This window comes from Triticum urartu, chromosome 4 (genome assembly GCF_003073215.2).
Source record: "Triticum urartu cultivar G1812 chromosome 4, Tu2.1, whole genome shotgun sequence".
Lineage (NCBI taxonomy): Eukaryota > Viridiplantae > Streptophyta > Magnoliopsida > Poales > Poaceae > Triticum > Triticum urartu.
In genome coordinates, this window is record NC_053025.1 from 467,036,362 (window position 1) to 467,108,450 (window position 72,089).

Genomic DNA, 72,089 nt, shown 5'->3' on the forward strand with positions numbered 1-72,089 from the left:
GAGCACCGGGATGATGAAGATCGCCACCGGAGAGGGATTCCCCCTCCGGCAGGGTGCCAGAACGGGTCTAGATTGGTTTTCGATGGCTACGGAGGCTTCTGGCGGCGGAACTCCCGATCTATTCTGTTCTTCGATGTTTGGGGGGGTATATGGATATATATAGAAGGAAGAAGTACGTCGGTGTATCAATGCGGGGCCCACGAGGGTGGAGGGCGCGCCCCCTGCCTCGTGGCTGGCTCGTTGCTTGCCTAACGTATACTCCAATCTCCTGGATTGCTTTCATTGAGAAAATCACGTTCCCGAAGGTTTCATTCCATTTGGGCTCCGTTTGATATTCGTTTTCATCGAAACCCTAAAATAGGCAAGAAAACAACAATTTGGGTTGGGCCTCCGGTTAATAGGCTAGTCCCAAAAATAATATAAAAGTGTAAAAATAAGCCCAATAACATCCAAAATAGATAATATAATAGCATGGAACAATCAAAAGTTATAGATACGTTGGAGACGTATCAGGATCCCCAAGCTTACTTCCTGCTCGTCCTCGAGTAGGTAAATGATAAAAAAAGAATTTTTGATGTGGAATGCTACCTAACATATTTCTCTAAGTAATTCTCTTTATTGTGGCATGTTCAGATCCATAAGATTCAAGACGAAAGTTAAACATTGACATAAAAATAATAATACTTAAGCATACTAATAAAGCAATCATGTCTCCTCAAAATAACATGGCCAAAGCAAGCTATCCCTACAAAATCATATAGTCTGGCTATGCTCTATCTTCACCACACAAAGTATTTAAATCATGCACAACCCCGATGACAAGCCAAGCAATTGTTTCATACTTCTGATGTTCTCAAAGTTTTTCAATCTTCACGCAATACATGAGCATGAGCCATGGATATAGCACTATGGTGGAATAGAATGGTGGTTGTGGAGAAGACAAAAAGGAGAAGATAGTCTCACATCAACTAGGCGTATCAACGGGCTATGGAGATGCCCATCAATAGATATCAATGTGAGTGAGTAGGGATTGCCATGCAACGGATGCACTAGAGCTATAAGTGTATGAAAGCTCAAAAAGAAACTAAGTGGGTGTGCATCCAACTTGCTTGCTCACGAAGACCTAGGGCATTTTTAGGAATCCCATCATTGGAATATAGAAGCCAAGTTCTATAATGAAAGGTTCCCACTAGTATATGAAAGTGACAACATAGGAGACTCTCTATCATGAAGATCATGGTGATACTTTGAAGAACAAGTGTGGTAAAAGGATAGTAGCATTGCCCCTTCTCTATTTTTTTGGGCCATCCTTTTTTATGGCCTTTCTCTTTTTTTTCGTCCGGAGTCTCGTCCTGATTTGTGGGGGAATCATAGTCTCCATCATCCTTTCCTCACTGGGAAAATGCTCTAATAATGATGATCATCACACTTTATTTACTTACAACTCAAAAATTACAACTCGATACTCAGAACAAAATATGACTCTATGTGAATGCCTCCGGCGGTGTACCGGGATGTGCAATGATGCATGAGTGACATGTATGAAAAGTATGAATGGTGGCTTTGCCAGAAATACGATGTCAACTACATGATCATGCAAGCAATATGACAATGATGAAGCATGTCATAATAACGGAATGGTGGAAAGTTGCATGGCAATATATCTCGGAATGGCTATGGAAATGCCATAATAGGTAGGTATGGTGGCTGTTTTGAGGAAGATATATGGTGGGTTTATGGTACCAGCGAAAGTTGAGCGGTACTAGAGAGTCTAGAAATGGTGGAAGGGTGAGAGTGCGTATAATCCATGGACTCAACATTATCCATAAAGAACTCACATACTTATTGCAAAAATCTATTAGTTATCAAAACAAAGTACTACGCGCATGCTCCTAGGGGGATAGATTGGTAGGAAAAGACCATCGCTCGTCCCCGACCGCCACTCATAAGGAAGACAATCAATAAATAAATCATGCCCCGACTTCGTCAAATAACGGTTCACCATACGTGCATGCTACGGGAATCACAAACTTCAACACAAGTATTTCTCAAATTCACAACTACTCAACTAGCAAGACTCTAATATCACCATCTCCATATCTCAAAACAATTATCAAGTATCAAACCTCTCATAGTATTCAATGCACTTTGTATGGAAGTTTTTATTATTGCCATGTTGTTCTTAAAGGACTCTCAAAATAATATAAGTGAAGCATGAGAGAACAATTATTTCTATAAAATAAAGCCACCGTCGTGCTCTAAAGGATATAAGTGAAGCACTAGAGCAAATGACAAACTACTCCAGAAGATATAAGTGAAGATCAATGAGTAGTCGAATAATTATGCAACTATGTGAAGACTCTCTAACATTTAATAATTTCAGATCTTGGTATTTTATTCAAACAGCAAGCAAAATAAAAGAAAATAAAATGACGCTCCAAGCAAAACACATATCATGTGGTGAATAAAAATATAGCTCCAAATAAAGTTACCGATGAACAAAGACGAAAGAGGGAATGCCTTCCGGGGCATCCAGAGCATAGGATCTTGGTTGTCCTTGAATATTACCTTGGGGTTCCTTGGTCATCCCCAAGCTTAGGATCTTGACACTCCTTATTCCATAGTCCATCGCATCTTTACCAAAAACTTGAAAACTTCACAACACAAAACTTAACAGAAAACTCGTAAGCTCCGTTAGCGATAGAAAACAAAACACCACTTCAAGGTACTATAATGAACTCATTATTTATTTATATTGGTGTTAAACCTACTGTATTCCAACTTCTCTATGGTTTATAAACTCTTTTACTAGCCATAGATTCATCAAAATAAGCAAACAACACATGAAAAACAGAATATGTCAAAACAGAACAGTCTGAAGTAATCTGTAACTAACGCAAACTTCTGGAACCCCAAAAATCCTGAGAAATTAGGAAGTACTAGTCAATTTTTTTATTAATCTACTTCAAGTGGAATTGACTTTTTATCGCTCTCTGGTAAAAAATGAAAATTATTCTCGTGAGCGCATACTTTCTGTTTTTTACAGCAAGATCAAATAACAATCACCCAAGAAAGTCCTAAAGGCTTTACTTGGCACAAACACTAATTAAAAAAATAAAAAACACAATCATAACAGAGGATAGATGATTAGTTTATTACTAAACAGGAGCAAAAATCAAGGAGCTAAAATAAAATTGGGTTGCCTCCCAACAAGCGCTATCGTTTAATGCCCCTACGTAGGCTTGATGATTTCAACGATGCTCACATAAAAGATAAGAATTGAAACATAAAGAGAGCATCATGAAGAATATGACTAGCACATTTAAGTCTAACCCACTTTCTATGCATAGGGATTTTGTGAGCAAACAACTTGTGGGAACAAGAATCAACTTGCATAGGAAGGTAAAATAAGCATAACTTCAAAACTTTAAGCACATAGAGAGGAAACTTGATATTATTGCAATTCCTACAAGCATATGTTCCTACCTCATAATAATTTTCAGTAGCATCATGAATTAATTCAACAATATAACCATCACATAAAGCATTCTTTTCATGATCTACAAGCATAGAAAATTTACTACTCTCCACATAAGCAAATTTCTTCTCATCAATAGTAGTGGGAGCAAACTTAACGAAATAACTATCATGTGAGGCATAATCCAATGAAAATTAAAATCATGATGACAAGTTTCATGGATATCATTATTATTTATAGCATACAAGTCATCACAATAATCATCATAGATAGCAACTTTGTTCTCATAATCAATTGGAACCTCTTCCGAAATAGTGGGTTCATCACTAAATAAAGTCATGACCTCTCCAAATCCACTTTCATCAATATAATCATCATAAATAGGAGGCATGCATTCATCATAATAAATTTTCTCATCAAAACTTGGGGGACAAAAAATATCATCTTCATCAAACATAGCTTCCCCAAGCTTGTGCCTTTACAAATCATTAGCATCATGGATATTCAAGGAATTCATACTAACAACATTGCAATCATGCTCATCATTCAAATATTTAGTGCCAAACATTCTAATGCATTCTTCTTCTAGCACTTGAGCACAATTATCGAAATCCTTATTCTCATGAAATATATTAAAAAGATGAAGCATATGAGGTACCCTCAATTCCATTTTTTTGTAGTTTTCTTTTATAGACTAAACTAGTGATAAAACAAGAAACAAAAAGACTTGATTGCAAGATCTAAAGATATACCTTCAAGCGCTAACCTCCCCGGCAACGGCGCCAGAAAAGAGCTAGATGTCTACTACACAACCTTCTCCTTGTAGACGTTGTTGGGCCTCCAAGTGCAGAGGTTTGTATGATAGTAGCAAATTTCCCTCAAGTGGATGACCTAAGGTTTATCAATCCGTGGGAGGCGTAGGATGAAGATGGTCTCTCTCAAGCAACCCTGCAACCAAATAGCAAAGAGTCTCTTGTGTCCCCAACACAATCAATACAATGGTAAATTGTATAGGTGCACTAGTTCGGCGAAGAGATGGTGATACAAGTGCAATATGGATAGTAGATAAAGGTTTTTGTAATCTGAAAATATATAAACAGCAAGGTAGCAAGTGGTAAAAGTGAGCACAAATGGTATTGCAATGCTAGGAAACAAGGCCTAGGGTTCATACTTTCACTAGTGCAAGTTCTCTCAACAATAATAACATAATTGGATCATATAACTATCCCTCAACATGCAACAAAGAGCCACTCCAAAGTCACTAATAGCGGAGAACAAACGAAGGGATTATGGTAGGGTACGAAACCACCTCAAAGTTATCCTTTCTGATCGATCTATTCAAGAGTCCGTAGTAAAATAACACAAAGCTATTCTTTCCGTTCAATCTATCACATAGTTCATACTAGAATAACACCTTAAGACACAAATCAACCGAAACCCTAATGTCACCTAGATACTCCAATGTCACTTCAAGTATCCATGGGTATGATTATACGATATGCATCACACAATCTTAGATTCATCTATTCAACCAACACAAAGAACTTCAAAGAGTTCCCCAAAGATTCTACCAGAGAGTCAAGACGAAAACGTGTGCCAACCCCTATGCATAATTTCACGGGGTCACGGAACTCGCAAGTTGATCACCAAAACATACATCAAGTGGATCACGTGATATCCCATTGTCACCACAGATAAGCACGTGCAAGACATACATCAAGTGTTCTCAAATCCTTAAAGACTCAATCCGATAAGATAACTTCAAAGGGAAAACTCAATCCATTACAAGGGAGTAGAGGGGGAGAAACATCATAAGATCCAACTATAATAGCAAAGCTCGTGATACATCAAGATCGTACCACCTCAAGAACACGAGAGAGAGAGATCAAACACATAGCTACTGGTACATACCCTCAGCCCCGAGGGAGAACTACTCCCTCCTCGTCATGGAGAGCATCGGGATGATGAAGATGGCCACCGGAGAGGGATTCCCCCCTCCGGCAGGGTGCCAGAACGGGTCTAGATTGGTTTTCGGTGGCTACGGAGGCTTCTGGCGGCGGAACTCCCGATCTATTCTGTTGTTCGATGTTTGGGGGGTATATGGATATATATATATATATATATATATATATATATATTTATATAGAAGGAAGAAGTACGTCGGTGGAGCAATGAGGGGCCCACGAGGGTGGAGGGCGCGCCCAGGGGGGTGGGCGTGCCACCTGCCTCGTGGCTGCCTCGTTGCTTGCCTGACGTATACTCCAAGTCTCCTGGATAGCTTTCATTGAGAAAATCATGTTCCTGAAGGTTTCATTCACTACAAAAAAAGACACATCCGTGACATTTTGGGCCGAATGAAATTTTTTTTGTCATACATATGACACTTCTATGACGATAATTGTGACAAAACCCGGTATCATCATAGATGTGGTGAGCTCCTACTTCTATGACAAAAAATCATGACAGAAAATGGGATTTTCGTCCTGGGCGGGCTGGAGACGCAGCCGCATGACATTCTTTGGGCCGTCCATGATGGAAAAAACCGTGGTAGAAGCGAGGGCGAGGAAAATTTTGGGGAGTTCCCGGTTACTGTGGGAGGTCGGGGGCCGAGCGATGCAATGTTCTCTCGTACACGTACGCGCGTGCGTGCGAGGCGTTGGCTCTAACTGAACCCGAGCGAGGCGTTGGGCTCTAACTGAACCCGAGCGATTGCACTGCAGGCTACACGTTACTGAACCTGAGCGATCGATCGATGGCTGTTAACTGAACCCGATCGAGCAATTCCTTCGCTATTGCTGCTAACTGAAGCCGATCGAAGCTGCCTCTGGATGAACAGTGAGCGTTGCGGGAGGGTTTGGATGAACAGTTCCCGATGGGGGTGGATGAACAGGATCCCGTGGTGTTGCCTCTGGATGAACAGGACCTCGATCGATCTAGCCGGTTGGGGCTGGATGAACGAGACCCCGTGGAGGGCTGGATGAACAGGACCGCCCGGTGGAGGGCAGGATGAACAGTAGAAGGTGGAGGGCAGGATGAATAGTAGCCCGTGGAGGGGTGGTTGAACAGGAGCCCGTGGAGAGGGCTGGTTGAACAGTAGCCGGTGGAGTAGCGCGCGGTGGAGGCTGGATGAACAGGAGCCCGTGGATGAACAGTCGCAGGTGGAGGCTGGAGGAGGTCGACGGTGGATGAACAGTAGCTCGTGGAGCCTGGAGGGGGTCGACGGTGGAGATGAACAGTATCCCGTGGAGTCCCGTTTTGCGGTACGCCACACCCCTCCCGATGAACAGGACCCCCATTTCGACCGTAGCGCTCCAACACAAGTCCGTTTCCTCCGTTTTGCGGTACGCCACACCCCTCCCAATGAACAGGACCCCCGTTTCAACCGTAGGAGGTATGTTTCGTCCGTTTTGCGGTACGCCACACCCCTCCCGATGAACAGGACCCCCGTTTCGACCGTAGGAGGTCCGTTTCCTCCATTTTGCAGTACACCAGACCCCTCCCGATGAACAGGATCCCGTTTCGAATGTGGCCGGTCGAACACAAGGCCGTTTCCTCCGTTGTGCAGTACGCCAGGCCTCATTTCCATCACCTGTTCCGTCCAAGCCCTCCCGATGAACACGATGCATTCTGTTGCCTCCCCATGAACACGACGCATTCCGTTGCCTCCCCATGAACACGACGCATTCTGTTGCCTCCCCATGAACACGACAACGACGCTGTTTCTCCATTCCGACCCAGCCATGTACACGAGCCCTGGCCATACGTATGCGCGAGTAGGCGTTCGAGACCCCGCCCGTATGTACACATACGTGGCCATATTTTCTTTCTTGCACCCTGGCTGTTGTACATACGTGTACATGCTACGTGTGCGCCTCTACATCGACCAGTATATATGTACGTACACGTTCGCGACCAGAATGACAATGCTACGTATGCTTCGACTAGGTGGGTCCCGACTGTCAGGCACTTCCTTGCGTGTGAAGATGTAGCTGGTGGGCGTGGGTCCCAGCAGTCAGGGGGCGAAATATGGTGGCCCATCCGGTGGGTCCCCGCTATCAGGCGGAGGAATAATTATTTTGCACGTAATAAGGAGGCACTTCCTTGCTGCGGCCGTGGACCCAGCTGTCAGCGTCTCCACGTACAGTCCATGTCCTATGGAAGCCGTTCCTTGACCACGTTGACCACGCCGCGCCGAGAGCACCAGGGCAGTGGACGACGGCGAGGCCTAGGAAGGGGACGACGCAGAGCCGGGGAAGACGCGGCAGTGGATGCCCACGTGTAGAGGAGTACGAGGGCACTGGTTCGCTTCAGTGTTAGGTTGCCATTGCCGCAGAGTAACAGGGGGTGTGGGTGAGTAGAGGGATGGCCTGGCCAGTGGTGGGAGTAGTAGGGGGCGGTTAGGCCTCTGCCGCATCGCAGCCGGCCACGGGAGGCAGGAGCACGAGGCACGACCGACGCTGGTTTGGGTGGTTGGAGCAAGAAGACCAGAGGTTGAGGAAGCACTACGGCCGCTGGATGGACATCGTACGGTCACTGGAGCTAGAATCGTGCATATGGAGTAAGTTGACAAAGCCCTCCGTCCCCGTCAACTTAGTAGTCCCATAAGTCAGCCTGCCACTATATTGGGTCCCAGCTAACAGGGGGAGTATTCATTTTTTTTGTGTGTAATAAGGAGGCACTTCCTTGCGTGCGAAGATATAGCTGTTGGGTCCGAGCTGTCAGCGGCGGTAATGTTTTTTTCACGAAATACAGAGGCCCTATCGGTGGGTCCCTGATGTCAGGTGGAGGAATCATTATTTTGCGCATAATAAGGAGGCATTTCCTTGCGTGTGGCCGTGGACCAGCTGTCGGCCTCCCCATGTACAGTCCACTTCAGATGCATGTCGGTCGTTGACCACGTTGACCAGGCCGCGTCGAGAGCAGCAGGGCAGTGGACGATGGTGAGGCCTAGGAAGGGAACGACACGGAGGCATGGAAGACTCGGCAGTTGTTTCCCACGCGGAGGGGAGTACGACTGTACGAGGGTTTACTGGTTCGTCTGGGGGGGGGGGGGGGGGGGGGGGGGGCGGGGGGGGGGGGGGGGGGGGGGGGGGGGGGGGGGGGGGGGGTGAGGCCTGCGCGGCAGCACAGCCGGCCACGGGGAGGAGGGAGCAGGCAGTCCCGCCGGCGCTTGTTTGAGCGGCTGGAGCAGGAAGAGCAGAGATTGAAGAAGCACGACGGCCGTTGGATGGACATCCAATAGTCACTGCTTGTGCGTCAACCTTTTTTAGGAAAGCCTCAAATCTGTGGAAAACAGCATACAGCCCATCTGCCATTATTTCTAATAATTTTCAGCCCATTTGCTAATTCTTAAGGGTTTTTTGGAGCCCATGTTCTTTTTGTTAGCATTACAGCCCAAATTGTGGCCACGGTTAAAAAATTATATGAAATTTTGAATATTTCGGTGCGGTCCGAACTGTTTTTAATCCCAAAATTTCGACTCACATTCAAACTGATTTTAAAAATAAATGTATATCAATATAAAATCCAAAAAATTCTCCATGCATAAAAATTAATGTAATTTAAAATCTTGAAATGAAAAAAAATATTTGAAACTAATTGTCGATCTGATGTGTTTTAAAAATGTACATCCCATTTCTCATTACCGATGGGCCATTTTCTCGGCAGCCGAATGAAAGCTCTCCTCGTCTTGAAAGATTTGCCCCAACAGGCCTGACCAAAGCGACTTACTTGGCAAATCACAAAAAAAAACTAGGGTGTGGTCGTGGACCCAACTGTCAGCCTCTCCACGTGCAGTACTCTTCTAATGGAATTCGTTCCTTGACCACGTTGACCACGCCGCGCGGAGAGCACCACGGCGGTGGACGATGGCGAGGCCTAGGAAGGGGACGACGCGGAGCCGGGGAAGACGCGCTAGTGGAATCCTGCGCGGAGTGGAGTACGAGGGTTCACTGGTTCGGCTGCGGTGTGAGGCTGCCATCGCCGCAGGGCCTGGCCAGCGATGGGAAGAGTAGGGGGCAGTGAGGCCTCTGCGACAGCACAGCCGGCCACGGGAGGCAGGAGCACGCGGCACGACCGGCGCTGCTTTGGGCGACCGGAGCAAGAAGACCAGAGGTTGAAGAAGCACTACAGTCGTTGGATGGACATCGTACGATCACTGAAGCTAGAATCGTTCATATTGACTAAGTTGACAAAGCCCTCCGTCACCGTCAACTTTGTTGGCCCACAAGTCATCCTCCCACTATGGTGGGTCCCAGCTAGCAGGGGGTATTCATTTTTTTGTGCATAATAAGGAGGCACTTCCTTGCGTGCAAAGATATAGCTGGTGGGTCCGACATGTCAGCGAGGGGAACGTTTTTTTCGTGAAATACAGAGGCCCTTCCGGTGGGTCCTAGCTGTCAGGTGGAGGAATCATTATTTTGCGCATACAGTCCATGGCCGATGGATGTCGTTCGTTGACCAAGTTGACCAGGCCACGCCGAGAGCACCATGGCGGTGGACGACGGCGAGGCCTAGGTAGGGAACGACACGGAGCCGGGGAAGACTCGGCAATGGTTGCCCACGCGATGGGGAGTACGAGGGTTTACTGGTCCGGCTGCCATCGCCGGAAAATAACAGGAGGTGTGGGTGAGTAGAGGAATGGCCTAGCCAGCAATGAAGTAGGGTGGGGCAAAATCAATGTGCTCTGTAGGATGATCGTCTCTTTTCTGCACGACATGAGCACTTTGCTGAAACTAGTAATGAATGAAACCTGTGTAGCAAGCTCGGCGTAGTGTTGTGAACATCTAATGATTTCTATTAACGGAAATTAGGGGGTATCCCCTTTTGCTCATATAAATAAATAAATAGTAGAGGCCCTGTCGGGTCAGCTTTGTTCTCATTCGAAGACGTCGAGCAAATTGCAGTCCAACAACAAACTATGTCATCAAGTTCAAGTTTCACAGCCAAATATGAGTACAACTAAACAACAATGTCATCATGTTTTAGTTGTCATACAATCACCAAACACAAATCAGCATACATAACAAGTGATGTACTCACAACAAAATACTAAACAACATGTTCATCAGGTTTCAGTTGTCATAGCAAACACAATTTCACATAGTAGATAAAAAACGTCTTCTAACAGGAAAATACGAAAAAAGCAATGTAATCATCATCCGTAGCAGCAGCGTCAACATCTTCGCCATGTGTATTAGTCTGAATCGTAATTCCCCACGGTGTCTTCTTCTTCTTTGTCCTCAACGTCCTCGAACGTTGGCTTCTTCTTGATCAACTCTTGTATGTCCACAGCACGACAGGCAATCTTTTCGCCGGCGTCATTGACGTGATGGTTCTCAAAGATATTAGGAACATCTGTGTTATCTTGTACATCAGGAGTAGTGTAAGCATCATCTTGTTGTGCAACTTCATTAAACGAATTCCTCTGCTCAAACCTTTGCAATACTCTCCAGTCATCGCTACGTGCAAATGTGTCTTCCAAGAAAAATATCTGTGTTGCTTGGTTTGCCAAAATAAAAGGCTCGTTGGTCTGGTACGCCGCCTTGACATTGATGGATTTGAAATAATCATCAGCTCTGGGTTTTGCGATCCTGGAAAACAGGTTATACCAACGACAGCACAACAGAACCACACACCGATGATCCTCGAAACTGGAGATATACTGCAACTGAATAATGTCTGTTATGTTAGCATACATTTCAGTTGTCTCTTTGTCATACGTATCCGTGCTCATGATGGCACTGTTTTGTGTCTTCCTGCCTTCGTCTCGTGCAAGGGTGTTGTAGCGCACATCTCCAACAACGCAAGATTCATAATGTCTTACCCGAGTATCAGGACCCATTGCTAGTGACTAAAGGGCATCATCAACTGCTTGCCCATCCTCCCGCATCTTCTTAACCTATGGTTAGAAAATAGACAAGCTAATCATCTTATGTACTCAATATATTAAAAAAAACTGACAGTGCACTTCAAAAGCTTACATGGTTCTTGAATCATTTCGCAAATCCTGCCATAACCAGTTTGTCAATGTTTCTTGGATTTTGCGGCAGTAACTCCTCTTTGTAGATGCTACACAACATAGTGATCGCGTCAAACATCTAAATATATAAGAATGTGCTGCAAGTTTAGTAGATTACGATGTATAAGCTGCAGTACTGCACTTACTTGATATAAGGTAGTATCTCAGGACAGTTATTCAACACATACCAAACCATTTTTTCCAAATCTTTAGGTTTGTCCTCTTGTCGACTCTTCCCTGTAACCCGAACAGAATAATCGAAAACATTGAGCCCGGGATTGTATTCACCCACCTCTTTGCTAAGCTGATCAGCTGTTTCAATGTATTTTGAGCAGAATGTCAACGCTTCTGTAGCAATGTAGGCCTCTGCAATGGAACCCTCGGTTCTAGCTCTGTTCCTAACATAGCCCTTGAAAGTGCCTAGCCGCCTTTCAATAGGGTACATCCAGCCATACTGTACTGGACCTCTAAGTAGTGCCTCATCAGGTAGATGAACAGCCAAATGCACCATCACATCAAAGAAGGCTAGAGGATATATCTTCTCAAGGTCGCATAGGATAGTTGGTATATTGTCTCTAAGATTCTCCAAAGCATCTATCCTGATATTCCTACTGCAGAGTTCCCTGAAGAATTGTCCCAACTTTGCAACTGATCTGTATAAGTCAGGGCGGCCCAATCCACTAAGGATAACAGGTAAAACCCTTTGAAGTAGGACGTGGCAGTCATGAGTTTTCAACCCTTGCACCTTGTGTCCATCTGCACTGACTCTCCTTTCAGGGTTGGAAGCAAATCCATGTGGGAATCTCACACGTGACAGGACCTCACAGAATTCTTTTCTTTTTACCTTGTCCAAGACGTACACAGTTGGTGCCATATCCCGTGGTTTACCTTCATCTTTCACCTGCAAATCCTTTCTGATACCCAGGTGTGTCAAATCAATCCTAGATTTTAAGGTATCTTTCGTCTTGCCTTCAATATTAAGAAGTGTGTCGATAATGCTGTCACATATATTTTTCTCGATGTGCATCACATCAAGATTATGCCGTAGATCCAAATCTTTCCAATACTCCAAGTCCCACAAAGTGGACCTGCGGTTAAACAATAATCTCTCTTCTACCCTGCCACACTTCCTTTTCCCGCTACCATTACCAGGATGGTTTCCTGGTGTAATATGCCCGACCTTCTCTAATTCCACCTGCAACTCATCGGCGGTGAGCCTCTTTGGCGCATCACAGTTTTCATGCTTTACATTGAACACATGTCTTCGGTATTTTCTAGGATGCGGCTTGTCCTTGGCAAGGAAACGACAGTGTCCAATGTAACAGATCTTGCTAATTATTGCGTATGACAGCGGATTCCTGTCACAGCGAACACAGCATTGTAACCATGTGTCGTTCACCCTGACATAGTGCCCAAAGCCGCATCATCATGGATGCACCAAATTATAACAACACGTAGAAAGAAATCAGCTGGTGGGCTGCTATATAGGTCTCGAGTGAGAACACCCTCCCATAGCTGTTGAAGTTCCTCCACAAGAGGCTCCATGAACAAATCAAAATCCTTTCCAGGACTTTTTGGACCTGGGATGAGCAAGGCCATCATGTAGTTTGATTCTTTGGTGCAGACATTTGGAGGCATGTTGTAAGGGATAACTAGCACTGGACACATGCTATATGTGGCGCTCTGGTGGCCAAATGGGTTAAATCCATCTGAAGCTAAGCCAAGTCTAATGTTTCTCGGGTCAGCAGCAAACTCTTTGTGTTTATCATTGAAGCTTTTCCACTCACTACCATGAGATGGATGGCTCATTACATTCCGATCTCTGTACTCCTGGTTCCTAGAATGCCACAGTACATCCTCTCTTGTTTCAGCATCATGAAACAACCTCTGCAATCTTGCTGTAATTGGAAAATGTCTCAGAACATTATGAGGAATCCTCTTCACAGCATTGCCATCTTTCCATCTTGATGATTTGCATTTCGGGCATTCACTTAAGTTGGCATAATCCTTCCGGAACAGAACACAATTATTCTTACAAACATGGATCATATCATATCCAATTCCAACTGCACGAAGGAAATTCTTCATTTTACTGTAGGTGTGTGGCAGTTCAGACGCGTCTGGGAAAGATTCGCGGAAAGCAGCCAACATCGCATCGAATGATTTGTTGGTCATCTGCTCAGATGTCTTCACCTGAAGAAAGGTGACCATAGCTGAGAATACTGACAGCTTATTTCCTGGGGTGACAGCAATGTTGCATTGTTCCAACATGCAGGCCCACCGTTTTTCTTCTGCAGGTGAAAGTTCACGGAATGCACGAGCATTTCGTAGCATTGTTTCAATGTTGGTCAAACTCACTGGCTCCGCCACCACCACCTCATCCTCCTCTTCCACCTGAGCATCAGGAAGATCAAGATGGTGATCTGCTGCTTCCACGTAGTCAATAACATTGACGTTCACAGGTTCTCCATGATGAACCCACCTAGTATATGTGACCGACATCCCATACAAGTGTAGATGATTTTGCATAGTTGACTGGGGTCTTGTAACTGAATTCATACAACTGCTACACGGGCAGAGCACATCTGATTTTGGACCACCGTACTCAGCTCTGATAAAGTTCATGAAGTTTTCAACCCCCTCGACATATGCAGTGGAGAATCTTTTAGCAGAAGTTATCCAAGTCCTGTCCATCTGTTAGACATACAAATTAGTTCTTCTACTAGATATTATAGGAAAAACATATATGCTTTTTTATGAAGTCCAGAAAAAAAATACCTAGGTCGATGTCTAAAGCTATGGCAAGATATTTGGACGAGTAGATCTAAGTAACGAAATATATGTAAAGCTAATTCAGCAAGCAGATTTGAGTTCCAAATCGTGGCAGGCTGTTTCAGCAGTCAATGAGGCTGAGCATACAGCCATCGAACTATCGAAGGCCATCGCAGCAACAAAGATCGAGTATAAAACGGTGTAGAGCTATTTCAGCTAACAGATTGGCTACTAGACCATGGAAATCTACGTCACAATAAATATATGGCAGGATATTTTAGCAACTAATCAGCCTTGGCATGCCATCTCAGCTAAGCAGATTGAGTGTAGAACAAGGCAAGGAAGCTTCTTAAGCAGAGCATATTGACAGTAAACTACTTCGTCAAACAGTGAGATTAACAGCGTCTATCAGCTAACATTCAGTGCTACACCGACATGAACAGGGCCTCAGTCTAGAATGCACGTACCGTGGGAGAAGCTGACCGCCATGCGTCTCCACACGAACGTCGCCAGCGGTGGCGGCGCTGACCGCCGTGCGCCTCCACAAGAACGTAGCCAGAGGTGGCGGCGCGGCTAGAGGACGGCAGTCTACGAGAGCGTACCGTGGGAGTGAGAGGATTGCCGAACCGCGGCGCTGACGTATCAGCGCGGCGGGGAGGGCGGCTTTGGCGGAGCAAATGGAGTGGAGGGGACAGGGGAGGAGGCGGGTTTGGGGAATATTATTGGCTAGTTGGCCGAAGGGCGGTTGAATCGGATTTGGGGGGGGGGGGAATTTTGGGGGGGGGGGGGGGGGGGTTTTCGCGGGGGGGGCGGGGGGAGTTTGGCGCATGGTCGGTTTCTCCAAGTGCAGTCCCACGTGTCAGTGAAGAGGCAAGCCGAAGCGCGTTCCGTTTGCGTGAGCCATGTGTAGGACCGAACGTGTGTGGGGTGCAATGCGACCACGACAGGAGTGCTGTGAGTGTACCGCATTTTTTCCTTTTAAACTAGGTGCTTCGCCCCCTCAAAAATAAATCTGTTGCTTCATGTGATCCATTGATACTACTACTAGTAATCCGGTAATCCCGACTAAAACGGCGTGGCCGGGTCTTTTCCCACACGATATGCTGGGAGGTTGGCTTAGTTGGGTTTTTAGGACGAGTAATGCTACACCTACGTAATCCTAGTTACGTAATTAACGTAATGTGAAACGTGTGAGCTGTTGATTGTAGATTGGGGGAGGCAGGGGCCCACCACCATGAAAATCCGGGGAGGAGAGAGAGAGGCAATTTACGTTAACCCTTTCATAGGTTCCCGTAGATGTAGAAAGATGTGTCCGATCCTACAATATAGGCCGTCCAATCTATATCTAACGGATAGGAAGGAAACTATGACAATTTACCCGCACTCCTCTCCACATTTGCAGATAAGGCTTTCCCTCGTTCATCCTTTTCTCCCACAAGATCTTGATCTTCCATGCAACGCATGGGCATCTTGCTTGTATTCCTACAATATGTATATTATTGTGAAAGTTCATATACACATGCCAAGATTAATGCAAACACGGCAGATTTTCATTACATTTCGAACTTTTATAGGACAAAAAAATAAAAGAAACCCGACCCTAAACCTATTCTACGGCGGCGACCGACGTCCTCCATCTGTGATCTCCATGTACGGGGGCGGGGTTCAAGACCCGTGAAGTGATGGTGCGGTCTCTGGCGAGGAAAAGTAGAACACGGGAGACAGACCGGCTAGTTGGCACACCATGCCCTGCCGCCTCCCATGCCCTACTCATCCTCGGAGGAGACCCCGACCTCAGCGATGCCGGACGTTGGATGGCGGCAAGTAGGACGCGTGGCTGACGGTGCTCCCGTCGTCGGCCGCTCGCGTGGCCACCACTTGTGCGGCGACTTGAGCGAGGGCGGCGACCTCGAGCTCCATCCCCGAAGACAAGCTCTCCCGCAGAGCGTTCGCGCTTGCGGTCATGGCGGATGTGGTTCTATGTTGGAGGACGACGCGCTATGGTGTGGAGGTTAGCTGGGCGTTGCCGCTTTAAGTAGCGCATTCCGGTGAGGCCAAGCGTCCGGGTGCGTCATTAAGTCACCGAAGTTGGTTCCGCGGGCACCAAGCCTCTTAATGACGACATACGAACGGACGGCATGAATGCGGGCAGCTGGCGCCGGCTGGGAACGCACCATGATATGGCGCGAGGGACGAGGTTTTTGGTGTGCCAGGGTAGTCAGCTGCGGTCGTGGCAACGTTGGAGATGCCCTTTGCTCACATGCGATCCCCGCATGTCATTGAAAAAGCAAGACGACCCAGCATGGTCTCAGGTCCAGAGGATGAAGTTGGCCGTGCTATACCACTCCGCGGACGCGTCGCGGCGCCCCGTGCATCCTCGACGATCCGGGTGTTGGGGTGTGTTTGGATTGTGGCCAAAGTGCACCTTGCCAAAATTTTGGTCATGACCAAAAGATTGGTCTTTGTTTGGATGGTTGCCATTTTTTGGCATGCCAATGAACTCTAGCCAACTCTAGTTCATTTTTCTTGCCAATGTCGGCCAAATCATGGGCAACCTATACCTCAACCAAAATTTTGGTCATGACCCAAAGATTGGTCTTTGTTTGGATGGTTGCCATTTCTTTGGCATGCCAATGAACTCTAGCCAACTCAAGTTCATGTTTCTTGCCAATGTCGGCCAAATCATGGGCAACCAATACCTCAACCAAAATTGTGGCTACCCAATGCTTTGATGGGGCAACCTTGGGCACAAACCGAGCATACTGTTGGTCGTGGCACAACACTAACGCCACCCTCGACAAACTGAAACCGACCGTGTCTAGCGATGATATGAGCGTGTCGCTCACCGCGGTCGCCGTGTCCAGAGGCGGTGCTGGACCTGCGCCCCGTTGTTGGCCCCAACGACCCACATGAATGGTTGACGATGGCGAGGAGGTCGTGGGCCAGCTCCTCCATTGGACTAGTCTGCGCTACATCGTCCCGACGGGTGTGCCCCACATGTCTGTTTCCCTATTTTCCCGGCCATATTCGAGCGCCAGTGCTCCGCGTTGCACATTAGGCCTTTCACTATGTAGGCCAAGCGAGACAACTTATTGTTTATTTGAGCCGTTCAATTATAATCATGTGGCGTTTGCTTATTCCTCATTCCTCTCCAACCCTCTTATCCATCGATCATGTCGCCCTCCAGTCGAGTCCATCCTCCCGCATGCCTCATTTGAACATTTCGCCGAGTATCATTCGCATGTACCCACCCTAGTCCTCTTTCAATAGATCTCCAGACCCCGAGATGAAATCGAGAGGGAATGAGTGGGGGCACGTGATACCTAAGGCGGATTCAAAATTTTGAACCGGTGATCATAGCATCCGCAAATCATATATAAAGGGTATTCAATGTTCGTTTCGTTTTTGAACATACAATATACTCCCTCCTATCCTTTCTAGTTTACATATAAGTTTTATGTGTAGTCAAAGTATATCTACTTTGATCAAAAAGGTATCAACATTCAACAACGCCCAATCAATATTGTTAGATTCGTACGTACTCCTAGATTTGTACTCGAGATGGTTTCCAATTTGACTATTGACAAGATTAATAGTACATGAGATGTATAATGTGAAAATTATATCATTGGAAACTCCTTTCACATACGAATTTGACCGTATGCTTTGTGTAAGTTGCATGTCATATATTATTACTCTAACATTTGGTCAAAGTTAGCCTCAAAAACGCATTAGACCCTGTATGCTTTGTGTAAGTTGCATGTCATATATTATTAGTCTAACATTTGTGTAAGTTGCATGTCATATATTATTACTCTAACATTTGGTCAAAGTAGTATAGTGGAAGTGGATCCTATGACATAGGTATCCCTGCCTTACCCTCCCTTTCGGTCACTTACTGGCGGACCCGATTCTTGCTAGGCCCCGCATGTCAGTTACTCAATGGGTTCGGCCACGTCAGGGGATCCTCATCCATAGTATACTCCCTCTGTTTTTATTTACTCCGCATAAAACGGTGGGAGTGGTGGTATAATAAATGACGCGGGCGGGGGAGGGGGAGGAACGTCGGTTTTCTCTCAACTGCGGTCCCACAAGCGAGTGAAAACACAAGACGAAGCGTGTTCCATTCGGTGAGCGATGTGGAGGGTCCAGCGTGCCGGGCTGCAACACGAACGCGACAAGAGCGACGTACAGTCAAAACCGATTGACCGGTCGTCACCGGAACCACTATTCACACCAGAACCTTCGCTGCTCGGCCTACGCCAGCCACTGCCCTAAAACCACACCAAATCTCCAGTCCATTCCCCCACCTTTCAATCCCCTAGCCCGCATCAAGCGTCCCCTAGTTCGCCGGAAAGCCATGGTGCGCCGCAAGATCACTTACTACAAGATGCTGACACCGGAGCGCCACGCAGAAATCGCGGTGGCGGTCGGCGCCACAGACCTTCGTTCCCAAGCTCTCTTTGCGGCGGGCCAATCCCCGAGTTCTCTAGAGCCAAGCTATGAGGAGGAGGAAGCCGATCCAATGTTCATGGCGGAGGTCACGGCGCAAAAGGTCCCCGATGGGTATGAGACGATGGACGTCGACTTCGTGCCGGCGTCCGAGTCCCCTATGGTGCAGGCAGACCAGCGGTTCAACATGGCGATACTAAAGGAGGACCGGGTGGCAGAGGCTCAACTCGACGTGGAGCGCGCGCATGCCGCTACCATTGAGGCTCTCCTGAAGGCGGAACCGGATGTCGTGGATGTGAACTGGGCAGAGGAGGCTCAACTTGAGGTGGAGCGCGCGGATGCCGCTGCCATCGAGGCCCTCCTACAAGCGGAACCGGACGTCCTGGACTTGAACCGGGCAGCAGAGGCTCGACTCGACGCAGAGCGCGCGGATGCCGCTCTCATCGACGCCCTCCTGCAGGCGGAACCGGACGACCTGGACTTGAACCGAGTGGCGGAGGCTCGACTCGATGCGGAGCGCGCGGATGCCACTGCCATCAAGGCCCTCCTGCAGGCGGAACCAGACGCCCTCGACTTGAACCGGGCTGTGCTCTCGTCCGTGCAGAGCGTCCGCATGCTCCGCTTGAACGAGTAGCTGGAGGCCGAGGACAACCACGGTGCGTAGACATACGTCGGCAACGACGGCTAGTTCGCGCCGGTAGCCAAAGACGACGAGGTCGTCTCTTTCCGCGAGCAATGATAGTTTTTCTTTATGTTGTTGTTTTTATGGATATTTTGCTATGTAAAAACATATATTTGTTATGCAAGTCGCCTGACCTGGGTCAGTCTACCATTTCAGGCGGTTGGATGAATATCCTACGTCTCCTAACACTTCTTTCCTTCTTCCTCACCTCTTCTTCTTCCCCCAACAGACCACCGCACGGGCCATACGGATACTCCCCAACATGCAGTTGGATAAACATACTCTATGAACGAAAATTATGTGTCAGCGATAGGATGGTTGAGTTTGGTGTGTTCACATGCGACAGCACGTGTCAGTGAGGGTGCGTTCCCTTGGTTGGGTTTGCGGCGTGCAGGAGCGACTGTGTGAGGGTGCGGTGCGACCGTGGCGTGCAGGAGCGACCGTGTGAGGGTGCGGTGCGACCGCGTTACCCGTGCGCAAGTGTACCTCCTTCTCATTTTGAAAACATTAGGCAATCTTGGTAAAAATGTGTGGTGAAGTTTGGCAATGCAAGGCCTAGACCCAAACAGGATAAGTTTGTACGTACTAGGAGTACTAGTGTTAAAAAGAAAGGCTGGGTTTTCCTTCGCGGGATTTAATCGATACAAATCCTCGTTTCACGTGTCAATTAATTCGTATTTTTTTTCTCCAAAGACCAAAGAGCTAACCATCTCACTCCTCATCGCCTGATTAATGCAGCGCCATGCAAACCAACCTTCTCACTTCCGCATGCATGCAGGGGATATTAATGTCCTTGGTTGCTAACCCCATCAATTTTGCCTCGATTAGTGTTAGTGGAAACAGAATGTGTATGCCCCGTCCACGTGCGGGCCCGTCGAGCTATAAGTGAGGGGTCTTATTTAATGGAGGGACGACGAAAAGTCACGTCTCAGAACAGAAGGGGTAGACAAATGTGGGGAAGCGAGAACCACCTGCTCTCTAAGAAACCCATGGAAAGTCAAGAAGTGAATGGATTCAAAACCACTTTACTAAAGAAAGTGGGTTCACTAAGAGGGGAGAGACAAAGGCGGGCGACAAGAAGGCCGTCGCAGGCAGTAAGTAGATGGACGGCTCTTCGACAGGAGGTAGTAAAATTGCCAAACCTAAGAAGACCATTTCTTTGCTGTCGCTCTAGCCCTACCGGGAGGGGGCTTAGGTGGGTCCAACAAACCTTATGAGTGAGTCCCACACACTCATGCAAAGAGCAGCCGATGAAACGTAAGATGGCTCCATACCGGGTGGTAAAACACAAATGGTATGGGAAACTGTTCAGTTGCCACTGGAACCAAAAACCAGTGGTTAAGTGGATCAATCCAAAAGGATTGAATCAACTTATTTATTCGAAATAGCTCAGCTCGAGGGGAAGACCCTCGAAGTACCTTTGCAAATTGTAATTTTGATATACTGGCCTTGTGTACAAAAAAATGGAGGTAGTAACTATATTTGACTTCCTTCCCCATTGCGGTGACGTCGACGATATGTTTTTTGGGTGGTTTGGCGAAGTGCGTTCGACGGAGAACACCATTGAGGGAGACCACGGTAAGTCGTTCGCAAGTGCCGCCTGCAAGCCGAGACAACCTCCTTATTTGCATCCAGGAAGTCCTTTACTAGTACTACTAGGAGTAACTAATGCGGTGAGATGGCTTCTCGAAGAAGACGATGGAGAAGCGGAGTCAGCGAAGAGTGAAATGATGGTTGCTTCGTCCGCGCTTTTGTGATTTGACGCCTCACTGCTTTGTGATTTGTGATAGAAGGGACAGGGGAGTAGACTATGTGCTCTATACTGTACTACATGCGTCCAAGCATGGGAGAAAGAGGAGAGACGTTGCATTTTTCTATTCCTTCAATCAATCAATCAGGGAGCTTCGGTTCCATCTTTTTGGCTTTGGCAACACCGTCCACAATGGTTCCCACGATGCCTGAAGCTATTTTCACATTTGGCTACACATTGTGGATGCCCTTAACCGTACCACTTGGTTTTGCTCCTGTGTGCTATCTATACAAATCTCAATTATATTGATCTAAAAAATTATAGAATCGAGATCAGTAAAAAGGAGGCAATTTTGCCTCGCGGATGGCGGGGGAGGTTTCTTATTTGAGCAATGCTACATCCACGTAATGGTTTACGTAAAGTTACGAACTGATGTAATGTGGGACTATTTGATTGGATTAAAGCAGAGGATTAGGCCCACCCCACCTGAAAATCAGGGGGGCATATATAGATTAGATGGAAAGTATACGTAGCAGCTACGTAGCCCTTTGTAAGTCTAGGATTAGGCTTCTTATTTTTGGAGGACATTGTCCTGGCGGTTTGCTAACATGCAGTCCCACGTGTCAGTGCTTTACCAAGCCGATCCGCGTCCCACATGAGGCAGAACAACGACAGAAGCAACACGTGGTTAAGTTGAAGAAGATGAGGGAGAAGTGGATTCAGCAACGAGTGAAATGATGGTTGCTTCGTGCCTCCAACTTAACTGCGGGAAAGGTGCAGCTTTGTGATTTGACGCCTCATTGCTCATTACTACGCCGGCGCCATGACTGGGGTGCTTCACCCCGGCTACTCTGCACTGTATTCCGGTCTGGCACGTGGACCTGGTAGCTTGATGTCCCACATGTCGGCGAAAGGGACTAGAAGATTTATGAAAGTGAGCGTTCCACTCTTACGACGGAGGAGTAGACGACACGACCGCCCAGTGAGCTGTCACTTGTACTGTATAGTACTATAGTTTTGCTGTTTCGCACGATCCATCGATACAAACCCGATTAAACAGGAAAGGGCGGGATTTTCCCGGACGGTAGATGATACTGGCCATACATTTCAAAGGAAATTTTAATGTATGCAAACTGAATAATTATAAGTAACAATATGATATCTAGTAAAACTAAAAACACATATGATTTATTGTGTTAGAGTGTAGTAGTAGTGCTGTATTTCATAGTTGTTAGATGTAACATGCGAGGACGTGTAGAGATGTAGTTTTGGAGGGCCTACAGAGAGAAAAGTGTAATACGGTCACCGAACTTCAGAATAAGCTAATTACAGTCACTATATATGTTTTGCGGTGATTATATGGTCACTTGCTCATAGCTCAGCATCGGATTGCACTCTGTTGACCAGCCAAATAGTCTGCCTAGCGCCATGTTGAATAGTTAAATTGACAACATTCGTTGTGGGTCCCACCTGTCAGTTCGCATAGGCAAAAGGTCATATAAACAGAAATTTACGCAGGTGCGACAAGGCTCCAACCCGTGCGCGGGAATCACCTGGTTGTGTATGTGTCTATCAGGGCCTGATGTGTGCACATGCACGTGTAGGTTGAGCACTTGAGCGTGAGAGTGTGTGTTGGTTGTGTGGTGTACTGGTGTGTCCATGCATGCATGCGTGTGTGTGCGTGTGAGTGTTGCGTGCGTGCGTGTGAGTGTTGCGTGCGTGCGTGGCTGCGTGTGTACGTGTGAGTGTTGCGTGCGTGCGTGGGTGCATGTGTTTGTGTGAGTGTTGCGTGGATGCATTTTGTGTGCATACGTGAAAGGGGCGTACAGGTGGGGTATGCGATGGAGAGAGAGATGCTCTTCGTTTCTCTTTATTATGACTAACTTTGTATATAGTACTCCCTCCGGTCCTTTTTAGTTCGCATATAAGATTTGACTAAAGTCAAGCCTCGTAAAGTTTGAACAACTTTGTAGAAAAAAGTGCTAACATTCACAATCTGAAATCAATACCAGTAGATGTGTCATGACTTAAAGTTTCATATTATATAACTTTAGCATGGCAGATGTAGATATTTTTTCATATAAATACGGTCAAACTTTGTGAAGTTTGACTTCAGAGAATTCTAATATGCAGAGTAAAAAGGACCGAAGGGAGTATAAAAATATACAAATTCACAGTGCGGAATAAATATCATTGTGGGCACCATGCAATGCAAACTAGCATTCGTACTTCTCCATATAACTTTGTAATGTTGTATATATGTAGAAACTCTAAAATAATTTTTTGGCTACACTTTATTCAAAAGGAATGTTGTATGCGAAATAAACGTGAAGAGAGGGCTTTTTAGATCAATGGGGTACGTGATGTAACATGTGTGAACGTGTAGTTGATGCATTTGGCGGGGCCTAGAGAGGTATGTGTGTGTATTACGTATTCGAGAGAGGTATGGATAGAGGGGCCGACGGGGGGGCGTGGGAGAGATAGCACGAGAAATGAGAGTCGGCTAGAGAGATAGAGACGAATATGACGTCACGACAAGAGATTCCATTCCCTTGAGTGTGTATATGCAAGGGGGGAGGGAATAGAGGCACTAGGAGAAATTTTCTGTGTGTGTGGTGTTTGTGTTGGTATGTGTGGGTGTGAGAAGATAATGAGACGTGGGGGCAGAGGGTGTGTCACCGTGTGAGGTTCGGTGGGTCGAGGTGAGGCCCTTCGTTCTGTTATGTCCTGTGCCACATTGGTCGGCCCGTGACGCATTAAGGAAGACCCATGGATGACTAGTCGTACAAGACAAAGATAGGAGAATTATGAAGGACTCTGTGTCCACTGACAAAGTCGGCTAGGATTTGTAACCCTAGGTTCTCGGACTAAGGTAACCCCTTTATCTCTGATATTACTATTCATCCAACCTAACTTTAAGGGGCATCCTACAGAATGCTCTGCTAGAATCATACTCGTCGATTAGGAAGAGAGGTGTGAGACAATGCATGAGAGACAGGCGTAAAGATAATGTGCGTACATGAGACACGTAGGCAGGTCCATGTATATAGAAAGGGTCGATGAGGATTGTGCGTGTGTATGTTTGCGAGAGGAAGAGTGCTTGTGATAAAGGTTAGTGAAAACAGTTGTAAATGGTTACGAGAGGGAGGGACGGTTATATCTAGAGCATGTGTGCGAGAAAAACACCTCGGGAGAGAGTGTGTGAACATGTGTGAGAGACCACCGATGGAGAGTGAAACTACACATAAAAGACTGCTCTACACATTGATTAAAGATATAAATTGTATCCAAATATTAGGATGGGATCATGATATTTGCAATTCGCGTAAGGAGCGGTCATTGATCCATCGGACATCTAGATTGTATCGAATTTGAGCATGTCTATGTTATTATTCGACACAATTGATCCACATAGTTAGTATTTGAACTCCAGACAATGCATCCCTTTAGCAATCGAATATAAACGTGAGTATAGTTCATGTTGTGTGTGTAAAGCACATTATACATACGAAAGTTACACAATGGACATTATAAATAGCTACTACCTATGAACTAGCATACATTTGAATTCAACTTAAGGTGGTTTAAAAAAATAATTCAACATGAATTGCATTCAATTATTTGAATTTGATATCATGGCATTTGTAAACCATACCTAAATTATGGGGGCACCAATCTTTGCTCTGATTTTGTACATAATAGCATATGTAGTCGTGTACAAAATAGATTCATATTTAGCTCCTCCATTCCAAAATAATCGTAGTTATAGGATTTTCAAGTGTCAAAATTTCAAAAAGAAGCGGATAATTTAATGAGGTTTTCAAACATACAAGGTCAAATATAACGTTGTATATTTAGGTCAATCCTCATAGTTCAAGAGTACTTTAAACGTGAATGCTTGTGTTTCAAAATTTCGAACAAAGCGCCAAAAGAGCCTCTACTCGCCCGAAACCGCGTGAGACCAATGTTTGGTAGTACAAGCAAATTACTTTTCTAATAACTCCGACCCGTGAAACCTATCGGCCCGACGTCCAAAGGTCTAAACCTGGGTAGGTTTGTAGCTTCATCTAGATGCCACGCAACCGCATCCGAAAAACATTCATACACAATGGCCGCCTAAGCACACATGCGTGCGGCCGAAATCGCTCCCGCCCACTATATGGGACACCTGGGATTACCATCCTACCCCCGACCCGCAGTAGGTCCGAAATTTAAGAGGGGGGCAAAGTTTGTACTTTCCCCAAATTTCAAGCAAGCGCGTCCCATCTTCTGTTCAAAAAAGCCAAAAAGAAGCGTGTCCTAGACCGAAACATGGTTCCCCCCACCCGTCCGATTCCCCATTCGTACTCCGTGGGCGCCAAAACTACCTCTCCACCAGCCGCGAAACCTCAGCGTCCTCCGTTCGCCACCCCATCCCACCCATCAACCGCCGCCCTCCTCCATCACGCCGGAGCCGATACCGCAATGTCGTCGTCCACCGCAACCTCAACCACAACGCCCTCCATGGCCAGTAGTTGAAGCCGAGGCCGAGCCGTCCGTACCCGAGCCAGTTCAACCACGCCGTCCTGCGCCTCACCGCTGCCGCTCCAACTTCGCCACCCTCCACCGCACCGGAGTTGTGCCTGCTATGCCGTCCTTCGTCGCCTCGGATCTGCTTCCCCTCCGCCGACATACGGCCATGGCAACACAGTCAACAATTTGGCCATGGGTTCGTCCAAGCCTGCACCCTCCAGAACATTGGTTTCCCCGGTAAAAAGAAGAAAATCGGCGCGACTTGTGGAGGTGACCACACTGGCAACCGAAAAAGGTACTCCTCTTCCCTTATTCGTGCACATCTTACGTCTCTGCTTGCATGGTATTCATCCCACAGAAGACACTAGTTGGCCGCTTCTTCTTGATACTAGATGTTCCTAGTAACTCGCGATGCACAAGGTTTCTCCTCATATACTATTTCACCTTAGCTAGAGGTCCGTCGCCCCACTGAATTTCAATTTCTGGCCACTTGATTCCCAAGTAACGGAAGCATTCCCCGCCGTAACAGGCGCTAGTATGCCTATTACGCCGGGGAAGTAGCGCCTTGGTGTTTATCTTAGGGGCGTGTGCGGCCTAGAGCTACTGGCGCCCGATCTGGAGGTTGGCCGGGATTAAAGGGATGGCCCGGGGGTGCTGCCAAGCACGGCGGTGGTGTGAGGTCAATGGGAGGGCGGGGCGGCGGAGGCAGGGGTCTGGGCCGGTGGTCACTGGCGGTTCGAGAAAGATCGTCAACAGTGACTGGCGGGAGGTAGACGAAGGCCATCTGCCCGTTCCTTATAGATCGGACGGTTCATTAAAAAATCGACTGACCTATTTATTTTCAGTCGACTGTTATCTTAGATATGACCACATGTGGTGGTGTGCTGGAGGAGTACCTGCATTTCCTGTGCTCATATATTACAAAATCATACAGAGTAAAATCTAATTTTGTTTGCCATGCAATGTTGTAGGGTCTCCCGTCATTTACAAAATCATAAAAAATCATATGTCTCCTGTCATTTATTTTTCAGCCACCTGCTATCTTCTACTTTTACAGTGCACTAGTTCTGCACACACTTCACCCTTACTCTCACTGTTGTGATTTTATGCAAGGGCATTTCAGACTCTGCTGCCATGAGAGAAGCCAAAAAGAAAAGAGAGAAGTCGCTCCAGTTTGGTGTGCGGCTAGGCAAGACACGTTTCAACGCTTTAAAGGGTGTGCATCACCTGGAAGCCAACTAAAAAGCTGCAATGGTGGCAAAGCAGCCTGCCTCCCACCAGGCTATCAGGTCCAAGATGATCATGCTCACCACTCCAGCCAGATGTCTAGCTTGTATTGCTTCCAATTTGGTTAAATTGCATCTGCTTAGCTTACACATTATACCATTAAATATGACATGCCTTTCTGTTTTTGGTACATACTAGTACATCTGTATATTAACGATGTTCTTACATCAAACTAATGTTCTTGTGTATCCCTCATCAATCACTTATGACGAGGCAGGCAGGCAAGGGGACTACTCCTCATTTAAAGAATGCAGCGTCAGCCTCCCGACATGATTCTCAAGAAACAGAAATGATAGATGAAGATAGTGAACGTAGCTCTGTAGTTGATTACACCATTTCCCCTACACTAGCATCGTAGGTGCTTGCTCTAACTCGGCAACGTGATATCTGGTTGCATGTTGCATATGGTGTCTAGATTGTAATTCTTCCAATCTAGTTAAACTACATGTGCTAGTCTGCTTAGCTTATACATTATACCTGTTAATGTGACATGCCTTCCTGTATTTAGTACATAGTACATCTGTCAATTAAGCATGTCCTTACATAAAACTATTGTTTTTTTGTATCCCGCATCAATCAACATGACGAGACACCTTTAGTATATGCAGTGCGATATTAGTTGCATCTTTCATATGATTTATAGCATGCGCTGCTTCTAATTTGTTGAAATTCCATTTCTGATGGGACGCTTTTAACTTGGTAGAGTCATATTGGTTGCATATTTCATGTGGTGTCTAGCTTGCATTGCTTCTTATTTGCTGGAATGGTTTCTGCTTAGTTTACACAAACAGTTGTGAACATGCCATGCCGTCCTGTTTTTCGTACATATTCCATCCTGGTATCATGTGTTTGCCTTACATCAAAGTAGTGATTGTCAGTATCATGCATGAATGAGTTCTGAAGAGAGAATTTTATTGCTTTTTCTTGTCAGTTTTACTTGACAATTCAAAATCAATAAAGTGGTAGGAAGTTAGCAAGGCAGCGGATAAAGGTGCTCCTTCCGAACGGAGGGCCTCTACAGTTTCTACTCCTCCACACCCCCAAGATGATTTCCAATACAACACATGTATAGACACTCAACAAAGCTGTGTTTATGATGAGCACGTCTCCCCTAGTGCAGCATCACCGGTGCTCCCTCTAACTTGGCACTGTTATATGTGGTTGCATGTTATGTGTGATGTCTAGCTTGTATTGCTTCTAATTTTATTGAATTCCATCTGCTTACTTTACACATTACACTTGAATAAGACATGTGTTCTTGTTTCTAGAACATACAATATCTGTCTGTCACACCATGTTCTTACATCAAATTACTACTGTTGTGTAACCTGCAACAATCACTTATCATAAGACACGTTTGACTTCGGAGTGTGATATAGGTTACATCTCACATTCTTTTCTAGCTTGTATTACTAATTTGTTGAAATGGCACTTATGACGAGACAGTTTTAACTTGGTAGAGTGATATTCATTGCATCTTTCATATGGTGTCTAGCTTTCATTGCTTCTAAATTGTTGAAATGCCTTCTCCTTAGTTTACACATCATAAGCTGTGAATATGCAATGCTGTGAATATGCAATGGCACTAATGACGAGAGACCTCTAACATGGTAGTGTGATGTTGTTTGCATCTTGCATATGATTTATTTCTTGTACCGCTTCACATTTGTTTAAACGCCATTTATGATGAGACACTGTTAACTTGGCAGAGCGATATTTGTAGCATCTTTCATATGGTGTCTACCTTCTATTGCATTGCTTCTAATTTGGTGAAATGTATTCTTCTTAGTTTACACATCATAGTTCTGGTTATCTCTTCCGTCCTGTTTTTCATACATATTACATCCTCCTATCATGTGGTTGTCTAACATCAAAGTTCAGTTTGTCTGCATCACGCATCAATTTTTTCTGAAGAACTAAATTATTATTCGTTTTTCTTGTCGGTTTGACTTAACATGGCACAGAGAAAGAGGAAGAAACACAGAATGGCAGGGAATGAGAAGCGGATGAATCCTGCAAATTCTGCTGGTACTGATGGTGCAATAGAAGGTCAAAGTCCAGCAGAAAATTCTACAAACACGACATCCCATGCTACACGAGTTGCAAAAAAAAGACAAACAGAAACAAATAGCTGCCACCAAACAAGCAGAGACAGCCCTAGTTCTTGCAACACCTACCATAATACTACCAGCTTCATGACGTACTTGTGCGTCAACTGAGCTAGCAGCACGTTCTCAAGCTCCCTTGCCACGTGAAACTACTTCCCAAGCACTCTTGACACAAGACGAGTTGGCAATATCAGATGAACCTTGTGAGCTTCAACAGCAAGAAGGTAGTTGCTAGAGTCAAGTTACAGTTGCATGCTTCTTTATATGTAGTCTCACAGTTTGATGTACACTAACACTTCCTATGTTTGTTGTTGGACTAGCACCTAGGCGCAAGAGGAAACAAACATCAGGGATAATGCTCGATAGGTTAACTAAATCTAGAGGAGGAAGAATGGAGATCCATTTTGATGCAGGTTTAAAAAGGCCACGTCATGCTACAGAGTTAGCCAAGTTAGTATTAGAGGCAACGGTTGCTGTTAGGTGTCATGTACGTATCCTCCCAACATGGATTCAGTACAGGAATGACAAAGACGAAACCTAGTTCAACATCTTCCTCGACCATTTATCTGTAAGTATGGTTATGTATGGAAACTAGTAATATCGTCTTGCTCTGTCCAATACTTTCTAGGTTGCTGATAATGAGACTCCCATAATTTTCAACAGATGAGGTTCAAGTTGGATAGCCAAGATGATGCAACCAGACAAGCTTGCACCCATGTTTTCAAGTCTGCTCTGCGACAGTATTGGTATAACTTGAGGAAAACTCACTTTGAAGGCAAGGCTAACAGTGAACTTGCCCAAACATCTCCAGTGGAAAATATATCTGATGAAGACTAGAGAGGCCTCGTTAAACACTGGTCCGATCCGAAGTATCAGGTACATTATATATATGTCATTAGATCACATGTTGAAGTCCTATTTACGCATGTGCCACACAAATCTATCTTCTTGTAGGTGAACTGTTCAAAGAACAAGGCCAACCGTACGAAAGTGAAATTCCAACAGACGACAGGATCTCGTAGCTATATTGCACACTGCGAGGCTCTTGTAATTAGTTGTTGTTTCACTCTTTTCGATGTAACATATTACCAGATCTATATTGACTTGTTCCAAATGAAGAGGAAAGCCCTCAAGGACCAAAAAGTACATGAACCAAATGCTATGGAAATCTTCAAGGACTGTCACACCAGCAAGAAGAAGGGCATGACTACACCAGTCAAAGCCGTTGTTGTAAGTCCTTAATCCTCATGCCTTTTAACTACTACTTACTCTGACTTGTGCCTTGAACTGCATGGTTTGCAGCCAATGTCTATTACTCTTTTCAATTTTATACACAGTTGTCTTAGCGTAACATTGCACCTTACAAGGTTTAAAAGAGAGGAGTGATGTTCCTTTGATCTTGACCCGTAATCTAGTTCCGTGTTGGACTTTCCCACACAACGTTACAATTGCCTGTTTGTCTGTTCTCAGTTGTTTTGTGATATGAATGGCGTCATACTATGCTTATCGTATTATAAACTTCGTCTCTTTATCCTTAGCCCTCAATACAATGTGAAGAAATAGACAATACATTAGCGATGGTACATGGTCATATGTTTGGAACCTGCTTTTATAATGTACTTTGCAATAAAATACAACTAGTATTTTACATGGGTTCACCAGAATAAGTTCTGTATATAGACCAAAGCTATTTTGTTTGGTTTTGCTGCCTCCTTAATATTTTCTATTTTGGTACTACTAACGTAAAACCTCAACTTTTCAGCGAGCTATGGAAAAAATGGTGGAACCGCCACCTTCTGAAGGTGGCGAGGCAACTATAACCGCAATGTCAGCTCTTACTGCAGTGGGTCAGTACCTATCCACTAACAGTGCCAAAAGCATGTTCCTGCGTAATACTGGGTTGGTTGTTAAGGCAATATCGTCCAAACTGCCTCATGATCAAGATATGCAAGCTCAAAGCAATGTTGTATCTGCCCTCCAGACACAAGTCCATTCCCTAACAGAGACCCTTTGTGAAACAAGGAGAAACATTGCTCAATGTCGTCAAGATATGCATGGTTTTGAAACCAGACTATCAGACATTTGCTATGTTGTTCAGGAGCCTAGGGGAAATGAAGGCGAGGGTTATGGTGCTCCATCGAACAATACAACATGAAAACGTAACAGTCAGGTCAAATGAACTGAGCTTCTAAACTTCTGGTGGTGCATTTATCTGCTAGATTGTTGAGTTTTATGCCAACCTTCCTTTTGTTATATAGTTGTAATTTGTTTTGCTGCGATACAAAATTTATTCTTAACGTGCAGCCACCGCCTGAAGAAAATAGCAAGCCATTTTTGTATAGTGTAGGGTGTTCCCTATATTTGCACTGGTGGCGATCTTTGATGCTGAGTGGATGTAATATGTGCAATCGCCTTAATAGCCTAGCGTTAGTTTCGGCCTTATTTATTTCCTAGTCTTCTTGTTCCCTGGTTTGCTAGTGGCCGCAACTACCATGGGCCATATATGGACCGTAGGATCCATGGGTCTCCTACGGGCCGTCGATAAATGGGCCTGTAATCGGTGGGCCTCGGGCCGTCGGATAAATGGGTCTACATGGGCCATAATTAGGCATAATTAGTATCGGCCCAGCACGGTAACAGGCCGTTAACAGGCCGCAGGACAGCAAAGGCTTAATTCTTTCACAGGCATAACGGGTCGTTAATGGGCCAGAATATAGGATGGGCTGGAAGCGGCGCAACGGGTTAACAGGCCAGAAATGGGCCGACTCTTGCCATGGGCCAAATTTGGCCCATTAGGGTAATAGGCCAGTAATGGGCTGACTCTTGCCATGGGCCGAATTTGGCCCATTAATGGAACAGGCCAGTAACGGGCCGACTCTTGCCATGGGCCGAATTTGGCCCATTAGGGGAACAGGCCAGTAACGGGCCGGAAGTAATCGAGGGCCGAAAAGGAGACCAAGAACGTATGGGCCGTCAATAGGCCGAAAGCTAACATGGGCTGGAAACGGCCCATGTAAATCACGGGTCGTTAACGGGTATAAAGAAAATTACTGTTCATTATGGGCTAGAGTCACCGTGGGCCTGTAATGGGCCGAAAGATACGAAGGCCTCATATGGGCCAAAAGACGTCGTGGGCCATACATGGGCCGAAAGTGAAATGGGCTGGTATTATATTCGACGGCCCACATGACGTTGTTGGGCCGATTTCCTTTAGGGCATAATGCGCCGTCAGTTAACGAGCCGTAAAATGGGCTATTTGCGAAGAGACCGTTAACAGGCTTTTCATGGGCTAGCCCGTTAACTTTTGACCAAGTCAAACGGGCCGACTTCGGAAGCTAAATGGGCCACTGTTGGGCCGTGCCACGTGTCGACATATCATAGGCGCCTATCCGACCCACTGACGAGCTGACACGTGTTTCGTTCGGCCAATAAGAATTTTACACGTGGAAATTTCCCATTGGTCGGGGCTGTTAACGGGTTATCGGATCCAAAACCCGACCCGATAGCTTAACGGCATTCCGTTACGGTGGATGCCACGTGTCGGTCACCCTTGACGAAAGCACTTCTGTGAAGCGCGATTTATCATCATGGAAGTGGACACTTCCCTAATGATAATTTTGGTAATGTCATGGAACACTTCTACGACAGCACAGGTATGACTATCTTGATTCTGTCATAAATTTGCATGGATGTACATGCATGACAAAAAAGTGACCTATTGTGACAAACACGTATCATCACGGAAGTGTATTTTTTTGTAGTGTTTCCATTTGGACTCCGTTTGATCTTCCTTTTCATCGAAACCCTAAAATAGGCAAGAAAACAACAATTTGGGTTGGGCCTCCGGTTAATAGGTTAGTCCCAAAAATAATATAAAAGTGTAAAAATAAGCCCAATAACATCCAAAATAGATAATATATTAGCATGGAACAATAAAAAATTATAGATACGTTGGAGATGTATCAGGATCCCCAAGCTTAATTCTTGCTCGTCCTCGAGTAGGTAAATGATAAAAACAGAATTTTTGATGTGGAATGCTACCTAACATATTTCTCTAAGTAATTCTCTTTATTGTGGCATGAATGTTAAGATCCATAAGATTCAAGAGGAAAGTTTAATATTGACATAAAAATAATAATACTTCAAGCATACTAATAAAGCAATCATGTCTCCTCAAAATAACATGGCGAAAGCAGGCTATCCCTACAAAATCATATAGTCTGGCTATGCTCTATCTTCACCACACAAAGTATTTAAATCATGCACAACCCCGATGACAAGCTAAGCAATTGTTTCATACTTCTGATGTTCTCAAAGTTTTTCAATCTTCACACAATACATGAGCGTGAGCCATGGATATAGCACTATGGTGGAATAGAATGGTGGTTGTGAAGAAGACAAAAAGGAGAAGATAGTCTCACATCAACTAGGGGTATCAACGGGCTATGGAGATGCCCATCAATAGATATCAATTTGAGTGAGTAGGGATTGCCATGCAACGGATGCACTAGAGCTATAAGTGTATGAAATCTCCAAAAGAAACTAAGTGGGTGTGCATCCAACTTGCTTGCTCACGAAGACCTAGGGCATTTTGAGGAAGCTTATCATTGGAATATAGAAGCCAAGTTCTATAATTAAAGGTTCCCACTAGTATATGAAAGTGACAACACAGGAGACTCTCTATCATGAAGATCATGGTGCTACTTTGAAGCACAAGTGTGGTAAAAGGATAGTAGCATTACCCCTTCTCTCTTTTTTTGGGCCTTCCTTTTTTATGGCCTTTATCTTTTTTTTCGTCCGGAGTCTCATCCCGACTTGTGGGGGAATCATAGTCTCCATCATCCTTTCCTCACTGGGACAATGCACTAATAAGGATGATCATCACACTTTATTTACTTACAACTCAAAAATTACAACTCGATACTTAGAACAAAATATGACTCTATGTGAATGCCTCTGGCGGTGTACCGGGATGTGCAATGATGCATGAGTGACATGTATGAAAATTATAAATGGTGGCTTTGCCACAAATACGGTGTAAACTACATGATCATGCAAGCAATATGACAATGATGAAGCATGTCATAATAACGGAACGGTGGAAAGTTGCATGTCAATATATCTCAGAATGGTTATGGAAATGCCATAGCAGGTAGGTATGGTGGCTGTTTTTAGGAAGATATATGGTGGGTTTATGGTACCGGCGTAAGTTAAGCGGTACTAGAGAGGCTAGCAATGGTGGAATGGTGAGAGTGCGTATAATCCATGGACTCAACATTAGTCATAAAGAACTCACATACTTATTGCAAAAATCTATTAGTTATCAAAACAAAGTACTACGCGCATGCTCCTAGGGGGATAGATTGGTAGGAAAAGACCATCGCTCGTCCCCGACCGCCACTTATAAGGAAGACAATCAATAAATAAATCATGCCCCGACTTCGTCACATAACGGTTCACCATACGTTCATGCTACGGGAATCACAAACTTCAACACAAGTATTTCTCAAATTCACAACTACTCAACTAGCATGACTCTAATATCACCATCTCCATATCTCAAAACAATTATCAAGTATCAAACTTCTCATAGTATTCAATGCACTTCCTATGAAAGTTTTTATTATTGCCATGTTGTTCTTAAAGGACTCTCAAAATAAAGCATGAGAGAACAATTATTTCTATAAAATAAAGCCACCGCCGTGCTCTAAAAGATATGAGTGAAGCACTAGAGCAAATGACAAACTACTCCAGAAGATATAAGTGAAGATCAATGAGTAGTCGAATAATTATGCAACTATGTGAAGACTCTCTAACATTTAATAATTTCATGTCTTGGTATTTTATTCAAACAGCAAGCAAAACAAAAGAAAATAAAATGACGCTCCAAGCAAAACACATATCATGTGGTGAATAAAAATATAGCTCCAAGTAAAGTTATCGATGAACGAAGACGAAAGAGGGGGTTTTCTCTGAACCAGCAGACGAGGGAGAAGGGGATTCAGGACCGGTGAAATATTGTTGCTTCGTCCGTCCAGCTTACTGCTAAAGCTGGAAAGGGGGGTTTGTGATTTGATGGCTCATTGGGCATTACTGCGGTGCTACGACCGGGGTGTGTCTACCGTGCAGTTGTGCACTCTAATTTGTTCATATAGCATGTGGACCCCGTTGCCGGATGCCCCACATATCAGCAAAAGGAAGTAGAAAGACAGGAGTAACTAGGTACACAAAAATATATTTTTGACAGAGAGGTACTCGCTCTATAAAGAAATATACAAATCTTTTATATCAGAACTTTATACATAAGAAAAATCAAGGGGAATATATATAACATATATAATTATAAAAAACGGAGTTGTTTTTAACATAGTATAGACGAGTTGGTGATGATGGTGTGCCTGCCATCCTGCAATATAGGCCGTCCGATTTATATCTGGCGGATAGGAAGGAAACTATGACAATTTTGCAAAAAGGTACCCACACACCTCTCCACATTTGCAAATAAGGCCTTCCCTCATTCATCCTTTTCTCTCACAAGATAAAATACTCATACAAATGCATCTTGATGTTACGTGCAACGCACGGGCATTATGGGGCTTCAACTGAGAATATAATACTCAAACAGGCTCACGGTTCTGGACTTTGGGCCGCAGGCCCACCCTGCATGTTTGGGGTCCAATGTATTCTACCTCAACGCTTTTCATATTTCAAGCGATCGGTACGGTGCTGGTTTTAGATGCTGTCGCAAGGTGAATACACAAAATTGAATAAAGCACGATAGCTGTTGGAATGAAATCGAACGACAGTTCCTAACCAGCAATGAGAGTTGCAATTCTATCAACGATATACCATGTGATAAATAATATTGTTGTATTACTTATACACACATGACACTTGTTTCACCATGCTAGATTATTACATCAAAATATCTCGTAGGATAGATCAGTTCGGGAGTTGCGTGCTGCTACTGAAGAATTTCAAAGTTGATTTGGACCAGCTCTCCTTGCCGAGAAAGTTCAATTTTGAGATCATCCCCTACCGCAAAATATGATTTAGATTTGAACCTTGACCGTCCTTTAGCATCAATCATCATGCGACCATCCTTTGTACTTACGGTATATTGAGCAGGTTCATTCACACCAAGGTTGCGCATGGTAAGAGAAACTTGGCCGCTGTCGCCCGGATTGTTGAACGACTCCCTTGTTGCTCTAGGAATTCTCTGTTTGCAAACAAGAAGACATACCCAAACAGTTAGATCAACACAGTGAATCATGCGAAACAACATGGATAGAAAAAAGAACGAAACACTTGGGCGGCCAATGCTTACCAAGAACGTGGACATGTCGGTTTTTGTAAGGACTTTGGTATATGAAGTGCGAACTACAGCCCAGTTTGTTGCCGGTGCAACTGCTCATTCGGTTGCCGCTGCACGGGCCAGAGCAGATGCAAGTGCAAGTGTTGGTGCAGGTGCCGAAGCCGCTGCTGCTGCCAGAGATGGTGCTCCTTGTAGAGCTGGTGCCGGTGTCGATGCCCGATCATCCAGTAGATCAGCCTGATCCGCTGACGCGGTCGGTGCCCAATCCTCGGCTGGATCGGACAGAGCTGCTGCCGCTGTCAGTGCTAGAGCAACTGCCGGTGCTCGATCCATTGCTGAAGGTGGTACCGATGTGCGAGACAGCGGCGATCATGTCTGGTCTGCTATGATCAGCTTTCTAACTTGACTAGGCTTCGTGATCGTGATCTAGTTTTTTTCTTCATTTCTTTTAAATGCGAGAAGGACTAATTGTGGCGTTTTTGTTAAACCAACCTGCAATTCATCATAGGGATTTAGCTTGTACTCAGACAACAGACTGATCCAATTTTTTCCAGTAATATAGGTGATGGACAGTGCCTTCATTACTGACACGACATAAGAAGCGAAACCTGCAAAAATAGCCATCGTAGAGCAAACCAAACGGTTTATTTTGTGATGAATGTCACATGGCAAAACCTGCATTGTAAAATTGTAGGAAAATAAAGAAAACATGACATTAAATCAATAATATTTAGATAGTAAATCAATAAGATTTACTTGATGTGACATGAGTGAATCCTTACCAGGAAATCACTATGTTGAAGTACTAAACAGAAGATTGATCGTCCAACTACGGGTGGCATGCAGGGGCCCTGCCTACTCCCACAAGCAGGACAGTCCAAAGGCCATGACAAATCGTATGGACCGAACATCCATGGGACTGGAAATCCTGGTGGGTGTGATAAACCCTGCAATGCATACAGATATTGAAGTGTAACCATAATTGATAAACCATCCTCACAAAAAAGATGATCTGGATACTTCAAAATATACAGACTGAATTGAGTGGATAGACATTAACATAGACCGTTCTCAGGACTGACCACACAACAAAAGCGGCAGTACTAATAAACAATACAGGGTTCACAAACACAAATCAAGTACTGAACAATAGTACTTACTACAGACAAGCAAAGTTGCACTAATTAAACTCTGCAGACTATTTCTTGCCACTGACCTACGGGATGAACCCCACATAACTGAATAGCCCATGGACTTCGTGAGAGATGTCTACATGCACCATCACCATCTCGTCAACCTTGGAGAACCTAACAGAGTGGTCTTTCCACTCATAAACATGATCATGAAGACAGGCCGCATCAGATTTGTTGGGAAGCTTTACAAGAACCACACCCTTCATAATCGAAGGCACATCCAGGAAATTGTTGTGGTCAAGTACAGCCTCGAGAACACGCCTAACAACAATGCTACAGGAAAACACTAGTTCAGGACACGTGGCGACAAGGACACAATAGCTAGATAGTTTAGCAGTAGAACTCATCCTCAGGTCTTCCAGTTCACACGGCATGACTTTGAGAACTTCATCTCCACCACGGGCCTGGTTCTAATTCAAATAGAAACCATATTTTATTACTACCTCCATTCAGAAATATAAGATGATTTTCAATATTATACTCCATATATGACTACATATACGCATGAAAATGAGTGAACAAAGAGACTAGAACATGTCATCAAAGGCATGAGAGCAGAGGGATTAATTTCAATATCCATAACACAAGTTACTGAGGCAAATATACCCTCTTCAAAGGTAGCATTGATGTTCATAAAGTACTCCCTCCGTCCCAAAATTCTTGTCTTAGAATTGTCTAGATACAGATGTATCAAGTCACATTTTAGTATTAGATACATCCGTATCTTGACAAATATAAGACAAGAAATTTGGGACAGAGGGAGTAGTTGAAAGTAATCTATAAGAAATCAGTGTCAACCTCTCGCATGTTTTGGTCAAAAGAGGAATTTAGAACTATCATTTGGCACACAAAAATCACATGCAAGATCACCCAGAAAGTTGTACTACTAGTACTAGTACTGCGTGTTAGATGAAAAAACACGATCAAGATCGAGAAAAAGATTGTCAAGAAGGGATATTACCTGGAATTGCTTAATGAGGGATCCCGGAGAGGAGGTCTTGGACAGGGCGATGGCTTTGAGCTTGTCTGCGGTAGTCTCGACGGGGTGCTCGCGATTCTTCATACCATGAGCCTCTACGGTTTTGGCCAGAGCCATAGACATCACTTCGGCCGGTGCACCAGCGTCCATCAAGAAACTGCCAAATAGAAATAAAAGAAAAGAAACCATAATCACAAACCCAAAAGAAGAAAAGAGAGGGAGTTATAGGATCAATCTCGAGGTTGCAAGCCCGGGCCTTGGCCAGAATCAACACCATTGATGCGCTCACCTTTCCTTCTTTGGGAGAGAAGAACAATGGCAGAAGCAGGTCGGGGTTTTCTTGAAGAAATGAGGAACAAGATGAGGGAGAAGCGAGTTGGGTAGAGGAAGCTGAGAGAGAAGAGTGAAATGATGGTTGCTTCGTCCGTCCAACTTACTGCTGGAAAGGAGGGGGTTTTGTGATTTGACGGCTCATTGGGCATTACTACGGCGCTTCGATCGGGGTAGTCTACTGTCACTCTACTACGGAGTAATTTAGTGCATGGCTGGTGGACCCCGATGCTGGCTATCCCACACGTCGGCGAAAGTGAGTAATTTAGTGCATGACTGGAGGAGGATCCGCACGGTAGAGCGTGTCCACTGTTTTTCTGAAGAAAAAAATGATTACAACAAGCGTTTCCACTCTTACGACGGAGGAGTGCGAAACACGACAGCCACTTGAACATACATAGTGCTCCTACTACTAGGCATGTGTAGTGGTTCACACGTCAGTACTACATAATCTTGTTGCTAGTGTAGTAAGATATGACGACAACAAATGATGTTGTGCACCTGTCAACTATATGAACAGTAATGTAGTAACATAGTACCGCTTTCTCGACTGTCCGGTCAAGAAAGAACGGTGAGATCAATATTAACAGAACTAGGTCTACATCGCATGGAGAGTACGGTGCTACAGTACTCCACGAAACATGAACCATATGAAGCACGAATAGTGTAGGGTGTATGAAGGGTGCACGGGATGGGAGAAAAAGTTCCCTTCTCGACCCACTTTTGGGTGTTTGGCAGAGTGCATGAAGGGTGCATGAGTCCATACTAGTAGGTTAACACAAATACACGAAGAGGAAAAAACTATTCCCTCCGTCTAGGTGTGTAAGTCATCTTACGTTGTGCACTGCGACCAAGGCGGAGAGGAAAACGAGAAAACTTAATGTCTTTTTGCTAATTAATAGCATTGCATGCAATGAACTAACCATTGCATGTCATGTTTATTAGTCTCAAGTCATTGAAAGCATGCACGGCCCACGTCTCTTATTGATTGATATGTCACAAAACAAGAAATGGGAGGGAGTTAATGTACCGTGCCTAAGTGTTTTGGGATTATTTGGTTTTCGTAAGGTGACTTACACACCTAGACAGAGGAGTATATTGAGATGAGAATGCAACCAAACACACCCACACGCTTTGTGCTACAGTGGCTGATCTGCACCGTCTGAGTTTGATCCAACGGTCATGTTGCACCGAGACATGGACATGCCCATGCAGAGGGCGCCTAAACACCACCAGCGTCCCTCTGTTTCTCGAGGCGCACGGCGTTGGTGATGCAGGGGGTGAAACGGCTGAAAGGCAATGCAATCTACGGGAAGGCAGAGGGAGCCAGCCTAGGAGCGGGGAATCTTTTGGTTTTCACCATGGTAAAACACCAGTCGACGAATTCTCACATGAGGGAGCAGTGGGTTTTACAGGCGGAGTTGTCATGACTAATTGCTGCCGCGCCTGCTCCCGTCAATCAAAAAATTAAAAATCCTGCCGCACTCAAACACTAGAGCAACACCGCGGTGGATATTTAAATTTACCTGCCGGCAAGTAGATAAAAAAGGGTGAAAAACAAATGTGGTGGCGGCCTAGCTAATCGGTCAAACTAGCCAAACTAGCTAGCCATCGTGCTTCACTGATGTACTCGGCGGGAAAAGTGGTCTTTCGTGATTTGACGACTCATTTACTTGCTTCGATGAAAACGCGTGGTAGGGCATCCCACGTCAGGAATAATATATGTGTGCACCACCCGGGAGGACCCCGAAACCGCGTGGTAGGGTGTGCCATGTCTCGGCACGGAGCAAAAATGTGCGTGTAAAAATGTACTGTATCAGACGTAGTACCTATGGTTCGACCTCGGGACCCATCCAGTCGGTCGAAAACACCCCACTAGCCACATAGCTTCATCATGCTAACATGGCATGGAGGATAGGTGTGGTTAGCTCCATCTCGACCAGCCACAACGTCTCTTGTACAAGGTGATTCTTCTATTTTCCAAGCTTTTTTTAGTTGTAATAACACCACGGCAAGCTAGCTCCACTCTTCATGTGTGCCCGTGCAATGGTTAGACTATGGAGAGAAGAGAGAGATCGCAGACCTGGGACCCACCAGTAAGTGAGTCAACGGTCATGCACGTGTTGACGAGGCACTCCCTCTACTCTACTCAACGTAACACTGTATAAAATCAAGTTATGGGAGAAAGCCAACAACTGTTGTTGTTTCAGGCTATCGACTTACGCTTTGTAGTCCAGGTTGCCAGTTTGAATCTCGTCTTTCAGATTTGTTAGTTTTAGGTCCAAATTTGATTAATGACAAGTGGGACCCCCGTGTGTTGTTCCATTTCAATGTAGGATGATTTTTTGAACAAACACTTTGCGCGGTTAGACAACTAACGGCACAAGTTACACGTATTTTGCAAGTTTATGAACAAAACTGACAGCGGCATAGAATATCACATCCACCCCGCAGCTTAGATGCTATGGTGATACGAGTTTTTACACCGTTGGAACTGACATCCAATGGCTTGGGAGTAGTCTTTGTAATTATGCGCAATTTCCAAACTCTCCAAAGGTTTCTTTTGCAAATAAAACATTTAGGTCTCGTGTGTGCCGCTGCATCTTGGATCCAACGGCTCCCCATTGCTCATATTAGGTGCTCCCCATAGCTTAATTACCTGCTACGGTGATATGAGCATCTAGGTCGTATGATCGGTGATCAGATTGCACATGCGTAGTACTTGTACTTTCTGCACAATTCCCAAACTCTGTCAGCCGTATATTGCAAAAACATTCAAACCTCCTACTGTGGGCCGTTAGATCTCCGTGAACTCGTATCACCATAGAATCTACGGTGCGGGAGCACCTCATATTCTCCCGTGCGAGAAAACATAAGGTGCTCTCACAGCTTGGATACTACGGTGATACGAGCTTCTAGGTCGTTTGATCTGAGATCCAATGGCATCTGAGCAGTCTTTGTGCTTGTAAGCAGTGGCCGAACTCTTTGGGGGGCTTTTCTGCAAAAAAACAATTCGAACCACTGAGGAGGTGTTGGGTCACAAATCCAACGGCTCCGAAGAGCTTGTATCACCAAAGCATCTAAGGTGTGGTAGCACATGATATTCTTACATACAAGAGAATATGATGTCCTCCTTCATCTTAGATGCTATGGTGATACGAGCTTCGATGTCGTTGGATATGGGATCCAAGGGCATCTGAGTAGTTTTTGTATAAATTGTGTGCAATTCTCAAACTCATCAAGGTTTCCTGTAAAAAAATATTAAGACATCATGTGAGCTGCTATATCTCAGATCTACAAGCTCCAAGCAACTTGTATCGGCATATAGCATCTAAGGTATGGGGGCACATGATATTCTCCCAGGGAGGAGGGGTGGGGGTGCACAACCAATCGGTGGTTGGGAGGGTGGGGACAAATATAATCTAAACAACCCTAAACAGAGCTTCACAATTTTATCTAAGGTCGAGGGGGTGACCCCCCGACAATCATAGCTCCGCCTAATTAAACACAACATTTGCATGTACTGTAGTACTAGACTTAATATTCATGTTTCAGTTCCATGTTCGTTTTAAATATTGAATTGAGGACCATGCATGTCTTACATTTTGTTTTTAGAGATTTCAAGTGGACTGGCACATACGGATGTATATAGACATATTTTAGAGTGTAGATTCACTCATTTTGCTCCGTATGTAGTCGCTTGTTGAAATCTCTAAAAGACTAATATTTAGGAACATAAGGAGTATTTTTTAATTCATGTCATACATGCATGGTTTGGAAAAATAGATGCACTATACTTATTGGATTGTTGTTGTGTTCGTGTGTGGGTGTCTCTGTGTGTGTGTGTGGTCATATGCTTGATACATACAAAGTTTTCTCACCTCCATATTGTTCATCTTTTAAATTTGAATTTGCATTGAAAATATTACCAGGGATACCATGAAATGTGAAATCCACGTTGAGATCACTATATCACAAACTCACTCTAATTCAACAACTCGTCATAAATAAATTACCACGTTGAGATTAGTATTTGCAAGGAAAATACGGGCATTGTAATACACATAGATTCGTTCGGCAATTTAAAAGGTTCCTATCGTATTCTCGAATGGTAGGAACCAACGGCGTACCAGCCAGACCTTGGCTCATGTTGATCCTAAAAAAATAAAAAATAAAAAACCAGGCTCATGTCCTTCTGGTGGCGTGCGTGGTACGCACATTAGGCAACCCCAACCAGTCGAGCCTCCGCGTTTCCAGTCGAAATATCTGGCGGCCAGAATTCCAGCCCTAGGAAATTCCCCTCATGTCCCCGGTCCATAATGACTACCGATGAACAACGGAGGAATGCTTTAGTAACTAGACAACGTTACCTACCGTGCCGAGCACGGTTCAATTCCCTCGGTCGCCGCTCGCCAAGGTCACCCGTCAACTGCATTGCCTAGTACTACTACTACACCAGGATGTGAAAATAATTGAGCCCGTTTGTTCGTGCCTAGTACTTGAGTTAATATATCAGGCAATGCACTGGTACGGAGGGATTATCCTTTTGCTCTGCATATATAACTTGTCTAAAGTCTAACTAAGCAAAATGTTTGACCAAATCCTTTCTTAAGAAATACAACAGGACAGATGTATGGCTTGAAAATTTATTGCATGATGCAGGTTATGATATTGTTTCGAATCCTGGATCTTAAATTTCAGAAAATCCAAAAGTGACCATAAATTCTTAAAACTGAGCATGGTAACGTGATATGGCACAAATATTACTTCGTAATTTTTTTCTTCAATTTGAGACAAGCTGCTTATGACAAGTTGCACAAATGAAGAGCCAAGGTATTTTGGAACAAAGACATGTCATGTTAAGGCGAACGCTTTCACTATTGAAACTGTGGGCGTTTACGTGCCACCACGAGTCCCGCTTCTCATCGGCAGGTGCCGTCCGAGCAAGCGTGTGAGTCGACGGGAGGCGTGCGAGCAGACCGCTGCGCCGGCTGACAGGCGTGCGAGCAGACCGCTGTGCATGCTCACCGGGAGGCGAGCCCTTGACCAGGCTCCGCCGCCCACCTTCGTCCCAGCTGCTCCCACTTTTAATGTCGCTGGCGCCGCAGTTTAAAATCAACCTCGCACTATCCGATATTACGACAATCTTCTCTCTTCCTCTCCGATTCTCCTGTCGTCTACTTCCAACCAGCCTGACCTAAATGTATGCCATGCCGCATCACGATAGTCCGCCCTTAGTCTTCCAGTTTCCTGAGGAAGATACCCAGCCGGAGTCTCAAGAACATAAGGCTCTTTGGGAAGAGCTTGAACTAGCCTTGCGGGAAGACGCCGCGCCTGTCCCCGCTCCCGTTCCGGCTCCCGTCGCCCTGAGTGCGCTAGCGCCCATCCCCGTGGCATTGATGGGCTAGGAGCCGCACATTGTCGCCGAGCTTGATGCCACGGGGTTCAACGAGGTCCCCGCTGACTTTCACACGCCTGTGCACCTGCCAGCGCATGCGCCTGCGTGTGCACTGACGCGCACGCCCATGCCAGTGCCCGTGCACCTCCCAGCGCATGCGCCTGCGCGTGCACTGACGTGCGTGCCCATGCTGGTGCCCGTGCACACAAATGTCTCTCTCGCGCTATTGACAGCGCCTTCCCCACACGGGTGCCAGTGCCCCCCTCAGCGGGATGGATGGCCGTCATCGACCGCTTCCTTGCACCAACGCCAGTCGCCTCCTCCCGCCAGTTGACCAGCTCCGATGTCCAGAACATTTTGGCCTTCCTAGAAGCTAGGCCAACGTCCAGGAGTACGCCAACAACGGCCGCTCGGTCAGTGGACCGACGACACACAGAGCACGGTAGAGGAGCCGCTTCCCACCGCAAGACGCCCCCGTCGCCACCGCGTAATCTAAATTTGCCATGAAAAATGTTCGAATTGCCATGCTTAAAATCCGAACGTTTATCATTTCCGTCTATTTTAGATCGATCGTCGTATAATTTAAAGTAGGAGTTAGACTGAACGAAATCTATGGTTTGATGGATTGAATGTTCGGCTAGAGCCGTATCAAATTAAATATAAAACATCATCAAGTCACATGTATTCCTTGTCATCCAACGACCTAGACTGCTTCAATGTCGAGCGCTCAACACGTTTAGCGTGCAGTTAATTTCATGCCAAAAATAGTGCGAATCACATAATAACACGCAAATAATATCCTACATAATATCCGCATGCACTTAATATACTTCCAAATTTACGTGCATTGCACGTACACACTGACTAATGCTGCTAGCACGTGAAACTGGTGTCGTAACTTGTGAACGCGTCCAGATATGGTCAACGGCAACATCGGCCACGAGTTTTTCATGTTTGCCCATGCGTCTAAACGCGGAAGGGGAGGAGAGAGAGAGCACACATGGAACCCACCAGTAAGTGAAGGCGAATAGTACTAAAAATAATATTACATGTTATCAATTAAATAGGATGTGGTAATATAAAAACATTATGTGAACAAAGGGAGGTACAACAAACTTTGTTGTTCAACGTATGTTGCCTATTGACGTGCGGCTTGAAGGCCCTGGTCGCATGTTCGATCCTTGTCCTTTATTTTTTTAATTTGTATATATGTCCAAATTTATTTCATGACATGTGGGCCCCTCGGTGTGTAGTTTGTAGAACTTTAATTTGTGGGTCGAAATTTGTTCCATTCCAAGTAGACTATCGGTGTGTAGTTTTGTAGCTTATTTATAATAATTAGAGAGAACAACAGAGTTTTTTGCAATAATACCATGGTGCGATGTTGAAGGCGAGAAAGGACGTGCGAGAGAGCGATGATGTAACGCCCCGTATGTAACTTGCCATATTTGTATTCCGACTCTTGCCATTTTCGGCACTAAGTTATGATATTCCCTCGTGGTTGGGTTTTGTCTTTGTTTTGCATTTTGTCCATGTCATGCATCTCATATCATGTCATCAGGTGCATCGCATTTGCATACGTGTTCGTCTCATGCATCCGAGCATTTTCCCCGTTGTCCGTTTTGCATTCCGGCACTCCTACGTCCTCCGGCGTCCCCTTTTGCTTCTTTTCGTGTGAGGGTGTTACGTTCTCGGATTGGACCGAGACTTGCCAAGCGGCCTTGGTACACCACCGGTAGACCGCCTGTCATGTTCCGTGCCATTTGGACTTCGTTTAATACTCCAACGGTTAACCGAGGAACCGTAAAGGCCTCGTGTGTGTTGCAGCCCAACACCCCTCCAAAGTGGCCCAAAACCCATCCAAACCCACACCATCCTCTCGGTCGTTCGATCACGATCGTGTGGCCGAAAACCGCACTCCATTTGGACTCTCCTAGCTCCCAGAATCTATAAATATGTCCTCTTCCCCGAAATTTCGTCCCAAACCCTAGATCCAACCTCCACCGCGCCGCCGGACGTGTCCGCTCCGGTCGGACGCGTCCGCCACCGACAGCCTCCTCCAATCACCGCCTACCACGTCATCGGGTTGAGCCCCACTTCGCCGCCTCCGCCGCGCATCCCGTGCGGCCCGTAGCCGGCCCCCGCGGCCAGATCGGGCCCACCACCGCCCGTGCGCCGCCCGCGCGCCCGCTCTCCTCCTCGCCGCCTGCCGCCGCCGAGGCATCACCGCGCCGCCACAGCCGCCATTGCCGGCCACCGTCGAAGCCGGCGTACCCCACCGCCCGAGGTCGCCGCCAGCCGCCGCCCGCACCTTCCCCGGTCCCGGCCGCGTCCACTCTGGCCCCGCGCCTCCTCCGGCGAGCTCCACCGCCTCCGTCTTCTACTCCGACGACGAGCTCCGGCAAGAACTCTGGCGGGCCTCGGTTCCTGCGCCAGATCTGGATCGGGCAAACCCTAGGTCAATTTTGCCGAAGTCCTTTTTTCTGCAAATTTTTTAGGCATGTTCATCGCACCATATCTCATTATCCATAGCTCCGTTTTGCGCGTGTGATATATGAAATTGTTCTTTAGGATGTCCTCTTAATTTTGTTCCATTGCACCATGCTTGTTTGAGTCCATCTTGATGCCTAAAATGCTGTTGCAAGAGTGCTATAGAATGTTAGTTTCTGTTTCTTAACAGATTATGGACATTTTTCATTTTTGCCATGATTTTTGTGTTCCTCCTAAGAACTTGAGCCTTACATGTGTTTTGGGCTATGCCATGCCATATTTACAGGGGTGTATTCCATGCATTTTTGTGATCAATGTGGTGACTAGCACAAGCATGCAAAGTAGCTCTCGTGATGTTGCTGATCTCAGGGACTTAGAATTCTTCTAAGTCATTTCCCTGATGTTATTTTTATGCCATGTATTCATGTTGCTACAGAGTGATCCATGCCTCTTTTGAGCATGTTAAGTAAGGATGATTTTGAGATATTGTTATGTTCTATCCATCCATGTCTTTGTTTGCAATTATGGAGTACCCTAGCATGACTCAATCTTGCTCTAATTTTGCTATAAAATGTTCCTGGCAGATTGTTTACGTGTTAATCAATTTTTGCCGAGGTTGTTGTAGTTGATCCATGCATGCTATGAACTTGTTCTTGCTTTGGTTAGCTTCTTGAGCATGTCTTCTTGCTGGGTGTATGCTTAGTTTGTCATGCAAGGCCATGTGGTGAGTGCATCGAGCTCGCAAACATGCCTAATTAACTCTGTTTTTTCCATGTCCAGTTTTGTGCTAAGTCCGAATCTGTTAACGAAACTTGCTATGTTTACATGTGTGCCATCATATTTTTTGATCCCTTTTGGCTTATGGTCAGTAAGGGTCTTTTGTTATATACTTGGAGTAGTTTAATGCCATGCCTTGCTTTGCCATGATATGTTCCTGTAGCATGTTGTTATCTTGCTCTAAACATTGCTTCCTGATGTTAATTCCTGACATGTTATTTTCACTAAGTCTATGAACCTGATATCTTTTGCACTTTTGCCATGCTTGTTTGAACCTGCTATTGTGTGATTTAGCCATAGCTCAGTGTTCATCTTTTGTCAAGCATCTTGAGCGGATCACTGCCATGTGCTTTATTGCTATGTTAGAGTGCAGTAGCTTAGTTTCTTATTGCATTTTAGATGGCATCGTGTTGTTAATCGCATAATCATGCCATTATTGTTTTGCTTGCCGTTTGCAAACCGTGCATCCGATTCCGGTGATCTTTTTATCAATTTCGACCAAAATCAACTCATCTTTGCAGCGGCGCACTTGGTTTGCCAAGTTGAGGTCTGGTTCAATCTTTTCCTTCCGGAGCACGCATATGCACTGCATCTTACATCCCGCATATCATGCCATGTTTTGCATCATGTTGCTTGTGCATTGCACCGTGGTTGATTGTGTTTCCCCTGCTTGTGTTCTTGCTTTGGGTAGAGCCGGGAGACGAGTACGTGATCGAGGAACCCATTGAGTACACTTACGAGGATCAAGCTTACGTCAACTCGGAGAACTTTGCAGGCAAGATGACCATACCCTTGAAATCACTTCTATCTATGCTTGCTAGTTGCTCGCTCTATTGCTATGCCTATGCCGCGATACCTACCACTTGCTATATCATGCCTCCCATATTGCCATGTCAAGCCTCTAACCCACCTTGTCCTAGCAAACCGTTGTTTGGCTATCGTACCGCTTTGCTCAGCCCCTGTTATAGTGTTGCTAGTTGCAGGTGAAGATTGGAGTTTGTTCCTTGTCGGAACATGTTTATTGTTGGGATATCATTATTATATCTTGTTTACTTTAATGCATCTATATACTTGGTAATGGGTGGAAGGCTCGGCCTTATGCCTGGTGTTTTGTTCCACTCTTGCCGCCCTAGTTTTCCGTCATACCGGTGTGATGTTCCTTGATTTTGTGTTCCTTACGCGGTTGGGTTATAATGGGAACCCCTTGACAGTTTGCCTTGAATAAAACTTCTCCAGCAAGGCCCCACCTTGGTTTTACCATTTGCCACCTAAGCCTTTTTCCCTTGGGTTCCGCGGACTCAAGGGTCATCTTTATTTTAACCCCCAGGCCAGTGCTCCTCTGAGTGTTGGTCCAAACTAGAGTCCTTTGCAGTGCCCCCTCGGGGAAACTCGAGGTTTGGTTTTAGTTGTACGGAGCACTCATCTGGTGTGCCCTGAGAATAAGATATGTGCAGGTCCTATCGGGATTTTTCGGCACATTCGGGTGGCTTTGCTGGCTTGTTTTACCATTGTCGAGATGTCTTGTAACCGAGATTACGAGTCTGATCGGGCCGTCCTGGGAGAAGGAATATCCTTCATTGACCGTGAGAGCTTGTGATGGGATAAGTTGGGACACCCCTACAGGGATTTGAACTTTCGAAAGCCGTCCCCGCGGTTATGGGCAGATGGGAATTTGTTAATATCCGGTTGTAGAAAACATGACACTTAACTTAATTAAAATGTATCAACAGCGTGTGTAGCTGTGATGGTCTCTTTTCGGCGGAGTCCGGGAAGAGAACACGGTATCATGTTATGCTTGAACGTAAGTAGTTCTAGGATCACTTCTTGATCATAGATTCTCGACCGTTCTTTGGCCTTCTCTTCTCAGTCTCATTTGTGTATGTTAGCCACCATATATGCTAGTGCTTGTTGCAGATCCACCTCACTACTTTTTCCTTCCTATAAGATTAAGTCTTGATCTCGAGGGTGTGAGATTGCTGAGTCCCCGTGACTCACAGATTACTTCCAAAACCAGATGCAGGTATCGATGATGTCATTCCAGGGGATGCGACCGAACTCAAGTGGGAGTTCGATGAGGACTCAGGACGTTACTACATTTCCTTTCCAGACGATCAGTGGTGGAGCCCAGTTGGGGTGATCGGGGATCTTATGCATTTGGGGTTGTATTTATTTTGGTTCCGTAGTCGGACCTTGATTGTATCTGGATAATGTAATGCTATATTTATGTATTGTGTGAAGTGGCGATTGTAAGCCAACTCTGTATCTCCTTCTTATTCAGTACATGGGATGTGTAAAGATTACCCCTCTTGCGACATGCCTACAATGCGGTTATGCCTCTAAGTCGTGCCCCGACATGTGGGAGATATAGCCGCATCATGGGTGTTACAAGTTGGTAATCAGAGCCTTCCCCGACTTAGGAGCCCCCTGCTTGATCGAATCGCTGGCGTTGTTGAGTCTAGAAAAATGTTTTGAGTCTTTTAGGATTATATATATCGGAGAGTAGGATTCTTTTTACTCCTCAGCCCTTTGTCGCTCTGGTGAGGCATCCTGACGTAGAGTTTTGACTCTTCTCTTCTCAAATTTCACTAAAAAAATTTAGGATCACACAGGTATCTTGGAATCGTTCCGATGGTTTTGTGACGAGAACATTGTTCTTGGTGCCTCCTGACATTTAGGGGTTGTGGCAGTGTCCCGGGGAGTTGAGCTCCGAGGTATTGTCGTCACAATTTTATCGTTGCAGTTCTGGAATACCTGAGTTCGCCGACATGGAAAATCCCTTTTATGCAGTTGTTGGTGAGATAACCTCGACGCCACCCAGTACTGGGGCGGGAGTTCGGGAGTATTGCCATAACTCGTATAACGGATGCTTTTTGAAGGTTGAGGTAAATGATTTCCGAAGGTTTCTTGGTTATGTGTTGAAGGATGGATACAGCTGGATGTAGGATTTGCTAGTTTTGGGTGAGATATTATGCTTCCCCTATATCCCCAACACCTGATTGCATAACCGGAAAATTTCGGGAGTTCCATAGGTGGGAATTCATGTAGCTCTAGTATTTCTTCCGCGGATATTTGGTTCATGATTGGGTAATCCTTACCAAGTATTTGTTCATATCCGTACCTTGTTGTTTTATTCATCTACCTCTATCTAAGTGGCTTCTCAATTTATGGAAGTGTGATGATTTACTTCAGAATTCATTCGTTCATTTTTGTTCGAATGTTAAGGCTATATGTTGCAATTTCGATCCATTTGATTCAGCTTGAATATATGTCTTTCAAGATGCTAACGGATGTCACCCTCTTCAGGATGGCTCCTCCAACGCGTCAGAATCTGGAACCACCGCCACCACCTCCACCTCCGGAGGAAAGGAAAGCTGTGATGGCCGCTACCAACGCCAACACGCAGTTGATTATGCAACTCTTGCAAGAGCGCAACCAAGGAAATAAAGGTAATGGAAACAATCAAACTCAGTTTGCTACCCTCAACCAGTTCCTCGCAAACCAGCCGAAGTTTTTCAGCAACTGTGTTGGGGATATTACTATCGGTTATGACCCGCCCAGGAGGGGCCGGTTCAGCCCCAATGGCGGGTTACACAAGAAGCCCAGTAAACATTCAAGATTGTAGTTTATCAAGTCTTATAGGAGGCCCAAAGGCCTGAAGACGGTTTAAGGCCTGATATTGTGAACCGCTGTATGTAAGGAAAGACTTGTAAAGGAAGGCTTGTAAAGGAAGTCACCGAGCCGGACACGATTATGAGCCGGCCGGGACTCTGTAGGCCACCAGGCATCAACCCGTGTATATAAGGGGACGACCCGGTGGCAGCTTAGGGCAAGAAACAACAAGTCGATAACCAAGCCGGCGAGTTGAGCCTCTTGGTGATCGAAACCCCAGCAATACCAATCCCAACTAGACGTAGGCTTTTACCTTCATCGTAAGGGGCCGAACTAGTATAAAACCCTCTCGTGTCCTTTGTCCCGATTAACCCCTTTAAGCTTCCTAGTGCCATGGCCCTATGACTAAGTCCTTGCTCTAGGAAATCTGCCGTGACAATTCCATGATAGTTGGCGCCCACCGTGGGGCCAGCGCACGATGGATTTGAGTTCTTGAAGGGCAACTTCGAAGGGCTCAAGGGATACGCTGTGGGCCGGATAACCAAGAGTCGTCGCAGCAAGCTCTACATCAATGACAAAGGCTGGGGCCCCGAGGGCGGCTCAATTGAGTACAGATACCGGGTCCCCTTCGGCGTAATTCACGTCTTCATCGGCCGGATCGGGCGAGTTAGGCCCTGAGCTGGACGTCCACACCAACCTCATCGAAACGGCTCAGCACACAAAGATCACCTGTGTTCAATCTGTCGTGAAGCATGCCTTCGTAGGCTGCGTCCACGGCGGTGAATACTCTGAAGGGCCGGTGGAGGGCGGTGAGACGGTCGTCTGTTCTGACACTGCATCATCAACGGGCAAGACGGACTCTTTGTAGCAGCTACAGGACGGCATGCTCGGGGGCTGTTCTGATGGCAGCAGTATTTCGGACCCTCTTGAGCCGCCGAATTGGGCCAGAGTCTTCATGGCAGGGACACAGCCGGAGCAGAACTCTACATCAGCGGCGGCAGCAGCTATCGGGTCGGCTGCAGCCGGGTCAGGAGACCCCGCGCGCCCCCGGCTCAGATCTTGATGGACCTCATGGATAAACTGACGACTCTGTTGACTGCCGTGGTAGAGCCAGCAGATAAAGCCTAGCATGACGCAGAGGTGGCACGCGTACGTGAAGAGATGGTGCAGGCTAAGGAAAATCTAGTCGCAGAGGAAGTCAGGATGGCAGCAGAGTGGGCGGCTTTGGACATTCGTGCTCAACAGCTTCAAGTAGAGACCTTCCGGCTCTCGGTGGATCTGAACACGTCGAATGAGGTCATGAGGAGGAGGCATCAGAAAACCCAATCACGTCTCCCTCTGACGCTCGATCCTAAGAATCTTTTTCACACACCCGGAGCCGGGGGAAGTAACCCGCCAGAGGCACCCTAGATTACAACACCCGGCGCACCAGTCCAGCCGCGTGCCATGGATCCGCCTCGTATAATTACCGCTCCGCCTCATTACGCCCCAACGCGGCCGGGTCACTTCTCCAACCCTTTGGAAAACCTCATCGCAGCATTGGCTCGTCAAGCGGCTCTTCCGATGGAAGATGACTCACCGGCGGCAATTGAAACACGAAGGGCAAGAGAACTTCTTCAAACAGCTATGGCGCAGCAGGATGCATACTCCTACAGTCGAGACAGGATCCATTCAACTCCTCACCAAAGCCGGAGCCCGAGTTACAGTAGGCATATGGAATCCGCAGAGATGTCAGGCAATGCTCAACGCGACAACCGGCCATATAGGCATGAGCCGGTGCAGGCTGGAGCCCTTAACTTGGCGGATCAGGAGAGGATTCGTCAAGAGGCACAATGAGCAGTTCAAATGGCAGTAGACCAGGCGGCTCATCAAACTTTTCCGGCTTATCCAGCAATCTCGGTCGAGGCAGCAGTGGCCACAAGAACTGGAGACGTTCCTCGCTTGGTGCTGGCCATACGTAATGAGAGTTTGCCAAGGGACTTTAAGGGGGCTCGTAAGGTACCTAATTACACGGCTGACTTACAGCCCGGGGCTTGGATTGAGAGTTACGAGATGGCTATGGAGTTATTGGAGGTCAGCGGTGCTGCAATGGCCAAGTATTTCACTATGATGTTAGATGGAATAGCTCGTACTTGGTTGAAGGTACTGCCACCCAATTCTATCGGCTCATGGGTGGAGTTGAAGGCCCGGTTCATCCAGAACTTTAAAGACACGTGTAAGCAGCCTATGTCGATTATGGACCTGACCAATTGCAAGCAAGAGGATGGTGAATCCACAACCCATTGGGTGCGTCGGGTCAAGGAGATAATACATTCATCTGATAAGATGGATGCCGGCTCAGCGGTCTTGATGTTGGAGAAAAATTTCCATTTTGAACCTCTGAAGCAGAAGCTGGGGCGACTCAAGCGTGACTGTAATGACATGGGAACATTAATGGCGGCTCTCGTCAAGTATGCTGATTCTGATACTACCAAGGACCCGGTGTCTGACGAAGAAAAGGCAACAAAGGGAAAGAAGAATGGCACGGAAAGGGTCACCAGCATAACCCAGCAAATCAAGGAGGTAATAAACGTTAGGATGATGCGTTTGTTGCTAACACCAATACACAGGGAGGAAATCAACGGCGCAAGGGAAGACAGCCCCCTCGGTCGGGCGAGTCAGGTCCCACCCTTGAGCAATTATTGAATGAGCCTTGTCCAAAACACGGCACCTGGGAGAATCCAGCCACCCACCTGTGGAAAGATTGTACGATCATGAAGGCATTTAAAAATTCAAACAAGTTTGATGGGGGTCACGGCCCAGGTGGCGGCTCAGGTGGAGGCGGTTTCCAAGGCCCGGGCGCCGGCTTAGGTGGAGAAGGTTTCCATGGTCAGGGTCATCCTGGTAACCAAGGAGGGTTAATCCACAACCCAGCCAAGGTAATCAGCAACTGCAGTCCCGATATCAGAGCAATCTGAAGCAGCTGAATAGTGGGCAATACCATGTATTCACCACTAGCTTATGTAAGAGAGACCAAAAACTTCACAAGAGGGCCGTCAATGCCGTTGAGCCGGCGGTTCCATGTTACTGACGTTGGTCAGAGCAGCCTATTGTGTGGAGCGGAGAGGATCACCCACCCCGGGTCGATAATCTAGGTCACTTGGCTTTGGTGGTGGCACCTCAGGTTGGTGGATACAAATTCACTAGAGTACTCATGGATGGGGGCAGCAGCATCAACATCCTCTACTATGAGATGTTCCGCCGGATGGGATTGACTGATAAGAGTCTTAAACAATCCAACACTATTTTTCACGGTGTGGTTCCTAGCAAGTCGGCATACCCAATGGGTAAGATTGAACTAGAAGTAGCCTTTGGAGATGAGTATGACTCTAGAGCAGAAAAATTAACCTTTGAGGTGGTTAAGATCAAAAGCCCGTATCATGCTCTGTTTGGATGGCCGGCTTATGCCAAATTCATGGCTCCGCCATGTTATGTGTGTCTGCAGCTTAAGATGCGGGGTTACAAGGGCACCATTACAGTACACGGGAGCTGGAAAATAGCTTTGGAGTGTGAAGAAGGTCATGCTGCCTATGCTGAATCTGTCTATGCAACAAAGGGGTTAAAATTTTACAAAGATCATGTTGACCCGGCAGACATGACATCACTAAAGAAACCAACAACAGAGCATGAGTCAGTGTTGAAGTTCAAATCAGCTGATGACACCAAGATGGTTGACTTTGTGCCTGGCGACTCATCCAAGCAATTCATCATCAGTGCTAACTTGGATCCAAAATAGGAAAGCGTGCTCATCGAGTTCATCCGTGAGAACCGGGACATCTTCGCATGGAAACCTTCACACATGTCGGGTGTCCCGAGGGAACTCGCTAAGCACACTCTCAATATTGATCCAAAGTTTAAACCTGTCAGACAGTTTCTCCGGCGGTTCAATGAAGAAAGGCGCAAGGCCATTGGAGAAGAGGTGGCCCGGCTTTTGGCAGCTGGGTTCATTGTAGAGGTCTTTCACCCAGAATGGTTAGCCAACCCGGTGTTGGTACTCAAAAAGAATGGCACATGGCATATGTGTGTGGATTACACTGATCTAAACAAGGCTTGTCCGGCTGATCCTTTTGCCCTCCCCCGTATCTATCAGATCATTGATGCTACGGCAGGTTGCGCATGTTTGAGTTTCTTGGATGCTTATTCCGGTTATCATCAGATTAAGATGGCAGTCAAGGATCAGGAGAAGACGGCTTTTATCACTCCTTTCAGAGCTTTCTGCTATGTGTCTATGCCTTTTGGGCTTAAGAGTGCCCAGGCGACTTACCAATGGTGTGTGCAGAATTGTCTTCACGATCAAATTGGGCGTAATGTCATGCTTATGTGGATGATATAGTGGTAAAGTCCAGGAAAGAGGAAACATTGGTCACAGATCTGAAAGAGACTTTTGATAATCTCCGGTTCTACAAAATGATGCTTAACCCAGCCAAGTGTGTTTTTGGAGTTCCAGCCGGCAAGCTCTTGGGTTTTTTGGTGTCTGACCGAGGTATTGAGGCTAACCCGGAGAAAATCAAGGCAATTACATCCCTGGCCAAGCCAACATGCATCAATGACGTTCAACGACTGGCTGGCCGTGTTGATGCTTTGAGACGGTTCATAAGCCGGTTAGGGGAGAAGATGATGAAGAAAACAGATGATTTTGTTTGGAGCGATGCTGCAAACTCTGCTTTTGAAGATTTGAAAACGCAGCTTGCTGAGCCGCCGGTCCTGGCTGCTCCAGTTGAGAAAGAGCCACTGCTGTTATACGTGGCCACTAACTCATGGCCTGTTAGTGTAGCTATTGTGGTGGAGCGCAAGGAGGCTGGCAAGGAGCATCCGATTCAACGGACGGTTTACTACGTCAAGGAGGTGTTAATTGAATCCAAGCAACAATATCCACATTGGCAGAAGCTCGTACATGGGGGTTTTCATGGCAAGCCGGAAGCTTAAGCATTATTTTCAGGGACATCCGATCACCGTGGTTAGCTCTGCTCCTTTGGGAGACATTATTCAAAACAGAGAAGCCACTGGGCGAGTCGCCAAGTGGGCAATTGAGCTTGGGTCTCATGGGTTGAAGTATGTGCCACGTACCGCAATCAAATCCCAAGCACTGGTTGACTTCATTAATGACTGGACAAAAATGCAGATGCCAGAAGAGAAACTAGACAACACGTATTGGACTATTCATTTTGATGGGTCCAGACAGTTGGAAGGCTCGGGGGCTGGAGTTGTGTTAACCTCTCTGCGAGGTGACAAATTTTGTTATGTGTTACGGTTGATGTTTCCTTGCACTAATAACGCAGCAGAGTATGAATCGTTGCTCCATGGTCTTCGAGTGGCGAAAGAGATGAGTTTGAGCCGGGTCAGATGTCTTGGCAACTCAGATCTAGTGGCTCAACAGGTATCAGGCAAGTGGGATTCCAAGGACTCTCTCATGGCGGCTTATCGCCGGGAGGTTGATGCTGTTGCAGGGCATTTTAAAGGATATTAGGTGGAGCACATTGACCGTGTAAAGAACGAAGCGGCTGATGCTTTAAGCCGGTTGGGGTCTCAGTGTAAGCCAGTACCACCTAACACCTTTTTGGATGTCTTACATAACCCGTCTGTCAAATTTCCCACAGAGGAAGATTTAGTTGTTCCTGACCCGGAGGCACAGTTGGTGGCGGCTCTTCATGTCATCCCATATTGGATAGTACCGTTCTTGGCTTACATGACTCGGGGAGAGTTGCCAGCGGATGAGACCCTAGCTCGACAGATAACCCGGCGGTCTAAGTCAATGACGATTTTGGATGGAGAATTATACCATCACGGTGTCTCTGGAGCGTTTCAGCGGTGTGTTTTCCCCGAAGAAGGTCAAGAAATACTTCGTGAGATCCATGAAGGCGATTGTGGTCATCACGCCGGGTCAAAATCTCTGGTGGCCAAGGCTTTTCATCATGGTTTTTACTGGTTGACGGATCATGCTGATGCAGAAGATCTGGTCTGTAGATTTGATGGATGTCAAAAGTTTGCACGACGGGCACATGTGCCGGCTCAGGAGCTCCGCATGATTCCAATCACTTGGCCGTTTGCGGTATGGGGGCTTGACATGGTGGGACCTTTCAAAAGGTCTAAGGATAAAAAGACACATCTCTTGGTGGCAGTTGATAAATTCACTAAGTGGGTTGAGGCCGAACCAGTGAGTAAGTGTGACGCGGCCACGGTGGTTCAGTTCATGAAAAAGGTGGTCTTCCGTTTTGGTTTTCCACACAGAATTATCACTGACAATGGCACTAATCTATCCCAAGGGGCTATGGAGGAGTTTTGTCAACGTGAGCACATCCGGCTTGATGTTTCTTCTGTAGCTCATCCTCAATCCAATGGTCAAGCTGTGAGAGCCAATCAGGAAATTTTGAAAGGTATAAAGCCCCGGCTTATGGTTCCCTTACAGCGAACGCCGGGTTGTTGGGTGGAGGAGTTACCCTCGGTGTTGTGGAGTATCAACACCACACCCAACAGGTCTACATGTTACACACCTTTCTTCATGGTTTATGGAGCAGAAGCAGTGTTGCCTAGTGACATCCGTCATGACTCACCCCGTGTGGCGGCTTATGTTGAAGCTAATAATGAACAAGCCAGACAGGATGCACTTGACTTATTGGATGAAGAAAGAGACTTAGCAGCGGCCCGGTCAGCAATTTATCAACAGGACCTCCACCGTTATCGCAGCCGCCGGGTTAAGTCCAGGACTTTTCAGGAAGGCGACCTGGTGCTCCGGCTCATCCAGGATCTCTCAGATGCACACAAGTTATCCCCACCTTGGGAAGGACCTTTTGTGGTCAGTAAGAACTTAGACAACGGGTCATATTACCTCATTGACGTTCGAGAGCACAAAGACTCATGTAAGTCGGAGGAGGAGACCCGCCGGCCATGGAACATTGCTCAACTTCGTCCATACTACACCTGAGCCACCGGCTCTCATCATGTACATACTTTGACATTGTATATACCATAATAAGTAATAAAATAAGACCATCGGTCTCTTTTCTTTTTAAAGATTATGCATCTGTGTTATTTCTTATTCTCAAATGACTATTAAGGAGTTGATCATATTTGAATCAAGTCTAACCCTTTTTTGGTCCGGCTTATGATCGTATTCGAATCTAGCTGCAATTATCATGGTCACTTGGGGGCTTCCTATTTAAACATAGGTCGTATTCGAACCAAAGAGAACATAGCTGTCGTAACCCTCTTGATCGGCTCAAGGCCAAACTCACTTGGGGGCTTCTTGATCGTATCCGAATCGTAGCTTAACCCCTTTTGGGTCCGACTTGGATCGTATTCGAATCAGGGTCGTTAAAAACCTCTCAAGGTCATTGGGGGGCTTCCTGTTCAAACATAGGTCGTATTCGAACCAAAGAGAACATAGCTGTCGGTACCCTCTTGATCGGCGCAACGCCAAAACCACTGGGGGCTATATGGTCGTATTCAAACCTTAGCTTAACCCCTTTGGTTCGGTTTACTGATCGTATTCGAATCAGAAGCCCCCAACATTTTGAATACAAGGCTAAATTATGCTTATTATATGTTGTTTGCCTTTTAGTTTTTTGTTGTCTCAATATTACAAATAAGTAGCCTGGTCTTCTTCACCGGCTCGACTATTTGACAACACAGCTACCAAGGTATAATGATCATTGAGTACTCAAAAGCATTGACTTCTCATAAAGTTTGAATTATCAATTTCATCACCCGGGTTATTCAAACCGGCGGTCTAAGGATCAAAAGGTACAAGGTATGGTTATTAATTATACGCAATTACCTGCTGTATTAACTAAAAGAGTTAGTCTCAGCCTTGTCCTTTGTTTATATATGTTTCTGGTTCCTACTATGATAAACATATTGGCTATAAACCGGGTGTTTTAACCCATTTGGTTCTAAGCCGCCAAGCCAGTCTTTTCTTTGTATCTACAGGAACAGAGTTCAAATATTGCAGAAGCAAACATTAAATATGATGCATACAGTGGCATCAGGAAACACAGAATCACATAGAAGTGTTTTATGCGCGATGGCATAAGCAAAGCATACAGTGTTTTCACAACTAAGCTATTACAAGGCTTTATAAGCCCATGAAGATGATCATTGTTCCTCCCTCGCCGGTTCACCACCTTCTATTGGCTGGAACTTGGGTTTTAACCAATCAAAACCATTCACGGCGACAAATTCGGCTTCATCGTCGATCAGGCCGACGGGGTCAACTTCCGGGGCAAATGTGTCTTCTTTTACAGGTGGAATCAAATCTGTTACCTTGTACGAAGGAGTGGCCATCTTATTTTCAGCATCAAAACCCGGCTGGTATTTGTCAATATTGGTGTCATCTCCCAGGGTAGTTGCCTGAGGGCGGACTCCGCGCACACAGGCCATGAAGTTATCCTGCCCAAAAGGAGAACCATCTTCCTTCATAGTGGGATAGCCTCTGGCCACGTCCACAGGGTCTAGGTCTGGCACCCAAGCCTTGGAGCGACTCAGGGCAGTCAAAGCTCCGGCTCACGTGCAGGAGCGTTTCACTTCTTGAAACCTGGCAGGCAGGATTGACAGTTTCTTCAAGACGTCGCTGAGCCGGTTGGGTCCTTGATTGACAGGACAGATGGCGGCAAGAGCCCGCTGTGCACCAATATATAGTTATTCTACCAAAGTATACACTGCCTTATGTTTAATCAAAGGGTCTTGTCTTAGATTTTTGCTTCGAGGGCCTGCACATATTTTAAACACAAAGTCAGCTGGCGGTTTATACTCCGGATCAGCAGAAAGCACACAAAGTTAAAGTTGGACGTCTTACCAAAGATGGCAGCCACCATTTGAGACACCCAGCCCTTTAACATGTTCAGCTCTATTGAAATCTCTTCAAGGGCTGTTTTGGCCTTCTCAGTACGTTGGGTCAGAAGCGTTTTTCCTCTTCCCAAGTTTTCTTCTTGGCAAGGAAGCTGGTTTTTAAATTTTCCGTTTCAGAGAGACTTATTTGCAGTTTGGAGTTAGCAGATTTGATTTCTGTTTCCTGACTCGCTAGCCGGGTCTTAGCATCAGACAATTGCGAGTTCAATTCAGATAAGGAATTCTGCAAAACATTCAGGTGAGTCAAGATTTTGTTTCAAGTTCAAAGAGCAAGATTCAAGTCTCAAGTACTTTACAAAAAACCACTTGACACTTGGGGGCTAATGTATGCCAAATCAAATTTTTATGACTCTAAAGACATACTTTAAGTCCCAAGTACCTTACAAAGTAACAGCACTTGGCACTTGGGGGCTAATGTATGTGGTTCAGCAAGTTTCTCAAGGTTAAGCCGGAGTATTAAGTCCTTTGAATACGATACCAAAAAATTTAAAGTACCGGTTCATTTATGATCAAAATGAACCGGCCCTTGGGGACTACAGGTGAAGCTTTATTCTATTGAATTCAAGACAAGTTTCAAAGGTAAAGGTTTCGGTCTATATTTTAAAGTCTACAGATCATTCCATTTCTCTCATAAATCTGAAGACTTGGGGGCTGAAGGAATATAGATAAGCCGGAAGAACGTACCTCGGATTTCAACTGCAGCTGTTTGACCATTTCAATCTCAGAGTCGCGACTGAAGTGTACATGGCTAAGATAGCCGGATAGAATATCATTGGCATTTAGATGGTCATAGTTGGCAACGTCAAAGCGAACTTTCTGCCTCTCCAATGCCTCTTGTTTTGCAGTACACCGAGCCAGCACGGTTGGATTCCCTGGTTTAATAAAGCGGCTCCCGGTGATCTGAACGTCTTGTGCAAACGGTGATGGCGGTTTGGCTGAGCTTGATGGTCTAGTAGCAGAAGGGTTCAAAGTGGTCTCATCAAACGACGGCTCGGGAGGATTTGCTTCTACATCAACAGGCGGGTCTGCTGGAGCATCGATTAATGGAGAAGATGGCCTGGCCGGGTCAGATGCATGCACTGGCGGGTCTTCCACCGGTTTATCTACCTTCGCTTTCTTGGATTTAGCTTGGCCACTAATAAAAGTGTTGCAAGATCATCAGTATAAAGATACAATTTGAACAACCCGGAAAATATGAGGATTTTTCATTACCCAGGGGTAGTCTTGAAGGCCGGAAATTGCGTTTGCGATGAGTCACCAGAAGAGCGAGACACCTCCTGAAAGGATAAAATAGAGTTAAAAGTAATACAAGGACGAGGATCCAGTAAAAGGAGTTAAAGACAGAAAGAAGTAAACCTCATTCGGACGCTTCTGAGGAGTTTTTTGAAGAACGACAGCCGGCTCATCTTCAGTCCAAGCTTGACGGAGGCTTTCATGTTGCTGCTTTTTCAAACGAAAGTTGGGATCCAAGTGAGCTAAAGGGTTATAAAACCTTACTTTACGGATCACTCGTCAAACTTTTTGTCTTGGCAAGGGCTCTGAGTCGGAGGAAATGATAGTTAACTCTGCTTCCACAACTTGATTGGCCCCAGTGTCATCCTGGTAATGATCAGTGTCAATAAGTTTGTTAAAAAATTGGCCAAGGCAATCAAGGGCTACCTCCGAGTCAGATGTATCATCAAGGTTCATCAAATCTTCAGCAGTACTCTTTTTCTTCTTTTTCGACCTCCGGGTCGTTTTCTTGGCATTTATAGCGGCGGTTTTCTCTTTCTTGGCCGCCTCATGGTCATACTTAACTTTCCAGAAGTCAGAGTTGGCCTGCAGACAGGTAAAAACAAGGTAAAGAGTCAGGCAAGTATTAAAACAATACGGCTGAAAAAATACAAAAGAGAGAAATAATGACATCCTTACTTCGTGCACCGGGTTAAGCTGGCAGAAGGGGTTTAACCTGACGACACTGCAATCTTCATGTTTCCCGTTCACCTGAAGAGTTGACATTGAGACAATATCTTCTTCTGTCAATTGAACGGGGCTGTGACGAAGAGAGTCATCCGGGCCTCCACCATACTCATACATCAGTTTTGACCGGTGGCTCAAAGGGATGACCCGCCATGAGATCCAGCAGCGGGTCAGATCAACTCCAGTTAACCTGTTCCCCAACAGAGCGTTGATCCTTTTGATAGATGCTATCAGCCTCTTGCGTTCAGCGACGGTAAGTTTATCAGGAGGCGCGAACTTGGAGTCGAGACGATCGGGGCGATAACCCGGCAGTGGCTTCTCGTTTGCTGGTGAAATGTCCTGGTAGTAGAACCAAGTCTGGTTCCAGTCCTTTGGGTGACTTGGTAAGACAATGAGGGGGAAGACGGCACCCTGGCGGCGCTGAATCGATATGCCTCCGAGCTCTAATCTAAGGCCGTTGGTGCACTCGTTCAGCCGGTTTAGATAAAAATATTCTCTAAACAACTCCACGGTCGGCTCTGGTTGAAGATATACCTCACAGAGCACTTGGAAGTTATAGATGTTAGATATGGAGTTGGGCCAGATATCTTGAGGGTGGAGCTTGAAAAAGTGGAGGACCTCTCTAAAGAACTTTGAGCCGGGCGGTGAGAAGCCACGGTTCATGTGGTCAGTAAAAACGATCACCTCACCGTCTCTTGGATTGGGTCGTTCTTCCTTCGGGTCAGGGGCACGGTAAGACATGACAGTTTTCGTTGGCAGAAATGCTATGGTGAAGAACTCCTTTAAATGTTCCTCAGTTATGGTTGAGGGTACCCAGTTATAGATGGTTGGTGTTTTGGACGGCACGATGTGCAAGGAACTGAAAAGAAAAGCAACATGCCGGTTCAGTTTAACGGTGAGATTAACAGTTAAGGGATGAAGATGCAAAACAAGTAATGGCGGCTTATGTTGAGGGATAATGACATATAAAGGGAAATTAAGACGGCATGATAAGCCGCCATGACTACGGATATTTGAAGAAGGCAAATTCAGCTAAGTATTGAGACAAACAAGTTTCCTACGTTGCTTGGTATTATTCCAGATCAAAATGCTTGTTCAAAATGAAAACAACTCTAGACCTAAAAAGTTCAGTAAAGAGGAGTCGGTAAGTTCTGAAGCAGCCTTTTTAATCAGAGAAAGAGATCTGTGGGTCAAGAAGAGGTACAAAAATACTACCGCGCGAGCATATATATGACTTTTTGGATCAGAAAAAGCTGGCGGTGGAAGAACTATGATGAGCTACGAAGAACACGCAGGAGCTTGGAAACCCTAATGCAGATCTGAGAAACAAAGGAAAGCAAACTTACGGTTGCAGGTCTATTGCGGAGGTCACCGTGGTTTCTCTGATCGGTTCAGGTTGATGCAGCGGCCAAAGTCGACGGAGACGGAGATGAGGCGCGGCGGTGGCAGAACTCGAGCAGCAGAGGGTTTGCGCGAGGAAGAAGATGGAGCGAGAGAGGAGAATGAGAAGGCCGAGGCATGCCTATTTATAAGGAAAAGATGCGAACAGAAGGGCGTGAAAATCAAGGGAGAGCCAAATAATGGTTATCCAGCTATACAGGCGCCTCGATTTTCGGGAAGCATTAAAGATAAAAGATCCGTTGGAAGATGACGTCATGAAATTTTTTGTGTTTTCAAGAAATGACGTCACGGTGGGTTACAAGAAAATTTCAACGAAGATAAGAAGATGGATTTTTGTCTAAGTATTGAAGATTGACAAAGAACGAAGTTCAAAGTCAACCTGGGGCCTAATGTTGGGGATATTACTATCGGTTATGACCCACCCAGGAGGGGCCGGATCAGCCCCAATGGTGGGTTACACAAGAAGCCCAGTAAACATTCAAGATTGTAGTTTATTAAGTCTTATAGAAGGCCCAAAGGCCTGAAGACGGTTTAAGGCCTGATATTGTGAACCGCCGTATGTAAGGAAAGACTTGTAAAGAAAGGCATGTAAAGGAAGTCACCGAGATGGACACAATTATGAGGCGGCCGGGACTCTGTAGGCCACTAGGCATCAACCCATGTATATAAGGGGATGACCCGGTGGCGGCTTAGGGCAAGAAACAACAAGTCGATAACCAAGCCGGCGAGTTGAGCCTCTTCGTGATCGAAACCCCAGCAATACCAATCCCAACTAGACGTAGGCTTTTACCTTCATCGTAGGGGATCGAACTAGTATAAAACCCTCTCGTGTCCTTTGTCCCGATTAACCCCTTTAAGCTTCCTAGTGCGATGGCCCTACGACTAAGTCCTTGCTCTAGGACATATGTCGTGACAATTCCACGACAAACTGTGTCGAGGCAACAGACGCTGACGATTGGCTCATGGATATCTGCAAACATTTTGAGTGTAGCAACATCAGGCCTGAGGACTTTGTCAAATTTGCTTCGTTCCAACTCAAAGACCAAGCTGCTGAGTGGTATCAACAATACAAAGATTCCAGAGGAGGTCGTGTGATTACCTGGGATGATTTCCGCCAAGTCTTCAAAGCTCACCACATTCCTCAGAGTGTTGTTGAGAGTAAGCGTGAGGAGTTCCGCAATCTGAAGCAAGGCAGCTTGTCTGTTTACCAATACAACATCATGTTCCAGAGGCTCGCTCGCTTCGCCAAGCAAGACGTCCCTGACGAGAAGAGCATGATTTATCAATTCAGAGGTGGCCTCAGAGAAGATCTGCAACTAGCTCTTGTGCTTTTTGAGCCGACAAAGTATGATGAGTTCTACAACATGGCACTAAAGCAAGAGGCTGCTCAGCTCAAGTGCGATGCTTCTAAGAAGAGAGTCAGGGATGCAACTCCTTCTTCAACTCAAGTGGCAGCTAAGCAGGAAAAGTACTGGTTGCCTCCTCCTCCTCTGTTCTGTCAGCCTTATCAGTAGAAGAGCAAAGGTGGCAATGGATCCTCCTACCCACCCAACCCAGGCTTTCAGAACAAAGCTTCATCTCATGCTCCAAGGTCAAGTGCTCCGTATCACCGGCCGCTCTCAGAGGTTACGTGCAACAAGTGTCAGCAGAAGGGTCACTATGCAAACAAATGCTTCAACCAGAGGCGTCTTCTGCCTCCTCCTCCTGTGAGATCTACCAGCAATGTAGTGGTCAAGCATAATCCCAAGCATGTCAAGGTTAACATGATGAACGCAGCTCAGGTAGAGGACTCGTCATAAGTGATCATGGGTAACCTTCCAATTAACTCTATTCTGGCAAAAGTTCTTTTTGATACTGCTGCATCGCATTGTTTCATTTCTAAACCTTTTGCATCAAAGTATGAGTGTGATTATCAACATTTGCCAAGAACTTTATCAATTGTGTCCCCGGGCAAGCAAATGTCAGCTAATATCTGCGTCCCGAATGTTTCTATCAAGATGGGTGACTACGAATTTCTAGCTTCTCCTATTGTTCTTGGTGACTCGGATATTGATCTAATTCTCGGCATGTACTGGCTTTCTAAGCACAAGGCTCAACTTGATTGTGCTGCCAGGAAGATTCAATTGACACACTCGTCTGAGGATGTGATCGTCTTTGCCGCTCATGATGATACCATTCGACTGTTTTCTCTCAATGAGAAGGGCGAGCTGAATGCCATCTCTCAGATTTCAGTCGTTTGTGAATATCAAGATGTCTTTCCAGAAGAGCTTCCAGGAATGCCTCCTCACCGGGCAGTTGAATTCTTCATTGATCTCGAGCCTGGCACGGAACCTGTTTGCAAACGTCCTTACAAGCTTGGACCATAAGAGTTGAAGGAGCTGAAGAAACAACTCAATATTCAATAGCGTATGGGTCTGATCCTACCGAGTTCTTCTCCATGGGGTTGTGGTGTTCTTTTTGTCAAGAAGAAGGATGGCATGGACCGACTTTGTGTCGACTACTGTCTATTGAACAAGAAGACCATAAAGAACAAGTACCCACTTCCCAACATCAACGAGCTTTTCAAACAACTCAAAGGTGCTCAAGTATTCTCCAAGCTTGACCTCCGCATGGGCTATCATCAGATTCGCATTCGTGAACAAGATATCCCCAAGACAGCATTCAGAACAAGCTATGGTTCTTATGAATACACTAGCATGTCTTTCGGCCTTATCAACGCTCCTCCAACATTCTCTCGCATGATGAACTTCATCTTCAACCCTTACACAAATGACTTCGTCTTGGTCTATCTCGATGACATTTTGTTCTTTTCCAAGAACAAGGAGGATCATGCCAAGCACTTGAGATTGGTGCTGGACAAACTCAAAGAACATCAATTCTACGCGAATTTTTCAAAGTGCGAGTTTGGGCTCGATGAGGTTCTCTACCTTCGGCATATCATCTCCGCCAAGGGCATAGCTGTTAACCCTGAGAAGGTGTCTACAATTGTGAATTGGGAACCGCCTCAGAATGTGAAGCAGCTCCGCAACTTTCTTGGGCTCGCAAGCTATTGTCGAAGATTCTTTGAGAATTTCTCTTAGATCGCGAAGCCTCTTTCCAACCTTCTCCAGAAGCATGTGAAGTATGTCTGGACGCCTGAATGTGACATCGCTTTCAACACCCTCAAAGAGAAATTAGTCACAGCTCCAGTTCTGACTCCTCCTGATGAATCCAAACCATTTGAGGTTTTCTGTTATGTTTCCCTGCAAGGTCTCGGTGTTGTGTTAATGCAAGAGAAGAAAGTTGTGGCCTATACCTCTCGCCAGTTGAAGCCCAACGAAAAGAATTTCCCCACTCATGACCTCGAGCTGGCGGCAGTTGTCCATGCTCTTTTAACATGGAGACATCTCTTGTTGGGAAGAAAAGTGGACATCTTCACTGATCATAAGAGTCTCAAGTACATCTTCACTCATCCCAACCTCAACCTTAGGCAGACTCGTTGGGTCGAAATGATTCAAGAGTATAATCCAAGTATTGAATATACTCCAGGCAAGGCCAATGTCATTGCTGACGCTTTGAGTAGGAAGGCTTACTGCAACAGTTTGATTCTCAAGCCCTTCCAACCGGATCTTTGTGAAGCTTTCCGCAAACTTAATCTCCAAGTTGTTCCTCAAGGATTCCTTGCCAACATCCAAGTCTCTCCTACTTTGGAAGATCAGATTCGTGAGGCTCAACTTCTTGATGCAATGGTGAAGAAGGTGAAGATTGGTATTGCCAAGAGCCAACCCAAGTACAAGTGCTATCGCCTTGATGACAAAGATACTCTTTTCTTCGAGGATCAAATTGTTGTTCCTAAAGGTGACCTTCGTAAAGTCATTGTGAACGAGGCTCACAATTCACTCATATCTATTCATCCTAGAAGTACAAATATGTACCATGACCTCAAGCAGTCGTATTGGTGGACTCGAATGAAGCGCGAGATTGCTCAGTTCGTGAATGAATGTGATGTTTGCAGAAGAGTGAAAGCAGAACACCAACGGCCACCTGGTCTCCTCCAACCTCTTGCCTTTCCAGAATGGAAGTTTGAACATATTGAGATGGACTTCGTGACTGGATTTCCCAAGTCCAAGCGTGGCAATGATGCTATCTTTGTTGTCATCGACAAGCTCACTAAAGTGGCTCATTTTCTTCCTATCAAAGAATCTATCACAGCAGCTCAGTTGGCAGAGCTATATACCTCCAGGATTGTCTCTCTGCATGGCATTCCGCAGTTGATATCTTCAGATTGTGGAAGCATTTTTACCTCTAAGTTCTGGGATTCCTTTCAGAAGGCTATGGGAACCAACATTCACTTCAGCACAGCCTTTCATCCTCAAACTAGTGGCCAAGTCGAGCGAGTAAATCAAATACTTGAAGATATGCTCAGGGCATGTGTCATTTCTTTTGGTATGAAGTGGGAAGATTGTCTTCCATATGTTGAGTTCTCCTACAACAACAGCTTCCAAGCAAGTTCGGGCAAGGCCCCATTTGAGATTCTCTATGGCAGAAAGTGCCGTACTCCTCTTAACTGGTCAGAGACCGGTGAACGCCATCTTCTTGGCAATGACTTAATCACAGAGGCTGAAGAAATGTGCAAAGTCATTCGTGAAAATCTCAAAGCCGCGCAATCGCGCCAGAAGAGTTACTATGATAGCAAGCATCATGACTTGGCTTTCGAGATCGGAGACCATGTCTACCTCCACGTCTCTCCAATGAAAGGTACTCGTCGCTTCGGTATCAAAGGGAAGCTTGCCCCTAGATATGTGGGTCCTTTCAAGATCATTGGCAAAAGAGGCGACCTCGCCTATCAACTTGAACTTCCATCCAACTTTGCAAATGTGCACGACGTGTTTCACGTCTCTCAGCTTCGCAAGTGTTTCAAGACTCCTGACCGCACCATCAACTTCAAAGAGATTGATCTCCAAGAAGACATGTCTTATCATGAGCATCCCGTTGCTATTCTTGAAGAAACTGATCGCAAGACTCGCAACAAGTCTATCAAATTCCTGAAAGTGAAGTGGTCACATCATTCCGACCGAGAAGCCACCTGGGAACGCGAGGACCACCTCCGTTCCGAATATCCGGAGTTTTTCCAGTCCTAGATCTCGGGACAAGATCCTTTCGTAGTGGTGGAGTGTTGTAACGCCCCGTATGTAACTTGCCATATTTGTATTCCAACTCTTGCCATTTTTGGCACTAAGTTATGATATTCCCTCGTGGTTGGGTTTTGTCTTTGTTTTGCATTTTGTCCATGTCATGCATCTCATATCATGTCGTCAGGTGCATCGCATTTTCATACGTGTTCGTCTCATGCATCCGAGCATTTTCCCCGTTGTCCGTTTTGCATTCCGGCACTCCTACGTCCTCCGGCATCCCCTTTTGCTTATTTTCGTGTGAGGGTGTTACGTTCTCGGATTGGACCGAGAGTTGCCAAGCGGCCTTGCCACACCACCGGTAGACCGCATGTCAAGTTTCGTGCCATTTGGACTTCGTTTGATACTCCAACGGTTAACCGAGGAACCGTAAAGGCCTCGTGTGTGTTGCAGCCCAACACCCCTCCAAAGTGGCCCAAAACCAATCCAAACCCCCTCCATCCTATCGCGTGGCCAAAAACCGCACTCCATTTGGACTCTCCTAGCTCCCAAAATCTATAAATATGTCCTCTTCCCCAAAATTTTCGTCCCAAACCCTAGATCCAACCTCCACTACGCCGCCGGACGTGTTCGCTCCGGTCGGACGCGTCCGCCACCGACAACCTCCTCCAATCGCCGCCTTCCACGTCATCAGGCCGAGCCCCACTTCGCCGCCTCCGCCGCGCGGCCCGTCCAGCCCGCAGCCGGCCCCCGCGGCCAGATCGGGCCCGTCGCCGCCCGTGCGCCGCCCGCGTGCCTGCTCTCCTCCTCGCCGCCCGGCGCCGCCGCGGCATCACCGCGCCACCACCGCCGACCACCGTCGAAGCCGGCGTACCCCGCCGCCCGAGGCTGCCGCCCGCACCTTCCCCGGTCCTGGCCGCGTTAGCTCCGGCCCCGCGCCTCCTCCAGTGAGCTCCACCGCCTCCTTCTTCTACTCCGACGACGAGCTCCGACGAGAACTCCGGTGGGCCTCGGTTCCCACGCTAGATCTGGATCGGGCAAACCCTCGGTTGATTTTGCCTAAGTCCTTTTTTCTGCATATTTGTTTAGGCATGTTCATCGCACCATATCTCATCATCTGTAGCTCCGTTTTGCGTGCGCGATATATCAAATTGTTCATTAGGATGTCCTCTTCATTTTGTTCCATTGCACCATGCTTGTTTGAGTCCATATTGATGCCTAAAATGTTGTTGCAAGAGTGCTATAGAATGTTATTTTCTGTTTCTTAACAGATTATGGACATTTGTCATTTTTGCCATGATTTTTGTGTGCCTCCTAAGAACTTGAGCCCTACATGTGTTTTGGGCTATGCCATGCCATCTTTACAGGGGTGTATGCCATATATTTTTGTGATCAATGTGGTGACTAGCACAAGCATGCAAAGTAGCTCTCATGATGTTGCTGATTTCAGGGACTTAGAATTCTTCTAAGTCATTTCCCTAATGTTATTTTTATGCCATGTATTCATGTTGCTACAGAGTGATCCATGCCTCTTTTGAGCATGTTAAGTAAGGATGATTTTGAGATATTGTTATGTTCTATCCATCCATGTCTTTGTTTGCAATTATGGAGTACCCTAGCATGACTCAATCTTGCTCTACTTTTGCTATAAAATGTTCCTGGCAGATTGTTTACGTGTTAATCAATTTTTGCCAAGGTTGTTGTAGTTGATCCATGCATGCTATGAACTTGTTCTTGCTTTGGTTAGCTTCTTGAGCATGTCTTCTTGCTGGGTGTATGCTTAGTTTGTCATGCAATGCCTTGTGGTGAGTGCATCGAGCTCGCAAACATGCCTACGTAACTCTGTTTTTGCCATGTCCAGTTTTCTGCTAAGTCTGAATCTGTTAACGAAACTTGCTATGTTTACATGTGTGCCATCATATTTTCTGATCCCTTTTGGCTTATGGTCAGTAAGGGACTTTTGTTATATACTTGGAGTAGTTTAATGCCATGCCTTGCTTTGCCATGATATGTTCCTGTAGCATGCTGTTAGCTTGCTCTAAACATTGCTTCCTGATGTTAATTCCTGACATGTTATTTTCACTAAGTCTGTGAACCTGATATCTTTTGCACTTTTGCCATGCTTGTTTGAACCTGCTATTGTGTGATTTAGACGTAGCTCAGTGTTCATCTTTTGTCAAGCATCTTGAGCGGATCACTGCCATGTGCTTTGTTGCTATGTTAGAGTGTAGTAGCTTAGTTTTTGTTGCATTTTAGATGGCATCGTGCTATTAATCGCAGAATCGTGCCATTTGCAAACCGTGCATTCGATTCCGGTTATCTTTATATCGACACGCACAGATGCCCGTGCATTGCAATGGGAGTAACTTTTGGTGTGGATTCAAATTTAGCGAGAATTGTTCGATTTTGTTCATTTCACCAACTTACTCGGTGCGCACCTTCTTCTAGTCAACTTTGACAAATCCCCCCTTCTTCTGCGCAACTGTGACAAATTATATATCTATATCGATAGAGGAAGGTAAAAAAATTGAAAAAAAATCCAGTTCACTCCATATCTTAAAAAGTCACAAATATGGTTTCTCACCCCGCGAAAAAAGGCTACTTTCCTCTCTAATTATTGTTGTTGTGATAGTGTAAACATAATGTAATTGTCGTCGTGTCTGCCAGAGTTTCACTAAAAGGAAAAAAAAGAAAATTAGCTAAAATCTGGAACCGAGGAAGAAAATTATGGAACTTAGAAACTTTTGTTCAAAATTGTACAATAAAAAATCTTGATTTTATCTAAAAATTAGATTAATAACAGAAAGTTCAAGTATAAAATAAAATAATTTAATGTTGGATTTCCTACTAATTAATCTTATGACATGCATATATATGCCGGCTTTTTAAGTAGGAAGGCAATCAGCAACAATAATTATCCCCACGTGCATGTTGCTTTTTTTAGATCTGCATCTCTGCTTTTAAGTAGGAAAGCAATCAAGCTACACTAATTAAATCATTGCCTTCCCGTGGAGTCAACTTCTTATTGCCTTTTTTTCTTGGCGTTATTCCTTCCTTTCTTGTCTTTCTAAATGCCGATAATCATTTATTTCTTAGATTCTCGGGGCAGCTATGCTTATTTTTCAATAAATTCATAACCTAACACATTCACGGCTTTAGCCCAGTCGGTTGTGCATGTTGAGATGAAACAGCAGGTCATGAGTTCGCTCCCCATGAAAATCAACTAATTTTTGCGCTGCGCTCCTCTACAATCTCAGCCCATATGCAAGGGCAAAGTCGTTGCTCACAATCTAGGCCCATGTGGGGCAAATCCCATGACAATAGGAAAACATACAAGAAATTCATAACCCAACACATGCATGGCTTTAGCCCAGTCGGTTTTGCACGTTGAGATGAAAATAGCAGGTCGTGAGTTCGATCCCCATGAAAATCAACTAATTTTTGCGCTGCGCTATCGTTGCTCACAATCTCGGCCCATGTGGGGCAAATCCCATGACGGTAGGAAAATGTAATTTATTGAATCTATACCGATGGCAACATTAGTACCACCTCGTGTATATGTCTTAAATTCAAACTGAAAGCG